Source organism: Hakea prostrata, chromosome 10 (genome assembly GCF_041222555.1).
Source record: "Hakea prostrata isolate BN-2017 chromosome 10, UWA_Hpros_2, whole genome shotgun sequence".
NCBI lineage: Eukaryota > Viridiplantae > Streptophyta > Magnoliopsida > Proteales > Proteaceae > Hakea > Hakea prostrata.
The window spans coordinates 36,680,478-36,752,566 of NC_142609.1; the positions used below are offsets into that span (position 1 = coordinate 36,680,478).

The 72,089-nt window shown below is 37.5% G+C and overlaps 3 protein-coding genes across 3 annotated transcripts in view; 1 reads left to right on the forward strand and 2 right to left on the reverse strand.

Moving 5' to 3' along the window:
* LOC149002697 (uncharacterized) overlaps positions 1-12,809 on the reverse strand; it is a 13,726-nt gene extending 917 nt beyond the window's left edge. The window contains exons 1-5 of the mRNA XM_089137731.1: positions 12,679-12,809; positions 6,456-6,614; positions 6,068-6,130; positions 5,941-5,988; positions 5,770-5,823 (exon numbers count right to left, since the gene is read on the reverse strand). Coding sequence (XP_088993857.1) covers positions 5,770-5,823; positions 5,941-5,988; positions 6,068-6,130; positions 6,456-6,602 — 312 coding nt within the window. The 5' untranslated portion in view covers positions 6,603-6,614; positions 12,679-12,809. The remainder of the gene's footprint in view (positions 1-5,769; positions 5,824-5,940; positions 5,989-6,067; positions 6,131-6,455; positions 6,615-12,678) is intronic.
* Positions 12,810-16,840: 4,031 nt separating this feature from the next.
* On the forward strand, positions 16,841-43,957 carry LOC149002698 (TAF RNA polymerase I subunit A). The gene is made up of 10 exons (XM_089136282.1): positions 16,841-17,072; positions 21,694-22,086; positions 23,795-23,911; positions 29,695-29,777; positions 32,710-33,137; positions 40,094-40,269; positions 41,275-41,360; positions 42,333-42,466; positions 42,656-42,967; positions 43,149-43,957. The coding sequence occupies exons 2-10, from the start codon at positions 21,742-21,744 to the stop codon at positions 43,340-43,342; spliced, it is 1,875 nt and encodes a 624-aa protein (XP_088992408.1). The 5' UTR covers positions 16,841-17,072; positions 21,694-21,741; the 3' UTR covers positions 43,343-43,957.
* Positions 43,958-54,543: 10,586 nt separating this feature from the next.
* LOC149002699 (heterodimeric geranylgeranyl pyrophosphate synthase small subunit 2, chloroplastic-like) lies at positions 54,544-55,901 on the reverse strand. Its single transcript, XM_089138065.1, has 2 exons — positions 55,659-55,901; positions 54,544-55,560 (listed from the first exon to the last, which is right to left on the reverse strand). Exons 1-2 carry the CDS (start codon positions 55,851-55,853, stop codon positions 54,802-54,804), a joined length of 954 nt encoding a protein of 317 aa, XP_088994191.1. The 5' UTR covers positions 55,854-55,901; the 3' UTR covers positions 54,544-54,801.
* Between the last annotated feature and the right edge of the window lie 16,188 nt (positions 55,902-72,089).

A 72,089-nucleotide genomic window follows, 5' to 3' on the forward strand; every position in this document is an offset into this window, starting at 1 on the left:
TTGGGGCATCTTGGTAAAACAAACTATTTAACAAGATTTTGAGTACATAAACATGATAGATGCTCGAAGGAGCTTCATGCTTCTGATCTATAAGAATAAAGGTGATCTCTGGAACTACAATAACTTTAATGAGTAACATGAAACTTGGGGAAAATTCATGGAAGCCCAGCTAAGAAGTGAAATAGGCTTTATGCCAGGGAGAGTGATGTAAACAGGCAGTCCCTTAATTAGAAGCCACAAGAAGCACTAAGCAGCAGCATTTTCCGTGCACATCCAGAGGGAGTATTTTTGTCATTTTTCAAAGTTTAACCACTTTTGTCCAAAACAGTTCTAGTTAGATGGGGCTTCTTCTATTTTTAACTAAAGAAGTCTTAGTTTGTTGGCAGTCTTTTAGTTATTTGAATTTAAATTGTAATTAGTTGAGTAGGAGTTTGAGTTGGAGTGGGAGTGCTAGAATAGAACTCTCTAGCATCAAGTTCTATTAGGAGTCTTTCTTGTTTGGTTATTACATTCAAGCCCTAGATAGTAACAAATCAGTTTTTAAAATTAATAAAGTTGCAAGAGTTGAACCACAGAGACTCAATCGACTGGAGTAGGTTTCCAAAGAGGAAACCCTGCAGCAGTCTTGTTTGACTGTCTTCCTCAATTTTCCTTCACATTCCCCTAGAAGATATAGCAAGCACATGCAGAATTCCAGCCCCTCTAGCTCTCCCTCTTCTTCACCCTACCGGCAGTAATTTTCTGGATCTTCCAAGGCTGAAATTCCAGAAAAAAGCTATTCCAACCTTCTAAAACCCAAATCTCTATTGGAACAGCATCTCCCTCACCCCTAAACCCTTTGGCTGCAATCAGCGGGCCTCCCCACTCCTGGAACCCTAGATCATCATCCCCTTTCTTGCACAATGTAATCCCACCCTGGAAATTTCATAAGAGCAGAAAATTCATGAAAATTCATAATTGGAAAAAGGAAATTCCAAAGAAAAACCCCTGGACAGCATCCCCTTTTCACTCCCCCATCAACCCTAGCCTAACCCAACATCTTAAACCGTAGCCGCAGGCCTTAAAATCTGAAATCCTCCTTTGTCACAAGCTCAAAAACCCTAGAAAAATGCTGCTAACCATCTACAGCTATAAGATCAGTAATTCCATCCTTGGTTGACATCAGAGTGATTCAACAAAAACCATCTACCATTTGAGGGGGCTCGGAAATTTTTTAGAAAAGGCCTATAATAGAGTACCCAGAGAGGTCGTCTGGGATGTCCTAGAGAAGAGAGCTCAGGTAACAGTACATGGATATTTACAGGGGTGTACGGCAAGCGTAAGAACTGCAGTCGGCCGACGTAATGTGCTTTCAATTACCATTGGTTACTCCAAGGATTAGCCCAAAGCCCTTATTTGTTTGCACTCATCATGGATGATTTAACTAGACACATAGAACCATACAAGACAAGGTCCCTTGGTGTATACTAAATTGTTTTGATAGATGAGATGGGATTAATGTGAACCTAGAATTATAGAGATCAAGCTTAGAGCCAAGAGGCTTTACTTAGGTAGATCAAACTTCAAAGACAGAATATATGATGTGTAAGTACAATCAAACCATTGAAGATGATGAAGTGGTAAAACTGAGGTGGGAGGGATGCCACAAAGTGATCACTTTGATATTCAGGTCCACCTTCAACAAAGAGGTGATATGGAAGATGAGGTTTCCAACCAAATTCAAGTAGGACGGATGAAATGGAGAGATACATCAGGAGTGTTATGTGACAAAGGCATGTCAATTAAACTGAAGCGGAAATTTTACAGCATAGTAATAAGACATGGAGTGTAGAGCAGTTAAGAGGATAATATAAATGAGAGTAGTGGAGATGACAACATTGAGGAGGATGTGAAGCAAGACTAGGAGATATAGAATAATGAGTGTGATGTAACCAGGCTCAGCAAGTAAAAGGTAGCTCGTATTTTGGGCCCAAAACAGCCCCCAGACCATGCGGCACCTAGAGCTGGCTGAATGCTCTAAGAGAGATTTTGGTCGTTTTACCCCTCCTTGGGGTCTCACCAGATCAGTTAGTTTGTCTACACTGCCGGGAGTAAGGATCTACGTTTAAGTTTGATTTTTTGGCCAAGTTATTAAAGAGTCCTTGTCCATGTAGGAGACCCAGTTGGAATCCAATTTTCAAGTAGGATTCCTTCTAGTAGTTTGTTGTTTAATTTTGCAAGTTGTCTTTGTTTAGGAGTTCTTTATTCTAGATGCCTTGAAAGTCCTTTAAGTTGTTGAGTTGTAAAGGGAGTTCTAATCCAAATTGGATTCCCTAAATTGAGTCCGAGTAGGTTTCCTTAATTGAGTTGGTTTCACTCAAGTCTAAGGCTATAAAAAAGCCCCCACCTCTTGTAATCAATTCAGTTTATGAAGAATTAAATAGAAATCATCTTTTCAAGCTTGTGGCAACTTCAGTAGCTCATCAAATCAGCAGCCATACAACCCGCTCTTTCCCTACAAGTAAGCACAATCCTCTCCCCATATACCCAATCCAATTCTCCCTACCTTAACCCCACTGCAAGCCTCCCCCTCTCCTGTCTTCTTCTCAGGGCAGCAGCACCTTACCCCCTCCCACATAAGTTCTAAAAGCCCTACCCCCGCCCCCCAAAAAAATAAATAAATAAATTACCCTCCCTAGATTGCACCCTTCTTCTTTACCATTTCCTGCTCTAAAACCAAATACAGCCCATGAAGTTGCAGAATTTTCCTGCACTTCCTTGTCTTCACATGAACCCTAAACCCTATATATCTCCCTAACACTTAACCCAAATTCTAAACCCTCTTAGGACTAGCACCTCTCACAAACCCTCTACCCTTGACTCCCAACCTAACCCTAACCTTAGAAACCAAGAATCTTAAAAACCTTAAAAATACAAAACCCTAGTTTCTAAAGTTTCTTAAGTGACAAATGGGAAATTCATGGAAAATTACAATCCCCCCCCCCGGCGTAATGGTGCACCTACACGTCTTCATCGACATTGTTTTCTGACCAAAAGACTGAGAGATAATTATCAAGACTTTGGGTTACCAGCACTCATACTTTGTAATGGAACCCTCAACGGTCAAGTGAAATCCAATCCAAGAAATAATTTGATCAATGGACACCGCTGTGGTAAAGGTTGTAATGCCAGAGGAATCATTATTGCAGGGCATAAAGGGGGAGGTAATAAGCATCTATACCGTAAAATAGATTTTCAAAGGAATTAAAAGAAACATCGAGGGTAGAATCGTAACCATAGAATACGGCCCTAACCGAAATGCATACATTTATCTCATACACTATGGGGATGGTAAGAAGAGATATATTTTACATTAAGTGCATAATGCCTTATCTCAAGGTCTCTCTTGGTGCTGGCATCCTTCTTTGCCCAACTTTGAACTCTCGCCTCATTGCCTTCTCCGATGCTTTTGCTATTTCAGTGGTGGTGGGAGTGACAATCTCGATAGAACTCAAGATTCTAATGAGAGCCGTGACTTTGATTACTTTGATTCGGCACTCCCGCGTCAGGCACTAATATATTTTTAACGTCTAATTAGATCAGGCAACCATTCGAATTAAGAACATAAGCTCGTTACTTTTTGTTTCGCTATCAGAATGTATCATCAAATTTTCAATATGATTCCACAAAATCTATTTTCGTTCAAGGGATTCTAGCCAACTAAAAGGATCTTCTGCTGCAATTACAGTTCCATTTGAAGAACAGAAAATCCCTTCTAATTTCAGACCTAAATCTAACCGAACCAAACCTTAAATCCCATCCCGATCTAACCCTAGACCTATCCCATACCTAGAGCCAACAGCTGGGACTCAATTCAGCCCTGCGGCAGGATTTTTATTGTGTTCTGAGAAATGTTGTCAAAGCGTTTGCTTAGGCACACTAGGAGGCCTCCTAGGCAGCAAGGCGGTTTTTCAACCACCTTGTTTTGAACCGCTTAATTGACGCGCTTTTTTCCCACTTTCCCGCCTAGTCACTACCACTTTGTCGCCTTATTGCCGCCTAGACCCTAAAGCAATCAGTTTTTCGATATTTGTATATAATATTGTTTTCTTAACTTTTTTTTTAAATCAAAATTTATTGTACAAAGCTGTATATAAATTTAATAGCTTAGTCATTTCGGAATCGAGACCCAAATTGCAAAGGAACTCCGAGGCCCAAAGTGACAGAGGACCTCTGTGCCCATCGGCAACAGAATATGAAGCATGAGCCATACTCAGCATACAGAATCAATGAATCATTAAATGGACAATGACTTGGAAATCAGAATAATGAGATCTATTAATTTATTGTGTTGGCCCTATTAGTACATAGTCATTGTTATGATGTTTGATGAGATGAACTTATGTTTGTGTTCTTTTTTTGGATTAACTTTTAATAATTATGATTCTTGAATGCTTTCTTTTTTGGATGAATGTGACTATTAAATGTTTGTTTAGCTTATTATAGAGAATAGTTTTATTAAAAAGTAGTTTAAAAGTAGTTGTATTGAAAATTTTTGACCCAACCGCTTTGGTCGCCTTGCTGCCTTGACAACCATGGTTTTGAGTGAAGATTAGCTGCTGTCCTTGACTTCCAGACCAAAACAGTAGGGTTTCAAGTCCTAAACAGCTGCTGTCCTTTAAGAATTGACCCCCAAACAGCAAGGAATTTGAACCCTAGATTGCTGCTGTTTTTGTATAAAGGATCCTTTACTGGCCCTGTAAACCAGGGTCACATCAGAGTGATTGTTTTAGAACCGAATTGCAAATCCCACTAATACAAGAAAAACTTTGTGAGAACCTCTTGATGTGGTATGGTTATGCACAATGGAGACCTATAGATGAACCAGTAAGGTTTGATGGAGTTAAAAGAAATAGGAGCAGACCTTAATGACTATTGGAGAACTAGCAAGGAAAGATTTGCTTGTGGTAGGCAATCTTGGTATGACCGCAAATAGAGTCATTCAGAGCACAAAGATCCATGTTACCAACCTCTTCTAAGGAGATGATCCATTACTTATTTCCTTTTCCTTAAGAGTCTTTGACTCCCCATCTATTTTGTATTACTTACTCACACCTATTACTAATGCAGACCTATGATGGGGTCTGCAATGGTGGACTTGAATGGAGAGAATTAGGAGAATGGGAAAGAGGGAAGGGGAAAAAAGCATCCACACACACACTCAAAGCTTCTCTATTATATTTTCAGTATTCAAATTTCAAAACTCAAAACTGAGAGTTTCTCGTATGAGTACAAACTAAATAGGCAATAAGCCTTGCTTCCAAAATAGAAACTTCTCTTTGTTGTTGTTTTTTTTTTTTTTTTTTTTTTTTTGGGGGGGGGGGGGGGAGAATAGCTGGAATAATACTAAGCTAATGCTGAGAAACAGAAACAAATAACAAGACAATCCTACATAATCTACCCAAGCAACTATTATACTAAAAATAAACTAAAATTAATATTATTACTAATTCCAGCCCTTCCCAGACGAGTAAACTGGGGTTCGGTCCATCCGTGGTCTGCGTTTCCAAACTGGATCATGTCTGCCCAGCCAGGCCAAGGCTACTGCATCAATCAAGCCTCTTTTGGATCCATGTAGCCGATTCCATTTAGTTGGGATAAAGTTATGGTTATTGTCATATACCATGGAGTAGCTATTAAATAGAATCATGTCAGACTCAAAAAATACAAAGACTGCAGAAGGCATAAGATTCAGGAAGAAGATGCCATAAGATAGTAGAAATTAAGTACCTGTAATTTTGGCCGGAGAGCTTCAAGAGGTCCTTTGGGCTTCTGAGCTCCTTGCTATTGGAAGTCCAAATACAAAAGGCGATGGAATAAGGTAATTTAACTTGATTTGCAAACTAAACCTTAGCCACAGCAGAAAGGAACCAATTCACAGAAAAGAGTCCGGATATATACCTTTCCCAGTGCCCAATCAGCTGAATCAAAGAAAGCCCGCTCATGGTCCTAGCAGTAAAAATAATAAATGTGAGATGAGCTCCCCAGACTTATTGATATAAAAAATAGACATAAGCAAATAAATAACCTTGGATATAAGTGGAGGCTTTCTGGGCAACATTCCTCCATACTTTTTCTTGATTGTTTCTTCCTGCAGAAAGCAACATCAATGATAAAACCCCTAACAACCCCAGCCAGGTGAATTAGAACATGATAGTACACCATGAAGAACACAACTGCCAAGTGTTATAACAATTAACAAAGAAAATGGATTCCCTGCACAAGAAAGTGCCCACATGTATTAAATTGTAAGTGCAGCACTATGACTTACACAGCTACACCAGAAGAATGGAGGGGGTTGCAGTCGTTTCTATTTTTAAAGGGGAACTACTACAATTGCATCACTAGCAATTTCCTCTATGCAAAAATAATAAGTGATACAATCTTAAAATAGTGAAACTAAAACATAAAAGCACCTCTTGCTTGGTTGAAGGCATTGAATTCTCCTCATTCTTGTCCACATGCTGGGGGGCCTCCATGGATAACCCTTCATGAGGTTGTCCTTCAAGTGTATTTTCAGTGTTCTCCTGCACCTTCACATCCTCCATATTTGTGTCTGACATCTGACACTAGGTCTACCAAACACACAGCAGCAGGTTAGAGGTTAAAGCACTTGGCTCATCTTCAAAGCAATGATCTATCCTACATGACGAAATGTGAAACTATGAAAAGGTACTTAAGTTTACAACTTTTGTGTGGCATATTTTTCATACGTACTCTGCCAAAACAATTCAATGAAAATCTTGTCACTTTCAGGAAACACCACGAAAAGAGAGAGAGAAAACAATAACACGATAACAACACAAAAATTCATGCAAATTGGCAAGTGGTTGTGTGCACAAAGAAATGAGTGCTGCTTTCACTAACAATGGAGAAAGGGTAACAATCTCTTCCACACACCTCTGGTTTTAAAATTATAAATAAATCATGAGACACAGACTTCCATTATTACCTCAACATAAACCCTAAAAATTAGCACACAGGCTTTTCACAACCCTTCGCAGGCAGGTTGCAACCCAGTCTACAGAATAAAAACATCAACCCTCAAACACATACAAAGCAATAAGCTCTTGAAAAATGACTAACCAGATAAATCTTTCAAGAATAAAAAAGAGATCTTTTACAAAGATCAGAGCCAGTGATGTGAACCAGATCCAGGACCACCTAACAAGGGCCCAGGGAGGTTACCAATACCCTAGGGCCTACCAGCAACCCAAGGAATTTTGGCCAGCATAGGGGTATTTTGGTAGTTTTAATATACTTCGATTGATTCCACTTAGGGTTTAGTTAGGTCCAGTGTGATGTAACCCAGGTTCTGGGTCACTCTTCAGGACCCTCTCCTATTGAACCAGCTAACAAATAATCGATCCGTGGGAAATTTATTCAAGTTTTAGTAACCCACAAGAGATGGGAATTGAGAAAAGAATAGGTATGGGACGGAATCGGAAAGGTTAGGGTTTAGTTATATCTCAGATGGGATGGTTTTGGTGAAGAAATGGGAAAAGTTTGGGTTAACAAAGATCCCTAGATGGGTTGGGTTTAGTTGAGAAAATCCTATCTTGGGTATGTAAAGAATTAGGGAAGATTAGGGTTTTAACAAAATCATATATGGGGTGGTGGATTGGGGAATTTATGGTTTACAATTATCCAAATATCACCCTAGGTAGGATGGGATGGGAACGGGAAGTTAGCGGCTAGTGAAAGGGGAGTTGGAAATCTTGTGGTTGGGTCTTGGGTCAATCTGGACTGATACTTGAATCTTCTTTCTTCTTTCTCGGTCTTTCTTTTTTTTTCCTCTCTCTTTCTTTCTTTTTTCTTTTCTGAAATTTCCTAGCTGCCACAAGACCAAGAGGGGAAAGGAAGTAGGAAGAGGAGGGAATGTGTTGGGAAAGGGTTGCAGGTGGGAGGGAACAAGAGGGAGGGGTCAAGTGGTTGTGCAGGGGTTAGGGAGTGAATGGCAGTAGGAAGGGTCTGGTTCTTCACTTATTAAGGGAGTGGACTGGTAGAATCCTAGGTTGCTGTAGAATCTCTCACTAGTCTGCTGCAAGAAAGCGAAGTTGAAGAAGAAGAATCTTGACACTCAGCCATGGGGATCCTCCTTGGAACCCACAAGTTCGACTTCATGCTCAATTTTATTAATCCAGTCTAATTTTCATACAAGGTGTGGGGGCCCTTATATAGCCTCTTACAATGACGGAGAGACTAGCCTTGAATTCTAACTAACAACTTGGAACCCAATTAGGGAATCAATTAGGATTGAAAATCCCTTAAAAACTCAACTAACAACTTAAAAGAGGGGTCTCTTAAGGACCACAAAAATAACCAAATAAAATAGCAACTATCCAGAAGAAATCTCACGTTAAAATTGATTCCAATTGGGACTCCCTCATGGAGTAAGAGTCTCGAAAAACTTGACCATGACATAATCAACTTGAAAACTAAAAAGGAGAATTTAACTCCTGACTCCAGAACTCAAGGAAAATAACAGGACCCATGAGACCCCAAATAGGGGTGTGAATGTGACCAAAATACCCCTTAGGGCATTCAGCCAGCCATAGCTGGTACATGGCCTGGGGGCTGTTTTCAGCCCAATTTTCCAGCTATCTTTCGCCTGCTGACCTGGTTACATCATATTCTGTTTGTGGGACCCTATATCTATTTTTGTTTTTGAATTTAGTCCTCAACTATCAACTTATTGAAGAGTCCTGGTTAGAGTTGGATTCCTAAGTTGTGAAGGAGTCGTTTAGAGTTGTCCTACTCCTTGCAAGGAAACCATATCTACTCTTAGAATTCAAATTGGATTCTTCTAGAGTAAGTTATGAAGGTTCCTTGTGTCAGTTAAAGTCCTAGTCAATTAGGAGTTTCAATTTGATTTGCATTGCAAGTTAGAGTCCTTGTTAAATTTCTTTCAATAAGCAATAAATAAGGTTCTAGCATTGTAATCAGCAAGTTGATTAATGAATAAAATATTGATTGACTTTTGAAGACAAGGAAGAGAGGTCATGGGTTCCCTAGAGGGGTCCTAAGGAAACTTCAAAAGTATTAAATTCTGCAGAAATTCTTCAAGTTCAGCATTCTTCTTCAAATCCCAAGTAAGTACAAGCCCTCTCCACCATCCCAGCACCATTCCCTTTCTCCTTCTCACCCGCAATTTTCCCCCTTCCCTTAAACCCTAGTTCTCTACATCCCAGCCTCACCCCTCCATCGTAGGTCAATCCCAGCCCTTCCCAAACCCTGTGGCAGCCTTAGGAACCCACCCACATCCCTTATACATAATCCCCTACCCTCCCCTAACCCTAGATTATAATCCCAGCCCTTTCCCCTTACCCTTTCTTCCTCTTTTCTTCTTTTCCTGCTTGTGGCACTTCTGGATTTTCCAGAAAATTAACAGCAGTGCAGCAAGTATTCCAGGACTAATAGGAACCTAATCCTTTTACCCAAACCCCTCGCCTATTGAATTTTGATCCCACCCCCAATCGTCAATCCTAGAAACCAGTCCCCTTCCTAATCCTAAACCCTAGAAATTCTGCAATTTACGTTCCTATTAGAAAACCCTAACACTAGAATTCTTCAAACCCTAAATTCAAAAACCTAAATCAAAATTTTCAACTCTGAAATTTCAGGACAGCAAGGTTCTAAGACCTAATTCCTCAAACCCCAAACCCCTAAGCCTGGGCAAACCTAACTCTGACCCTTACCTAACCCTAGCACCTATAAAAACAAGTAAAAACCCACAACCATAGGGCAAGCATTACATCAATTAGCCAAACCCTAGATCCTGGTTCACATCAGCCACTTAATCATATGGTTCACCAATGAAATCATCTTGACACGAGCTTGAGAGTTCTAGAGTTGAACAAGAATATCTCAACAGGTAAGGATTCAGAAATTTGCACAGATACAGTGGGAAGAAACGACCATCAGAAGAAACATGATAATTTGAATTGAAACTAATTATAAATTCCGCAGTCCACTGATGTCCACCATGTGAACTGTGGAGTAGAGTCTGACACCGACAACACACAGAGACACTGTTAGGAACCCGCATATCGAACAATAGAAATACTAATAAGATTCAACTACTGGACTAAAATCTGAATTACTTGAATGAGAATTATAGCAAGAAACTAAAGATGGACCTGGTTTTGACGGTGCCAGTCACCCCCTACACCTCAAGGTGCCGTCAGCCAAAGGCTGCCCAAACCTTACACAAAACACCCGAGACCCTTCCTCACATATTTCCCTCTATTTATAATCCCTCTTTGTTAGTTATGGTAACTCTCCCCTCACTCATTTTCTTATCCCAGGGCCCTAACAGACACCAAGTACAGTAAATGTACTATTCAGTAAAACCACATGAACATAGCAGTCTAAAGACTAGATCAAAACAAGTCTGTACAAGCTATGGGGAATATTTTCAGATCTTGCACAAGGGTTAGAGGGGTATTAGGGTTGGGGAAGGGGATGAGGTTTGCTGAACAGACTTGAAGAGTTGTTGAAGAAGATCACTTGTTTGGAGGTTCTTCAAAGGCTGCCGCAGGCGAGTGAAGAAGTCCTGGAATTGCAGAAAATTAGAAGTCTCCAACCCAGGTCATGGGGCTCTATTCCACGACAACTCCAAGTGTTCCTTCAATGCTGATTTGTTTATGTAATCAATTTTTCAGTCAATTGTCTGGTCTTAAATGAATACTAATAGTGAAGAATTTAATACTCTCTCTCTCTCAATTCAGGTAACACCAAACCCAAAATTAGACCCATCACCAAGTAAGCGAGTATTGTCAGACCGTGACTCGTCCATGAATTGATCTTTCGCAAATCAGTGAGCACGGTAACATTCTTACCCCAGTAGAAGGTCATCTCTCTCTCTCTCAATTCAGGTAACACCAAACCCAAAATTAGACCCATCACCAAGTAAGCGAGTATTGTCAGACCGTGACTCGTCCATGAATTGATCTTTCGCAAATCAGTGAGCACGGTAACATTCTTACCCCAGTAGAAGGTCATATGCATCATCTTGCCTGATCCTTGCTGAAAACAGTTCCCGTTCCTTCACTTTTTCCCTAAATTTGGAACGGAATTGAAGCGCACGCGCGCGAGAGAGAGGAAAGAGAGATTTGCAGAATTGCAGGTTGCAGAGGATGGGAAGAAGCAAAGGGATTTTGTTTGGCTGAGAGAGGAAAAGGTAGAGCGAACAATCATCCACGTTGGTTAGAAGGAATACCCTTTCAAGTGGTTCAAAGTACCAAAAGGTTGCTTCGGTTTTTTTTCTTTTCTTTTCTTTTTTTCTAATGATGTTTTCCATAGAACAAAAACATTGTCTATATGGAAGCCTAGGAGCATGTTGCAAACTTATTTTAGTTGTTTCTGTTGGATTAGAGCAACTAACAGCAACATCCACAAGAACATATCATTCAATGTTATAGAGATGCTTTGTAACCAGCAAACTACTCTTCATTGTTTCACAACCAAAATCTAAAACTGAATTACAATTATTTCGAGAGAAACATGATCATGTGCAAACAACCATAACCCCCTCAACCACCCAAGATAGTGGGGCATAGAGGAAGAAGAAAAAGAAAAGAAACTAGTCCAGACCAATCCAAATATATCTGACAATATTCAGTTATACAAAACTGTAATTCTCCATTTCAAATTAGAATATTCAAACATGAATTTAATAGTGATATCGGTGTTTCTAACAACTATAGTAACTCCAAATTCATGCGAATTTAATCAAGTAAAGAATCTTGATTAAATCTGGTGTAATTTTGATTCTGGCATATCCAATTTGTGAGTGTCATCTGTTTTGATTGTCACTACGATTCAAGATACAAGCTAGAAACAGAGGAATCTACTATAGTGTACTAAAAATAAGAATCCCATGATCAAAATTTCGAGTGAGCAAAGAGATCACAGACCATTCAAACTTAGAATTAGGTGAAGCAAAGAGCTCAGACCAATCCAAGTTATTTAAATGACTACTTTATGCTCACTACTCTTTCTTTCCATTTTGAAGTTTTACCACTGAAGCCAGGAATCTTGATCAGAATCGAGTTGATGCACGCATTTGAAAGTTCAACTACCAAATTACCGGATCAATCTGGTATAGTTTATGAATCAGGCATATCCAATATAAGAATATCATTTGTTTTGATAGTCAATTCTATTAATATACAAGCTAGAAACAGATGAATCTACTATAGCATACTGAAAATAGGAATCCCATGATCAAAATCTCTATCAATAATTTAGTCTGAATCGAGTCACAGACGATGGGAGGCATGATGAATCTAGAAACTACTCTCTAGGTTTATTAAGCAAGAAATAAGGATTGAATAATCGAAAGGTATGCACAAATTCCTACCTGACTAGAAATTATGGAAAAAGTAATACAGTGTATATTTGAAAAGACATTTCCCCAAAGAAAGGGGAAAAAATAACAACAAATAAGCCAAGAAAGCCTAAATCAGAACAGAAACAAGCCAATAAGACACAGATTTGGGGACATATAACCCTAAACCGTTCGTTCTGCGATGGGACAGAACAAAGAACTTCGTTCAAGAGGAGACCAACAAAAGTAAACCCTAAACTATTCGACAGTTCGAAGGAGACTGAAAGAGAGTTCGAAGATCGACATACCAGTAACGAATTTGGGATCTCAGCTCTCTGTCGTCGCTGCTCACTCTCGTCGAAGCACTCTCTCTCGTCGCAGCTCCTTCTTGTCGAAGGACTCTCGTGACAGGGGTGTCAATTGGTCGGGCCGGTCCGGTTACGATTGGACTAATCAAGTCTGTCGGTCCAAAAAGATTAGACCTACTATGGCTTGCTTGGTTGCCTAGTATCTGTTCGATCCCGTATCGGGACATATCGGGCCATCGGTTTGCGGCCAATCAAGGTACCGTAATCAGGCTTAAACGAGCCGCTATCGGGTTTTGCTTAGCGAGTTGACTCACCGACCGCCTAACACATTTTTGTGGGGCCATATGTAGTCTGACAAAATAATTCAGAGATGGTAGAACTCTCAAAACTTAAAATCAGCGTGAATTTTTTATTATTGTAATAGTAAATTTAATAAAAATAAAATAAAATAATTGGAAGGGACGTTTGCAACCACCTTGTCATAGTGCCTAAGAGAGAGTAGATCAAAGAAGAAGGAGATTGAATACTAACCTTGAAGAAGAGTAATGAAAGAGGGAATCCTTGGTTGAATGCTTGGGGATTTTCCTTGGCTTTAGGAGGAGGCTCTAGGGTTCTTCCCACGTTCTCCAATAGATAAGAGGCAAAATATTTAGGTTTAGACCGAGGTTGCATATATATAGAGATCTAGGATCCAAAATTTCCAAATTAGACAATTCTATTTCTTGAGTTTCTTTGGTCGATGGTATTGACCAAGGGAGGATCGACCAAAGGGTCCCCCTTTCCTAGCTTGCTAAATTTTGGATCTCCAAGGTCAAAACCAACACTTGGGCCTTCAACCAACTTAAGGAAATGTCTAACCTGATTTCCTGGGACCTTCCAAAGATATCAACACTGAACTTAAGGTCCAACTTTCAAGTCAAACATCATTCACTTCACTTCTTCATCTAAAACAAATAGGGTGTCTAGATTAGGGTTAGGTGGTCAAACTTCTAAGTCAAATATCATTCACTTCACTTCTTCATTGAAAACAAACAGGGTGTCCAGGTTAGGCTCAGGTGGGATTTCACATTTATGATCATACTATAAAAGCGCCAAACATTTGCTCATTCACAAAAATCATGTCAACCAAATAGTTTTTTAGGATGAATCCACATATTTAATTTCACAACCAAACAGTTAGTTTTATGAATTATGACTCCATAAATTTGAAATCTTTAGGCTCATCTAACCAAACAAGCCCTAAAAATATGTTGAACTTTATGTGGGAACAATAAGCTTTAATTTGGAGCTTCTCTAACACATAAGCAAATCTCATAAAAAGGTTGGGGCACAAAAGAGGTTCATACAGTGATGAGGGTTATTGATGTAAATCTCTTATATTTTCCATGTTGCCCTATGTTCTCTACTCTCTCCTCTCTCTTGACAATCTGTGGTTGTCTCTCGTCTCTCTGGTCTCTCGACGATCTCGTGACTCTCTCTCATCTATTTTGTCTGTTGTCGCCCTCAAACCCTAAACCTCTATGCAACTGAAGCAGCAACTTCAGATTAGTCTGCGATCATTTTAGGATTTCCACTTCTAGGCATTGGTATATTCACCTTGTTGATGTGATGAATGTAAAGTTCAGGAAATTGGGATTTGGAGTCATTCACAATATCAATCAATGCTGAGAATGATATGAACTTATTTTTTTGCAACTTGAATTCCTGCTTTATGGCTCTTTTTGGTAGCAATCATCACTATCAATTATGATAAGTTTTCATTATTTTAAATTGTTTGGCATCTATTATCAGATTTATTTTTATTTAAAATAATAGAAAAATCTTCAAAATCCATAATAGACTTTTTGTCTATTGTGGATTATGGTGAGAATTTCATTCTCTTTATTCATGGATAAGTTTACTTATACTTTATAGTTAAGATGAGGGTAAAATAATCAATACACATTCTTTTATAAAAACCATACTTTTTCCATATTTTCTCATTTGCTTACTATTATTTTCTAACAATTTTTTATTTTGATGTCAAACTTATTTTTCATTCCATAATTTATTTTTGACAAAATTTACCAAACAATTTTTCATTCTTGACCAATAATGAAGTCTGTACTTATTTCTTTTAAATAGGCATAATAGAGAATGAAAATTGATAAAAAATGAGCTTATTTCATTTAATTTTTGTTGGTGGTTGAGTTTCTTCTGCTTTTCTTTATCTACTTATATTATTATATTTATTTTTCTTTTTTGATTGAATTGGAGTGGCTACCTTGTTGCATTACTATGAGATTATAGAATGTGGGTGTGGTTATGTTTTATACCTGCTAGCAAGGTTTAAAGTATCGGTATCGTGTAGCGTATCGGTAAGGTGATTTTAAGAGACGTATCGTCCTGTATCGAGTATTGTATCGTTCTGACTAATGTATTTTAGTGTAATTTAATGGAGGGACGTATCGATATGTATCGTATCGGTTGGGTCAAATATGGATACATATCGGCTAGTATCGTATGGTATCGTGGGATACTTTAAACCTTGCCTGCTAGCTTAATGGTAAAGAGGAAGTTTTGGTCGGGATTGGTTGCGATACTGCACGGTTTGGTCACCAAGGAGGATTTTTATTTGCAGCAGTCGCTGCTGGCTATTGCCATTAGTCCTGACTCCTGATTGTACCACGCAATCAAAAAATAATCCAACTGTTGAGAATCAAAAGGTAGGGTGTATTTGTAAATAAATTTTATTATTTTTACATTCAAGATTTAATTTTTTATAAATTTACAAAATAAGTCTTGGATCTACCGGATCCCAAAACCCCTATTTCTCAAGGATAGGGGAGATGGTGCAGGTGCGTGGTGAAATTGCCGGTGTCGGTGCTGACACTGGAGGAGGCAATGTAGAAGTAGACGGGGGAGAGCTTACCGGCATTGGAGATGGTGGTGACGAAACTGGTGTTGCAATTGGAGATAGAGACATGGGTTTGGGTGGAGCTGCTTTGGGAGCTTGAACTAGTAGAGACGAAACTAGTGCTGTTGTTGGTGTTCCTATTGGAGCTGGGGTTTTGGGTGTAGAAGGTGCAGTTGCTACTGCTGCAACTGCAAATGAAAGTCCAGGAAAAGAGAGATTATTCGGAAATGACATTGTAGGGAATAGCAAGCAAGGACAAGGCATTTCCACATCGATTACCTTATAATTGTAGACAAAACCATGGGCTATGAAGAATAGAGCTCTCCCTCTTAATAGATTCAACTCGTTCTTATATTGTAGAGCAGGGCACAAAGAGAGAGAGAAACATGTCATCTAATACATAAGATGACTAATCAATCTTATCAAGAAGAGTAGTGGAGAAGAGGAGATCCAAGAGATTCACTATTAAATTAATTTTGAAGTTAGCTCTATAGCTATATTCTAGACAAAGAAGGTTGTGCCGAAGGAGGACGAGATGACAAACCCAAGTAGCCTCCGGTCATCGTCACCGTCACCAAGAGTTGGTGCTGGAGCTGAACAAGGTGAAATCTTAGCCAAATTCTTTGTGGGTAGCCTCAATCAAGGTTTAAAGTATCCCACGATACCATACGATACTAGCTGATATGTATCCATATTTGACCCAACCGATACGATACATATTGATACGTCCCTCCATTAAATTACACTAAAATACATTAGTCAGAACGATACAATACTCGATACAGGACGATACGTCTCTTAAAATCACCTTACCGATACGCTACACGATACCGATATTTTAAACCTTGGCCTCAATCTCAATGGTAACTGCTTAGGACCCTATTCCCATTGTTGTCCGTGTTGGTGGTGGTGGATTAAAATCTTTCTACCCATGAGAAGTAGGGAATTTGGAATCGGTAGATCTAAGGACTTATTTTGTAAATTTGTAAAAAAAATTAAATATTGAATGTAAAAAAAAAAAAATATTTACAAATATACTCACCTTTTGATTTTCAACCGTTGAATCGTTTTTTGATTGCGTGGCAAAACCAGGACCATTGGCAACACTTAACCGCCGGAAGTACAATTCCCACGCGAGGGCAGAAAGAATAGTCGTAGCCGTTAATGAGATTTCGCGGTAGGCTTCAAAGCGCATGAGGTTCTAAAGTTTCTAACTTATAAATAAGGGTTAAAAAGGCGTGTTGAATTTTTTTCGTTTGAGTTAGACTGAAGGGAAAAAAGCTGAAAACCAAAAGAAGGAAAACGACCAAAAGCGATTCCACTAGAACTCAGACGAAGCTTGAAGACGGCCGCCATCCTTGCAAGGGATTCCTGTTCTTCATCTTCTCTATGCTCCAGTCCATCGAAATCATTTTGTTGCAGCGGTTTTATTGACTTCTCCATTTTTTCGTATCGGCATCTCCTGCTGGTGGGATAGTGAGAAGCTGAGCCGTTAAAAGTAAGTGAAATTTTGTCGGATTTTCTCATTAGGATTATTCTTCTTTTTTGTTTTTGTTTTTGTTTTTCTTCGAAATTTGTCAGATGCATTTTAGATGCATTTTTCTCCTTTTAGGGCCTGTTTGGTTACATGAATCCTTGAAATCTCTGGATTCATGAATGCGAGATTTATACCCGTTTGGTTGTGGAAATATATGAATTCATGAAATCTAAAGGTTCATCTTATTACATTAAAAACGTGAATCAGTAGATTTATGGGTATGAGGTGAAATGTAGAGATTTCATACCTACTATAAAAACGCTAAACATTTGTGTATTCACAAACATTACAGATGAATCCACATATTTCACTCCACATGTTCAGTTAACCAAACAGTTAATTTTTTGTATTATGACTTCATAGATTTGAAATATATAGATTTGAAATTTCTAGATATTGGAAATCTCTAAACAATTGAATCTTCACTGCTGAAAACGATCAATCTCGTCTTTGGGTGCAATAAGAACAAACCAAAGCCACTGCTTATAAAGGCTATTAGCCCTGTTTCTCAATGAAGCTTTCTTCTAGTCTATAACCAAATAGATGCTGTTTCAGCTTCTTATAGTTGTCTATAGTTATCTTGTGGAACTCCATTGTTCGTTTTAGTTTGTAATGTGCGGGATGAAGTTTCAAATTATCTATAGTAATGCTTCTATTTAGAAACACATGTTTCTCACCTTAAACCTTTTTTTGGGGGTCTCTATGCTAAAAAAATGCTTTTGAATCACAAAATTGTGTTTGGTAAACATGTTCCACAACTTTTTTCGAGGGCAGAATTAGATCTAGAAGATAGAGAGTTACAGGTGTTTGCTCTACTCTCTTCTTGGTTTAAGCCTTGTAGTGAATCTTACATTTGAAAAAAGTAAACCATATTGAAAATGCATGAGACAAGGTTTTTGGTATTTCAAAAATTTTGTTTCTAATATAAAAAAGAGCCGGTCTGTTCCATTTGGCACTTATAAACAAACTGATATATCCAAACGGGAGATTGTGTTATTTGATTTCACTAAACATAAGAAAACACTATAAACATTATTTAACAGACCTTTTAGAAACTATAACCTTATTTCGTAAAGAAGTGTAGTTCCAATTTGCATGACTCAAAACCTTATTTGGGTGCATCAAGAAGTCTGGTTCCAATATGAATGAGATAACTTATACCGCAAATTGACATCAAAACCTAAGTTTCAGAAGTAACTGCTCCATTACTTCAACTGGAGGATTGACAATTTGATTAGTCCCCAACGAACTAGATGAATGAATGATGACTTAAGGTTATGTTTGGTACCCAAAAAAACAGAAAAGAAATTTTGGATAAAATAAAAATAATGATGACTGTTATGATTATCTAATGTGTCTTGGTCCCCAAATTTTATATTTTTTGAAAGTTCCCTTTTCTTTCTTGGCTACCAAATGCAGCCTAAGAAAGGCCACAATGAGTTTTCAGCAATGGAGAAATAGATGGCTTGTAAACCAACGGAGATTCAACTACCGGTCTGGTTTGCTATTGAACCATTAGCAAGATGTATTAGGCAGTAAAGGATCATAGCTTGAGTAAGGGTAATTCTGTTTTAAAAATAGAAAGAAAACATAGTAACAGTCAAATGTAAGTGATTTCTCTTCTTCTCTAAGCTTCGAAGTGTAGCTGCTGTCTTCGTGAAAGCGATTCCACTGCTTCATCTTCTCTTGTGACCCAGTCCCATTGCCAAACAGTTGCAGCTGTTCATCTCTTCTCTATCTTCTCTGTCTCAGTGTCTCCTGGTGGTGAGATAGTGAGAAGCACTGCGGTAAATTGTTTTTTTTTGGATGAATTAAAATTCATTAACCAAAAAGGAGAGAGAAAGAGGGGGGGGGGGGGAGAACAATGCAAGAGCAAAGGGTAGAGCCCTACTGAAGCCAGCAAGGCTCTAAGCAAAAAGCAAAATGAAGAAAAGGAACTAGGCACTGAAGGCTGGGACTAAAGAGTCATTACAACTCAAAGAACTGCACTAAGTAGTCCAATTTTTTTCTCTCTCTCTTCTTCTTCCTTGTAGACTTGAACTCAACAATGATGTCTTCATCAAGATGGTGGCACCCTCTGGTTCAGTGGTTGCTTCTCCTGCAATCCTTAAGCAGAGGAGAGGGGTTTTTAGTTTTAGTGTTGGAAGAACCCCCAAGCTCAGCATTACAAGATGCTGCTTGCATGCAATTCTTGCCACCCACAATAAGGGTCAAGGTGTTGGGATTTGGTTCCACAAACAAGGCGGGGGGGGGGAAGGGAAGGGTTGGGAGGGGAATAAGATGAGGGTCAAACTCAAAGGGAGGGGGTAAGGGAGTGGGGAGAATGGGTTGGGCTTGGGCCGGAATGGGGGATGGAACGTAAGGGGCTGAGGGGATGAGTGAGCTTGGTTGAAAATAGGATAACAAGAAAGGGAGAATGCTCATTGGTGGGTCAATTGGGCTAGAACAAGGGAGTTGGCAAACATGAGGTGTGAGATCCAACAGGGATAGAGAGGTGGTGGGCCTTTAAAGGGGAGAGAAGGATTGGGGCCCTCAAAGGGGAGAAATGGGATGGGGCCTATAAGAGTCGTGGAAGGGGAGGGGAGTGCCAAGGCAACAAGGCGAGGGGGCTAGGGAGTTACCGTTCGTAGGGAGAAGGGGAGACGGCGAAGGAGCAAGAAGGGGACAAGGTTTGTGGGGAGACGTTGATAGGGTGTGAGTGACGTCAATAGGGGTAGGACTTTCATAGGAAAGGGAACGAGGGGTAGGTAGGTCAGTGACTATTACAGGGGCTATACCCAATGTGGCAGTGGTTGTAGGGTCGAATGTCGTGGCAGAAATAGGCAGGCATGGCAGGGTTTAGAGAGACAATGTCTTGATGATTGGGCCTTGTCAATGTTGACAGCAAGAGGAGCGAAATGGTTTGTAGGTGCATTCCTTGAAAAATTGGTGAGTTGCCGAATTTCATGTTGGTGTAGAGTAGATCAATCTCTTGGACTAGAGCTGTAACTTAAGCAGCAGGGTATGAAGAGCTTAGGGGAGGATCTATGGGCGCTAGGGTAGAAGCGGGAGCCCAAGATGTATTTGCATTCGCGTAGGAGTGGTGTCCGAACGTTTTGTAGGACAAACAAGGGGGGGCTTCCAGACAAACTTTCACTTGGTTGAAGCAAAGCCCTGATGCTTCCTTAATGGAAATCAACGAAGGGAGAGAGGTTTCTGCAGTGAGTTCAACACAGAATTGAGCAACGGTGAGATGATCTTTTTTCTTGGTTCTAGCATCGGAATAGAGTGGGTTACCGAAAGCAGAAGCAACAATACTCTACCCTTCCTCACACCAATAGTTGACAGGAGACTGGAAGAGAGATCTAGAGGGGAAAAGAAGCATGGTCTTTGCGGGATGACTGCAAGTTTTAGTGCCAGTTTTGAAGGAATAAAGGCCTTCTCCAACGTTCCATGGCCCTCCTTTGAGGGCTCGGCACTTGTTGTCTTCATCAGAGAACCTAAAGAGGGAAAATCCTTGATCTAGTAGGAACATTTCCAGGGAACCTGTGGGTTTCCATTGTTTGGCCAATGGGGCTTTAACAATTTGAAAGGGAGGTTGCAAGCTCAGGGAATGGCCAACAAGGCAGTCTCTCCAGCAGGAAATTTCATCATTGAGAGCATCGGACAGGCAGGAAACAGTGGCTTTGCCATCAATAATGGCAGGCAGGGTGGGCCTCAGGGAGAAGCCAACCCAAGAGGGTAGGAGTAGGTGGGGGCTTCAGACATTGAGCTTCCTTACATCCTCAATTGCCTCATCAAAAGGGGAAGTCCTCGATGGCAGAAGCAGAGCAGTAAATTGGAGGTCAGTGATTTTTTTTGGGATCAGAATTTTACAAAAAATATTAGAAAAAAATTTAGATGGGTAAAACTCCTTCCCAGAGACACCTTTGGTAGATGAAGCCATCAGACATGAGAAAGAAAGTTTCTGTATTTTTAATGGGAATTAGAAATTAGAACTTTTTCAGTTTTCCACTGAATTGACACATCGAAGGCTCAAATTATGTTGCCAATCTGTAAGGTCTCCTTGTACATGTTTTGATGTGTCGTGTTTCCATCCTACTGCTTGGTCAACTGCTGCTCTCATCTGTCTGGTACTTATATGAATTATGGCTACCATATTGTAATTTGTCTGGCACCCATACTTCCATACTGCTACCAGCCTACCAGGTACGGCTAGCCTTCTCTGTCGTCTGGACGTCTGTTACATTTCAAAACCAAACAGAGTTTTTCTTGTGGCAAAACAAAAATTCAGAAAGCAATTGCAAGCTCAATAGGTGTGTAAGATGGTTGAAATTACTAAATGCCCCTGCCTGGGGATATTAACAATTATGTTTCCTTTCATATTTGCTATAATTATGGCCTACTTGTTCAGGTTATGCTGTATATGAAGTTTTGAAGAATTTAATTATTAAAGCTATTTGATTGAGGCCTGAAAGAGATACTGCTTATTTTTATAACATTTTTTGCTTTTCTTTATATTTCTTCCCCCCTGTTTTTAAGCCTGCCCTGTTCTTTTGCCATCTTGGTTTATGAGATTATAATTCACTTCAAAAAAGTGCAGGAAGGAAAGGTTGGCTGTTTTATAGTGCCCGTTTGAGTGGGCCCGCAGATGTCCCCAAGTATTGAAACTGATTTTAAGGATATTGCTGAAACTGATTTTAAGGATATTGCTGAACAGAACAACAATGGCAAAAGAAAAATTCAGAAAAAGGTCAATGAAGGTTGTAATCCTGCAGCAGAGAAACCTCTCAAGAAAACATGCGTATCATTTATCAAGCCAGCATATATTCCACGGCTGAATAATGTACGGACAGAAAATTGTGGTAGAGTAACTCATCTTACTGGGAAACTCATGCGGCAACGTAATTGGAAGCAAGCAAGTGGCACCTTGAGTGTGGCATTGAAAGGAACATGCAAGGAAACATCTCCAGTGAAGAATCGAATAAAATACACTGTATGACTGTACGTTGTCTTGGTTGCTTTTTTATCTGCATCTAGCTTCTGTACCTTCTTTTGGTACCTTTTATAATTTGAGTGCCTGTCTAGAACTATCATTCATCCTTGCTTGTGAAAGTATCATTTCTAACTTCCTGTTCTTGGATATTTGCAGTTAAGGTTAAGGGTGTGTAAACTGATGGATACTTGAGCATATGGCATAAATTTAGGAGATTGTTAGTTATGTCATGTCATGAGAGTGGTAAACAATCCCTAGGGTGTTATGTCAAGTGGAACATGGATCATCTGTTTGTGGTTGAATCATAAACATGTCCCATGCATTCCCATTTATGATTTTTCTTGAAGAAATTCAAAATGTCTACCTGTCTGGCCTTTGTTTTGTATCTAATTCTTTATGCTATCACACAATCAAACATGTACACATGTACAGTAGTGGCTGGTCTTAGTAAGGGTGCTGTAAATTCCAAACCCCCCCCCCCCCCAAAAAAAAAAAAAAAAAAAAAGAAGAAGAAGAAAAAAGAAAGCCACAAGAAGTCATAGCTACCGCCAAGCTTTGGTGCAAACCTTAGGGGCATTTTGGTCTTTTTTTTAACATTTAACTTCTTTAGTCTTATATAGTTGGATTCTTTTTAATTAAAAGAGTTCTTACCGAATTATTAGTAGTCTTTTATTCTCAGATTATAATTTGCAATTAGGAGTTAAAGTTCAAGTCTAGGTCTTAGAGTTGAACTCCCCAGTATCGAGTTCTACTTGGAGACTTTATTGTTGGCTATAAATTCCAGGCCCAGGGATGTAACATTTCAGTTTCTGATTGAATAAAATTGAGGAGAATTCCTAGCCAACGAGGTCTCAAGTATGTTTCCATTGTGGGGAATCTGCTGCATCTTTGAAAGCTCTCTTCTTGATTGATTCTTGATCAGCAACTGCAGCAGGAATTCATCTTCCCTTTCAAGAACAGAAAATAAGTGGCATTCCCCCAACCCCAAACCCAAACCCAAACCCTAAAACACACTAGGATTGACACCTAGACCACCTCTACAACCTTCAGTTGCATCCATTAGGATTGATCCCTATACCTTGCACAACCCTAACCCTAAGTTGGAGAATTCAAGATCAGTCAAGATTGAAAGAAAAGAAATAAAAGAAAGAAAGATTCAAACAGTAAACACCTGGACAGCAGTGTTCCTTTAATCCCCTTCAACCATAGGCCCATTCCAACATCTTAAACCCTAGCCGCAAGGCTAAAACCCTAATTTCTCCTAACCACAAGCCATAAAAACCCAGAAATTGCTGCTAATCGTCAAAGACAGTAAAATTAGGTTCCCCCCTCCCTGGTTTATATCAAGGGATCCTTGGTTTTCAATTCAGCAAACTGGAGGATTGTAGTCACAAAATATAGTCTTTTAGGATATCTGGTAGTGGGTCTTCATGTCCTCGCTGCTATTGCTCATGTATGACACAGGTGGATCTTGAGTATGCCAGGCGCATCTCTGCCTGTATTTTCCCCCCGGCCCTAATGAAATCATGTGTTCTAATTCTAGAAGTTCATCTGGTTGGCTGAGAATTTGGTTTCTATGATAAGCATTTTGAACTGGGCTGATTATGTCCACATGATGAATTTTTTTTTTTCAACTTTCCATGACAAATTCCATTTTGTAATCATCTAGTAGTTGTAGAGTAACTCATACCTACAATTTTTTTGTTAGGCTGCGATGGAGCTTCTTAAGAGGCTTAACAAAGATTGTTTAAGCCTGACAAAAATAAAGCATATATTTGAGATTTGGATGAGAAAGAATAGATCAAGCAAGAAGTGGCGAGCAAAGGTATGACTTGGAAATATTATTTTTACTCTCTTCCCCATTGAATTTGATATGAATGTGGTAGGTTCTCTTTCACTTCGAGTATGGTTCTTTGACTCCTCAAAGTTATTTATTTAGCTTGTGTGGGCATTACTGTAGTGTCTTCATTGACAGCTCAAAGGTCACTAACCTAGCTTCATATGTTTGTGTTTTGATTTAATGGTTGTATTTCTCCTAACTGAAGTTATGCATCAGGAAAAATCACATTTAGCATCTCCCTTTTCACATCAAAACTGACACAAGACATGATGTTATATAATTTAGGTTATTGCATCAGACACGTGAGGATTTCGTCTATGTTTGAGTATGGACTACATTTGGAACTTTTTAATTCCAAACCTTTTTCTAGTTTTGTTCTTTCGGGGGGGGGGGGGGGGTTGAATCTAATGGTCTTAATCACATTGTCAATGCCAATCAGCATTTGCATTTCAATAATAAACTTGATGATTATATTTGTGATTCACGTTGTGAATGTAAGAAGATCTCTATATGCTTTTAATCAAGGTTCAAGATCTTGGTTTTGAGGCTGGTTTTGATCAAGCCAGAAACTGGGATATGGCTGAAATGGATTGAAACTGTGTTGAAACCCGGGCATGTGATGGTTGGTTAAATCTGGTTGAAACCATCAAAATTGCTGAACTTGGTTTGGTAAAATTGGTTAAAATTGGTTATAACTTGGTATTTATTGGTTGACCCTGCTGAGAGTCTTGAATATTTTTGGGTTAAAATTATGACTATTTCTGAAATATTATTGGAACTTTTTGAAACTTGGGAATTTTATAATTAACCCACGGTCTTAGTTGACTTGAAAAAGCTAATGATAAGAGTTCTTTTGGTGGTGCAGCCCATAGTACAAATTTCAACCAAGACGGGTTTCCCTAGAAACTGAGATGAAAACATGAGTTAGTCTCAAAAGTCCCAAGTTTTGACAAGATTCAATGACATTTCGGTAGCTTCGATGTATTTGGAAATTTCAGTAAGGTTTTGACAGGATTCGATGACATTTCGGTAGCTTCGATGTATTTTGGAGATTTCAGTAATCTTGGCCGATAAATGCTAAGTTCTAACTAATTTCAACCAACCCAATTTCAGCAATTTCGACAAGCGTCGACCATTTTGACCAGTTTTGATCAGGCCATCACATGTCGAGTTTTACCTACAAAAAATCTTGGTTTCAATATGGTTTCAACCCATCTTTGCCATATCTCGGTTTTTGGCTCGTTGAAACCAGCCATGAAACGGAGATTTGATCCTTGGCACAGCCATATCCTTGGGGACCTCCTTTTGCTTTCTTCCCCTTGTCTTTTCAATCCATCATTCTCCTATAGGCCTTGCTAGTTGTCAATCCTGGGCCTCTTTCTCTTCTACCAGACCAAGATCCCTTTGGGTGAAAGCGTCCCTCCTTGTCTTATTCACACCCCGAACCCCCTCCCCTCAACCATTGAAAAAGGGGAAAAACTTAGTGATTCTAAGGTCGCCCGTGTTGAAGCAGAACTTCTTGCAAATGAAGTTAGGAGATGCGAAAATTGTCATGTGGGCTATTTTCAATCCCCCATCCCCACTGTGAAATCTTCTCTCTCTATTGCAGGTCCAAAACCCTACACCAAATTGAAGTCCAAGCTCAAGTCCATGGTATCCAATGCCTGTTTTATCAGCATTTTTTATTTTCTTCTGTGCAGTGGCAAAATTTCAAATTTTGCCCACCTTCAAGTCAAGGGCATAATGTTCTATTATCCGTCTTTTAATTTCAGTGAATAAATCATGGGAACAGCCCCCACCCACAATTTAGGCTGGTCAGACTTTCTGGTAGTTTGTTATGAAGTCCTAAGTTCAGTCTAGTTTTAGGTACTATTTGTACTAGCACTTTGGTTGCTATCTTATAAACAAGGTTTAAAGTATTGTGTATCGGCAATGTATTGGTCGGGCAATTTTAAGAGACGTTTCGGTTCATATCGTATCGAAGGTTGAATAATAAAATAAAAATCATCAAAATACATATGAAAGTAATCTAATTTAAATAGAAAACAATAGACTTTATCTTGAGAAAGAAGGAAAATGGCCATAAGAACAAAAAATCATCTTTCAATTGAGAGGCTTGTATGTCCAACCCATTATCTTACAACTGCCTACTAGTCACATGACTTGCAAATTGCCCTAAAGCAGTTCATGCCTGCAAATATTTAAGGTTTCACCTCACATCTTTGCTCAAATTGGTGCCAAACACATCTTCTGGTGTATGTCCAAGGCCTAAGGGGTTTTGAAACTGTTCTTTTCGACATAACACATTCTTCAGTTTGAACATTAAGCTCCCCTAAGTTTTGGGAATGTGCAAGTCTAGGAAATTTCTCCCTATGTACAAGATTCAGTGTCAATGGGCGAGCTAGTCACAAATAGTAAGAAATGCAAGAGTTTGCAGCTCGTCATGAGACCGTGCTTTTTCCCTCTTTTAAGCTATATCTATACTTATGGGTATGTATCATGGTGTATCGCATCGTATTGCTATCTATCGGTGTGTATTGCTATGTATCGGTGTGCATCGCATTGTATCGACACGTATCGGCCGATACATTGAGAGACCCGAGAGACGATTTGAAAAAAAAAAGGGTTTAGATACGTATCGGTCTATATCGTATTGCAGGCTTGTGATACCGATATGTATCGGCCAATATGATACGATACGATATGGACTGATACTTTAACCCTTGCTTATAAATACCCCCCCTTTATTGGATGGGGGTGAAAGGTGAATACACTTCAATACAGTCTAATGCTGCTCTTATGGCTGCTTTGTTAATTTAGGTACTGATTACCCTTGCCTTGGTAAGGAACCTCCAAGATGGAAATTACTAGGGTATAGGGTTCTCGGTTGGACCGAGATCTGGTCCAATTGACCTCTTTTTAACACCTAATCTTAAGCGAGAGAGGTCATTTCTCGACCTCTCTTGCTCTCTCTCTTTTGCTTGCTAGATCTTGCTGGAACTCTCAATTTTTGCTGGATTTCTTGTGGAATGCAATCGGATTTTCGCTTGCAACTGCTCTTTGCACATCTACAACACCAAAGGAATATATGGTAGACCACCTCATGGAGTTGGAGGGCCGACGTGTAGCCGCTGGTATGCAAGGTGGTTGTGGTCGTGGTGCTGTTGGAGCTAGTGGACTTGGTGCTGGAGCTGGTGGTGGAGCCGATGCTGGAGTTGTTGGTGGAGCTAGGGCTTGATTGAATTTTTATCTTCCATGCTTGTCTTATGAGCTTATGAGTTATGACTTATATAGAACTTCTAATAGTTGTATAATCTCATTATTCTATTCTCAGGAGTTGAGATTGTGATACTCATATGGATGAAATTTTGATGATATTTAAGTTATTTAATGTATTTGATACATTTGCTTTTTATTCATACTTATTAAAGGCTCTATATTTCATGTTGTCTAATCCTGCTGTCCCTAATTATGCACCATTCGGCTTTGAACTTAGGTTCAATTTAGAACTCATACTTAGAGTTGTTTTCTCACAAATCTAAGGCCACTAGTGCATTAAAAGGCCTAAATTAGGCTAACTACGATGTTTAAACCTAACATGGACCTTAAAACCCCTTCGAGATGGCCCTAGTAAAAACTCCCTATATATCGATCGAGATCTCGGTTTTTTGGCTTGGCGGCATTGCTTTGAGAGCGAGTTCTCCAATCATGCCTAGAACACTTGGTACAAACCCTAACTTGGTTTGAGCTATTAGCCTTGGATCGTCAATTCTTGCTAGATCTTCAATTCTGAACCCATAATTCAAGAATTCTCACTTCATAATCAACTGTCCAAACCTTCAAACTTTGAGAGAATCACCCCCTCCATATACCCCTTGGTTGATCCAAGTCTTATTGGATTTTGAGATCTCTAGGTCACCCAACATCTACCTAAAATACTTCATATCGCCTCATTTTCACCCTCAAAGAAGAAAGGCCGAGTATGGTTGTATTTGTCTTGGGCAAATAGGCTCAGAGTCGAATAGGGTTGAAGCAGCGGTACATATCGGTTGCACTAACCTTGATTGGAATCAACACCCCTTGCTAGTGGTAGTGGTTTCGAGGGACGACCAAGCAACTCAGCAACAAAAGAAGCATAGCCCTTCCCCCCCAAACCTTCTACTCATTAGGGTGTTACCCCTTTCCTTTGATGGTAATAATAAAAGACAAGTCCATATTTCTTTTTCTAGGAGCTGTTTGGAGGTATTTGCAATCTCTCCAGTCCCATCCTCCATCTTGTTTGTTGATAATGAAGGTTACTCCTGTCAGGTGGTGCATTCCTTCTCCCCCCACTGTCTGTCTTGTAAGGTCTTTTGCCACTTATTGGCAAACTATTCCTCCCATTTTATCACGGCCTCTTACCAATTCCCCCTAATCCACTGTGGTGGGCAAGGTTCAAGATCTTGCTCTCGAGGGCAATCTCGCCTTTAAGAAAAGGGAGATCTTACTCAAGATCTAGTATTTTCCGAGGCCAACTTGAGTGAACTTGAGGGCTCATCTCGGGGGGTTTCAAAGATTAGGTTGGGCTCAAGTTGGTAATCAGCCTATTGCAGGCCTTTTAAACACACGGTGATCTTAAATTTAGGAGAAAACAACCCTAAGTATGAGTTCTAACTCGATCCTGGGTTTGGAACTGAAGTTCTGCAAGAGTGAACATGCACGGTTATAAGACTTGAAATATAGAACCATAACCATTATGACATATATATGAAAAGCAAGTAATTAGATAGATCAAATAACTTAAATACCAACAAAGTTCCATCCATATGAGTACAATAGAACATCACATTTTTGATTCTCGAGAATACAATAATACAACCATCATAAGTTCATAACAGAATTGCTGGGTATGGCCCATGCTTCACATTTTATTGCCGATGACCTTCTCCCTATTGCACACGGGGTCTCACTCCCATGTGAGCGGGTGGGGGTTTGGGGGGCTGGCCCAGTGGGGGGTGTTGGGGGTAGTGCCCGTCGGGCCAACGCCCTCGAGCTTGTAGAGGCTTTATATCACTTTGGGCCTCGGATTTCCTTTGCAGTTTTGGCTTGGTCTCATGAATAGGTGTTGTCGCTCAAGGAAGCTGTTAGTGAGAGGAGGCAACAATCCGACAAAAAATCCAACAAAAAATGAACTTGGGAAGCTGTTGGCGAGTTGGGAGGTGAGATGGGTTAAGATCTTGACTTGTCTCGCTCGAAACATGGGTTTAAAAGAATGAATGGACCGAGGTCTCGGGTTGAACCAAGATCTCAACTTGACTAAGATCTCAGTCGAGATTCTGCATTTCATGAGACTTGCTTTAGATCTCGCCTCAAGACCTCACAAAAGTGAGATCTTGAACCATGGTGGTGGGAGTCTTCTGCAATGGTATGCCCTTTTCTTTTTTTGATGTTGTTCTGGTTATATATGAAGGGGACAGTTGCTGTTCAGCATAGAAAGTATGCTCTGTACAAATATGTGCTTTTGATAAGGAAATTCAAATTGTTGGAATAGTTGCTTTGTCAGTTATTTAAGACCAAACATGACCCAAATCCATTATCTATGTATCTTGTTGTGTTTCCCTCTCACATAATCAATTGGTACCTGCGTTTGATATTACATTGTTCACTTACATTAGATATATTGACTTTTGCTTTTCACTGTTGGGAAGCGTATGTGCATCTTGATGCTGTATCATGTGTTGCATCATTTGTTTGGAGTCCTTTTATTCACTTTTTGCACAACTTGGCAGGATACATATGTGATTCAACTGGAGTTTGTCCTTTTCTGTCTTACACAAGGGAACATTGAAGAAGCACATCAAGCCGTTATTTGGTATGTTTTTATTTTTATTTGGGTTATTGTGTCTGATGGATGAAAATGTTCAGCTCATATGTGCAGTACTTCAACAAGTTAAGTCTTAAGCAATGGGTTTGTTGAGCCTTAAAAAATTGTATATCTATTATCTAGAGATTTTTGCATAATTTGCTTGAATTTAGAAATGAATTAATGCAGTTAAGAATGTCCAAATGGGTTACTGGGGCCTTAGAATATTTTATGTTGGTGTATGGTTCTATTGATATTAGGCTTCTTACTTTTGGATTTATTGATGTAATTGGCCTAGTTTATGAGGCCATGAAGTGGGGGTAATGATACTAAACTGGATTAGTAGTTAATATCAGTGTGTGTTAGATTAGGATACCTGATATCTAGATAGAATTTTGTTTTGATATGTTTACCTTATTGGGTTTCTTAGAGTGATTTTGAGTCCTTTATAAGTCAAATAAACAATTTTAGGTCTATATGCAATGCATTCCGCCATCAATTAGAGAGGATTTCCTAAAGAATGACCTTTTTATAAGAGCTTTAGAGCTGTTGAGCAATGTATGTAGGATCATTGTTTTGCTTAGGCGGTTTTTTGACCGCTTAGACATTGAGCCGCTTTTTTGACATGAAAGATTTCAGCCGCTTGCCTAGGCACTGCCGCTTTGTCGCCTTCTGAGCCATATTGTCAGTTTGTCACCTAGGTGCTAAAGTGGTCGCTTTTTTGACATTTTGTATTTAAAAGTTTTTTTTTGATATTTTTAAAGTATCAAATTTTATTCTACAAAAACATACACATATACAAATATGATAGTTATTCATTTCTGATTAAAGAATCACTATAAGGAGAATTATTTAGAATAATGTGATCTATTAATTTATTGGTTCAGTAAACAAAGTTGACAAATTAAATTCCGATTTGGATTCTAGAATTATTCGTTTACTTAAAAAAATTCGTGTAGAGAAATTCGAATGTTTAGGTTGGGCAACAATCTAACAATTGTATATAGTGTAGACCATGTCATGTATATTTTTCCCCATACAACAAAAATTATTTTCCCATACTTTTGTTTTCATATTTTTATTTTTATTTATATATAGTTCATAATCATATGTTATAATATTATTTTCTTCATGTTGCTAATTGCTATTATATATTTGTATTATGATAAAAAGAACTTATGTTTGTTTTTTATGACAAATCCTCCATAATTATGGTTCTTTGATATTTGTTTAGCTTATAGTAAAACTATGTCAGTTTTTTTTTTTTTTTTTTTTTATAAAGGTCATACATATGTTGTCATACCTATGTTGTTAATTGCTATTATATAGTTGTATTATGATAAAAAAAACTTATGTTTGTTTTTTATGACAAAACCTCCATAATTAGGTTGCTTTGATATTGTTTGCTAAGACTATGTCAGTTTGGCACCTCTTTGTCCCTAATAGTTTTTTTAAAAAAATTGCCCCCCTGCTTTGGTTGGTTTTTTGCCGCCGAGGCACCTAGCTTGTTGCGGTGTAAATGGTGCCCTAACCCCTATGGTCGCCTTATAGCCCCAACCTTGATTTCTTCTCCTCTTTTCTTTGTCCCAAGAGCACCTTCTATTATTCAAATTGCTGCTTTGAGAAGATCTTCAACAACAGGAAGTTGAATTATCCTCGACCCCAATTCTTCTTCTTTGAATTCTAATTTCCCAAATTCTATTCCCCCTTTTCTGAGTTTTATTTTTTATTTTTTTGGGTCAATAAATCCAATAAAAAGGGGGGGGGTGCGGGGTGGAAGAAGGCACTTGGAAGGCCTAAGAGGACAAAACAGATAGTCTCAATCCTTAGGTAACAATATGTTTGTTCCTGGGAGTCTCTTTTTAGGGGTGGGGGAGCATAGTTGTCAAGGCAAAAGGTGAACGAAGGTGTTTGAAATGGTTAAAATACAAGGCAAAACCAACTGGGCAAGCAAAGCGTCCAAGGCACCCGGGTTTAACAAAAACCCACTTGGATGTTAGGGCATTGCCTTGATAACTATGATGGAAATGATGCTTGGAGTGTAAGAGAAATCTGATGGTTTGATTGGTGTAGATCTAAGTTGAATTTGGTTTTCTTGGGTAGTCCAAAAATAGAATGAAGGGGTTAAAACCTTGAATCTTGGATGGTAATTCGATTTGTACTCTTGGTAGGTTGAAGGTGGTGTGCATTCTATGGTGGATGGATTTCCAGTGGATTCTAATGGTTAGTTTAGACTAGGGATAGGTTTTAATGGATATGGTTTGGGAGAAACGGAAATTCAGAAAGGAGGAACGATATTCGGGGAATTAGATGGTCAAAAGAAAAAGAAGATGAACTGGGGTTGTGGATCATTCAACTTATTATTGTCAAAGATCTTCTTGAACAGTAGCTTAAATGGTAGAATAGGGAGGAAGATAAAAGAAGAGAAGAGAAAGAAATCAGGTTTTGGAATATCAGTTACATAATTGCTTAACAGCACCAAAAGCTCTTGTAAAAAGTTGTATTCTTTGTTCATTTCATTCTAATTTATGGGGGATGTGTTACATATATATAGACCTTCTAAAATTTGTAATTGACTCAAAAAGGACTCCCGATCATGTTAAAATACTAAATAAAGTAAACAAAATCAGAGCATAATTCCATCTTGCAATCAAGTGTCCTAATTTAACTACTAATTCTGTGTACTAGCATTAACTTCAATTAATGGGCTTATAAATTTAGGTTTTTTACATCAATAAATGGAAAAATAAGAAGCCTAATGTCTGTAGAACACCCCCATAGGCCAAAGAAAAGTATTTTAAGGCCCAATTGACCCCATTTCAACCTTCCTGACTGCATTATTTTGTCAGCAGAAAATTGGAAAGAAAGTTTGATTACATTATGCATGAGAAAAATAGTTAGGACAATACCATCATGGTTAATTGTGATTTGTTTTCCTCAGCCTTATGCAGGAAAGTGAATATGGAAGTGACCCAACTTTGAATTTAATAGTTGGCTTGATCTTCTATCAACTTTGGTATTCCACCATCCCGAAAGACATGAGATTGAAAAATTCTGACAGAAGTGACTCACCTACGGCATTGGAGATGTCTAGGACATGGTCCATTAACCCTTTTGAAGATTCAGATTGTCACAGAGCAGCTGGTGTGCAAGAAAGGAATTCTCCAGCACAATGTGATTCGGAAACTTCTATTCGAATTGATAAAAGAATTTCTGCGGACAGTTGTAAGCCAGATAAAAAGAAGTCCAATCAAAATATACAGCCACATGGCTTCTACATGGAGTCATCTGCTGAACAGAATGCAAATGAAGGACCATTTTCTTATAATGATGTCAATTTGATGCATGAATCCATTTTTTATGCACGAGGTGAGGTTCACTTCCTAAATGCTATATTTTTATTGTTTTGTGTGCTGTTAAGGTGTTTGCTATGTTGTGTTCAATTTTTTTTGGGAAAATAGGGTTTCCATCCAGCGCAATGAACAAATCCGCCTATTTTGTCCTGGACATTTGTTCTGATTAAGATCTTGGAAGAATTGGCTCCTAGTTGATCATCTATTGATCTAGGACTACATCAATTGGTGACCCTCCAACTCCTTGGGTTGCCTAATCACCTTTACAGCTATGACCATGAGAATACATGATAAGCCCCTAATCACCAAGGTGTATAAGAGAAAGAAGAAGAGGGACTACATGATGCAGCCTACAGCTACTACAGGGGATACAACTGAGAAGAGGACAGCTGGCAACACTCAATTGGACAGCAGCCACTAACTTGCTGCAGACAGAGGAGCAGAGGGGTTCATCCAGTTGGCATCATTTGGTTGGCTGCGAGTGGAAGAATCGGTTATGGGAGCAGGGAGTTTGTTAGGATTGAAAAAGGTATGTAAGGAGGGAGGGGGGGGGGGGAAGAAGAGGAGGGGGGAGAAACTAAGGAGTTGCAAGCAGAGCTTGCAGGAGAGGGGAAACTCTCAGGGATAGCAATGGGGCTGTGAGGACTATCTGTTACAGCTTAGTGATTTAATTTTCTTATTCCAAGAATTGATCTATCAGTGAATAGAAATAGAGCTGTATCTATTTGCTTGATAATCAGACTGTTTGCAATGAAAGGAATAGTATTCTGTTGCAATTTCTTCTATCTGAAATCTATAATCATCGATTTATTACTGTGTTTATCTTTGATATTGGAGGAATAAGGTTTGGATTCAGGGGGTCCTATCATCGTGGTATCAGAGTGTGTTCTTCGGGTAATGGTCAGGAGCAAGATGGAGACTCGAGTTGAGGTTCTGGAGTTAGGAATGAGGGAGCTACAAGTCCACCTTGCCGAAATCGACTCCAAACTTGATAGGGTTGAAAATAGTCATCAAGCATTCATGAGTGAATTGAGGGCATATCTGGCGAAAGGGAAGGCGGTGGATGTGGAGACGGATTCTGCAGAAATCTTGACTAGAAGAAGAAGCGAAAGTGAGCATACCACTTTCGGCGACCATCGTCGAGAAGAACAGAGGACTCCAACAGCTCCGAATCAACGCGACTTTCTTCCCAGGTTCATTGAACTACCAGTGTTCAAAGGAGATGACCCAAGTGGGTGGGTAAGCAGGGCGGAAAGATATTTTGCGATACAGGGCTTGAACAAAGAGGAGAAGCTTCAAGCTGCTCTCATTTTCTTCGAAGGTCCTGCTCTGGATTGGGTTCAATTCAGAGAGTTGCAGCACCAGTTTCGATCATGGCTGGAATTGAAGGAAGAACTGCATCGACGATTTGCATCCCCATAGGCGAAGTCACCGCAGGAAGTTCTCGTCGATCTACGGCAAACTGCCTCTGTCGCAACTTATAGAAACCAGTTCGAGTTATTGGCAGCGGCTGCCGGAGTACGTGAGGAAGAGTGGTTGAAAGGATTGTTTATGTGTGGGCTTACGGAAGAAATTAGGGCTGAAGTGAGAGTGTTTAAGCCTAAAACCCTAACCCACTTAATGGACTTGGCCCAGTCCATAGAGGTGAAGAATGGGGTGGTTAATGGGCCGAAGAAATTTGTTAGTGGACAGCCCATTACAACATGGGGGTTGGGAGGGGCCCAACGAGGAGTGGGTGGAGGAGCTATTTTGGGCGGACCGAGAGTAAATCACCCAATTGGTTCATTGAACCAAACCGGAACTCAAACCAATAATGTAGGTCGAAATGCTAAAGACGTTACGGGAGCTTCAACGTCTCCGGCTACTTCATCTTCCTCAAAGACGACTCCTGCAACTCCAACCAGCAGTGGAAACCGATCGAAGTGGTTGACGCCGGAGGAAATGAAGGTAAAGATGGATAAAGGACTTTGCTTCCTATGTGATGCTCCCTACTCAAAAGGGCACCGATGCCCATTTAAACAGCTGAAAGTACTGTTGGTCCATGAAGGTGAAGCCACAGAGGACATCGTGACTGAAAATTTAGCAGTCGATGAGACAGAAGAGTTGGTCGAAACTGAACCGATGGGGGTAGAACTCTCTCTCACTTCACTTGTAGGCTTTGATTCACCACATACTATGAAGTTCAGAGCACATCTTGGTGATTCGACAGTGACGGTTCTCGTTGATTGCGGGGCGACTCACAATTTTATTGACCGAAGCTTAGTCGAGCCTTTGGGATTGAGGGTGGAAAATATCCGACCTTTCTATGTGGAATTGGGAGATGGAAAGAAAGTGAAAGGGCAGGGGAAGTGCCATGATGTTCCGATTGACATTGAAGGGGCTATCTTCGTCCAAGATTTACTCTCATTTGATTTGGGTAGTGTGGATGTAATCCTGGGAGTCGAATGGTTATCTTCACTGGGCGACATCCGCAGCTATTAGAAGACTCAAACTCTGCAATTTGAATGGAATCAATTGCAAGTGAAATTGGTAGGGGATCCTTCTTTGCTCAGGTTAGAGGTTACTTGGGGCCAAGCTTGGCAGACTATTCGTGCGGGGGGGGGTGATGGGTTCTGGTTGAAACTCATGACTGAAAACCATGCTTCAGAAATTGATCGCAGGGAAGAAGTGCAAAAATTATTGGGAGAATACGAGAGCTTGTTCACAGAACCTACTGGTTTACCACCACAGAGGCTCTATGATCATACCATAAGGCTGAACGAAGGAAGTAACCCACCTAACATTCGACCATACCGTTATCCACATTCTCAAAAGAATGAAGTAGAGAGGTTGGTGGGGGAGATGTTAGGAGCAGGGTTAATCAGGCCTAGTATAAGCCCTTATTCCAGCCCTGTTTTGTTGGTGCGGAAGAAAGATGGAGGGTGGCGCTTTTGTGTTGATTATCGAGCACTCAACAAGCTCACCATACCTGATAAGTTCCCAATACCGGTGATTGATGAATTACTTGATGAATTAGGAGGAGCCAAGGCATTTAGCAAGCTGGATCTCAAATCTGGGTACCATCAAATACGCATGGTGGAAGGGGATATAGGGAAGACAACATTCCGAACTCATGACGGACATTATGAGTTTTTGGTAATGCCATTTGGGCTTTACCAATGCACCAGCCACCTTTCAAGCACTCATGAATGAGGTATTCCGAGAACACTTGAGGAAATTTGTATTAGTATTTTTTGATGATATATTGGTGTTTAGTAGGACTATGGAAGCACATTTGCAGCACCTTCGAACTGTGTTTGACTTGTTGGTACAACACAAGTTAGTGGTGAACAAGAAGAAATGCTCTTTTGCCGTGACTTCCATAGACTATTTGGGTCATATCATTTCAGCAAGAGGGCATCGCCGCAGACCCAAGTAAAATCAGTTGCATGTTGGGGTGGCTAATACCTAAGAACCTTAAAGCATTAAGGGGGTTTCTAGGATTGACAGGTAATTACCGGAGATTTGTTAAGGATTATGGGAAAATTGCTACTCCCCTTACAAATCTGTTGAAGAAAGATGCATTTCACTGGGATACTATAGCTAATTCAGCCTTTGAAGCATTGAAAGTAGCCATGACTTCCATTCCGGTGCTAGCTATGACTGATTTTTCTAAGGAATTTGTAGTGGAGACTGATGCATTGGGATTGGACTTAGGAGCTGTGTTGATGCAGGAGGGTCATCCCATAGCATATTGGAGTCAGATGCTCACTCCACGAGCTTGCACCAAGTCGGTGTATGAAAAAGAACTGATGGCTATAGTATTGGCGGTACAAAAATGGAGGCATTACTTATTGGGAAGACACTTCAAAGTGCGCACTGATCAAAAGAGCCTAAAATACTTGATGGATCAGAAACTCATGGCAGAAAGTCAGCAAAAGTGGATCATGAAACTCTTGGGTTATGATTTTGAGATCATTTACAAACCTGGTTGTGAAAACAAGGCTGCTGATGTACTATCCCGTTGCACGGATTAGGAGCTTAGACTTTACACTCTCACTACAACCATTTGGGAAGAAGGAGAGGGGTTAGAAGAGGAAATTCGTACTTCTTCACGGTATCGAGAATTGATCCAATCACTTTTGAGGGGTTCCACAGATTTTCTACACTATCAGCTGAAACAGGGAATCTTTTTTTTTAAGGGGCGGCTAGTAATCCTTGAAAAATCCAAGTATATCCCAAAACTACTGGAGGAATTTCATGCTAAACCCTTTGGGGGATATTCAGGATCCCTACGAACTTATAAGAGACTGGCTGCTGTGGTGTATTGGATAGGAATGAAATGGGTGGTCAAAGAATATGTGGCTAGCTGTGATACATGCCAAAGAAGCAAGCATCAATCGATGAAGCCCGAGGGACTGCTTCAGCCATTACCCATTCCCAATCAGATATGGGAGGATATTAGCATGGATTTCATTGGTGGGTTGCCGAAGACTAAAGGAGGGGACACAGTGTTTGTGGTGGTCGATCGGCTCTCTAAATATGCACATTTCATCCCACTTCTCCATCCATACACTGCAAAGGATGTTGCTGTAATTTTCAGCAAGGAAGTGCTCCGATTGCATGGGTTTCCACACTCCATAGTATCTGATAGAGACCGAGTCTTTCTAAGTAATTTTTGGACTGAGCTGTTCAAACTTGCAGGGACTAAACTCAGATTCAGTAGTGCCTCTCATCCTCAATCCGATGGCCAAACCAAAGTTGTGAACCGCAGTTTAGAGATCTATTTGCGTTGCTTTTGTGCTAGGCAGCCGAGAAGTTGGACCACATGGCTATCTTGGGCAGAATATTGGTAGAATACCTCTTATCATTCAGCCACCAAGCTCACCCCATTTCAAGTGGTATATGGTCGTGCACCTCCCAACGCTATTGAGGTGGGAGGGAGACTCATCTAAGGTGAACGAAGTGGATGTGTATTTACGGGAGCGTGACAACATATTGGAGGAACTGAAAAACAATTTGAGAGTTGCACAGGATCGTATGAGGAAATCTGCCAATCAGCACCGCAAGGAGGTTTCCTACCACATCGGAGAGGAGGTGTTCCTTAAACTCCAGCCATATCGCTTCAAAAAGTTGGCCAAGAGACCCAATGAGAAGCTCGGGCATTGTTACTACGGACCCTATCAAATTTCTGCTCAAATTGGCCCTGTAGCATACAAACTCAATCTCCCAGAAGGTTCAAGAATTCACCCAGTTTTTCATGTCTCACAACTGAAGAAGGTGCAGGGTAGTAACACTAACACACAGCCACTACCTTCATGCCTTATGGAGGATGGAGAGTTACAACTACATCCGGAAGAATTATTAGAGATTCGCTACTCTTCACGGGGTTCGTTAGAAGTGCTGATCAAGTGGAAAGCGTTACCCTCATGTGAGAACACTTGGGAAGACTTTAGGGAGTTACATAAAGAATTCCCAGATTTTCACCTTGAGGACAAGGTGAAACTTAAGGGGAGAAGTGTTGATAAGCCCCTAATCACCAAGGTGTATAAGAGAAAGAAGAAGAGGGACTACATGATGCAGCCTACAGCTACTACAGGGGATACAACTGAGAAGAGGACAGCTGGCAACACTCAATTGGTCAGCAGCCACTAACTTGCTGCAGACAGAGGAGCAGAGGGGTTCATCCAGTTGGCATCATTTGGTTGGCTGCGAGTGGAAAAATCGGTTATGGGAGCAGGGAGTTTGTTAGGATTGAAAAAGGTATGTAAGGAGGGAGGGAGGGGGGGGGAGAAGAAGAGGAGGGGGGAGAAACTAAGGAGTTGCAAGCAGAGCTTGCGGGAGAGAGAGGAAACTCTCAGCGATAGCAATGGGGCTGTGAGGACTATCTGTTACAGCTTAGTGATTTAATTTTCTTATTCCAAGAATTGATCTATCAGTGAATAGAAATAGAGCTGTATCTATTTGCTTGATAATCAGACTGTTTGCAATGAAAGGAATAGTATTCTGTTGCAATTTCTTCTATCTGAAATCTATAATCATCGATTTATTACTGTGTTTATCTTTGATATTGGAGGAATAAGGTTTGGATTTGGGGGGGTCCTATCAATACATCAATAAAATCCAAACAAAATCTTTCATGAACAGTAACATGTGAAAAGCACAGATGCTTGAATCTAAACCAGTTCTCTGGTTTAGAGTTGAACCTTGCCAGCCCATCCCATAGGGAGTTTGTTCTTTTATTTTTGAGCAAATTACGTTTATACCTCCTGAAATTCTTTTTATTACAAATGTCCCCCTATGCCTAAAACCGTTAGTATTATATATAAAAAAGACATTTACCCTTTGTGAATCTTAAACAAGTTTAAGAAAATAAAAAATGCATAAAGTTTAGTCAATTTTTAGGATGAATTGACTTTTTAGGAAACTACATAGAAAAGACACTTTTTTTGGTAGAAGTCACTATTATAATAAATTTTAAAAAATTTATAGAAACATGACATTTCCTTTTTTGAAGGGTTTGAAATAAAATAAGGTTAATATTGGAAATTTTGAATATAATACATACTGACTCATCAATAGGGGTACGGTTGTATAATTCAAAACACAAGGGGTGTAAATGTAATAAAATAAATTATACGGGATGTAAATGTAATATTTTGCAAAGATAGGGGGTGTAAATGTAATTTTTTCTTTATTTTTCCTCCTTTCATAGAAAATATTGCATCACTACTTCTTCACCTTTACTGGTCACTCTAATTTTAATTACCCAACATAAAACAAGGGGAATCATTCTAATTCTAGTTACTCTACATTGAGCAGAGGGTTATTATATCTACCAAAGAGTTGCTTATATCCTTTTGAATGATGATTTTTTGCTAATGACAGAATTTTTATGTCATGTGGGTCAACTTGAATGGGTTGCATTTCTTTGACCTGATATGATTGCTTTATGTGGTTGAACACTAATTTTTTTGTTTTGCCATGGAAAAGGGTTGGATACAAGTTTGTTGCCTATAAGGCTTCCACGTTCACATGAGAACTGGGAGGAGTTCATGCATCTACATAAACAGCTGCTTAATGATCACTATGCTACTGCAATGAAGCATTTACGTGTTGCTCTTTATTCTACTCCTCCAGAAATGGCAGCCTTGCTTCCTCTAATTCAGGCATGAATTTTTACTTCTATTAGCATTTTTTTTTTGATTATGATGGTCAACAATCTTGCTAATTTGGATTGCTTTCTATATCAATGAAGTCCAGTTCTTCTAAGGCTTTTGCATTGGATCTCCCTATTTAGCTGAAGACTTATCTGCCCCAGCTTTTGATTATTAGCCTTTGTTGTGTGCAAGTCATTTTGAACTTTTCGACAGCAAAAGTTCCATCTATTTGTCATGAGCATAGTGTAAGAAAAATGTACTAAGATATTTGCAATGTTGAAATGAATATTCCAAGTTAAAAGGTAAAATTATTAAGAACAGTTTAATGGGCTTTATTAGATGTCATAAGCAATATCAAGCTGCTCTTTATCAAAATAACTTTCGGTGCATATCATCCCTATACTCAGCCTCAAGGATCTGTGTTTGAACTCAAGAAATCTACTGCATATGGGTGGGACATATATCATGAGCCAAGATGCCACTATTTTTCCTGGAAAACAGCTTAGTTTAATAGGGAAGCCAGTTTCTGAAAATTTTTATTTTATTTTTCAGTAAGCTAAATTCTTCTTTTTCTCAACCAATGCTATTTCCTTTTGCTTCTATGTGACTCCTATAAATACTTAATGTGGAGACAAATGGAGCAGAACTTCCCCCCAGGAAAAATGCTTGACAGCTCCCCCCCCCCCTCTTGTTTTGATGGACAATTGGTGCACTCTATTCCTAATTGTGTAAAGACTGTTAGCTGGTTGCTGCCACTGTGTTTGATGAAGTTTAGAATTAGTTTCCTCAAATATTCTTGAGAAATTTTATTTTGTGAATGACAGGAACCATTCAATTTTTTCTTTTAACCCAAGAATTCTTTGTAGTTATGGTTCTTTAGTGGTCAAATCTGGATCTTTGTATTTGATCCATGTGCAGTGATATTCTTTATAAATGAATGATTGTTTATAAGAATACTTGGCACCGTTTTTTTAGTAGAGAATCCTGTACTTACTTGTATTTCCTCTTTTTCAGTTGTTGCTTGTCGGGGATCGTGTTGATGAGGCAATGAATGAGCTCGAGAAATTATGTCACAATTCAGACATGATACTTCCTTTAAGGTAGAGAGATTTAGTGAATTAGTTACAAGCTGTTTTGTATATTTGCATGTTTTAGTGGGCGAGCCTTGGCACAGCGGTTAAGCTGTGCTGCAACCATCAGATTGCAGGTTTGAAACATGGGAACAACCTTCCTGAAGCAGGGCTTTAGGCTGCATACTTTTGTCCCTCCAGACCTTACAGTAGTGGGAACCTCGTGCACTGGAACACCATGTTGTATAGTTTACTGTTAATAGAACTAAGAATAAAAGGAGACGAAGATCTTACTCTTGTGTCTCATCCAGAAAACCTCATGTGTTGGAAATTAAAATGCAAGGTGATCGGAATTATAACCATCCAATCTGTTGCATTTCATTGAAGTTTAAGAAGATTAAAAAAAGGCTACTGCTTTGTAATATATGTTATAGTTGGTCTTTGATCTAATAATGTCAATGTTTTGACTGTCAAGTACATGGTTTCTTGGACCGGATTCATTCTTTTTTGGTCACCATCAAACGAGTTGCAACTCACGAGGACTGGATCCATTGATGGTGGCCTAAACTTAGTGACTCTGCACTACAATCATAGATGGGATACCTGCTAAGAAATATTGGCCAAGTTTTTTATTTTATTATTATCTTTTTAATGTGGGGGGTGTCATGCTACCTCGCTTCCATTGTTTCAACGGCCTTATGTTGTTTTCTCAAGATTCTAATGTATTGCATACTTCATTTAGTGTTGTTTGGTAACCTCAATTGTTGGTTGTCTATGGAAAAATTGTCTCCTTTTATTTTGGTTGCTTCATTTTAATCTCCTTTCCATTATCCACCATCAAATTTATTTAGCAGTTGCCTTGCTTAACTAAAGTACCACAGATATTCCTTGTTGGTGCTCCATCATATACTTAAATTTATTTTGAGAACTTTGAGAGCTCTTATTATCTGTTGTGAAGTTTTCAAGTCCATATTCCCCTCTCTTACAATGTACACACTGCAGATTAAGGGCAATTATTACAGAATGCTTTGACCTAAAGCAGTATGACGTGCTTTCAGCCTGCTATGAGGATATCTTAAAGAAGGATCCAACATGTATTCATTCATTAAGAAAGCTAATTACCATGCACAACAATGGTTTGTATTCATCATGAAACTTATAACTGAGCATGGATTAAAAACCTTTTTCTTTCTTTGATCTAGTATGGGTGGTGTATGCTGTTACCTGATTCCTTGTCTACAGTGCAAATTAAAGTAACTTCGTGAATCCAACAGTTCTGTCTTGCTTGTCTAATATTGTTCTTTGTTTGATTCGGATATTTGTAGGTGACTATAATCTTGAATCACTAGTTGAGATGATAGCTTTACATCTGGATGCTGCCTATGCAACATGTGACATATGGGGAGAGCTTGCATCATGCTTCCTCAAGCTTTGTCTGTATGAAGACGATCAAATGTCAGTTTGTGGAGATGAAAATGAAAATGAATACAGAGGCAACCAACAGTTTTCTGTTTGTCTCAATTCGATTCCCAGATCCTTCATGGAAGGGAACTTGCGAATGTCATGGGAACTACGTTGCAAGTGGTGGTCTAGACGCCACTTCAGCAAGAACATCCACGACTCAGAGATGGAAGCAGGTATCTTCAGTTGTTTTTGGAATGTTCTGTATCTCAGAAATTAGATTCTTATGTAATTTGGTTGGTAACTACGATTTCAGAACTGATCCCTTCTTTGAGGCTCAGTAATACAACTATCAAGTTGTTGCCAATTGCTTTATTTCTTAAATTAATCATATGCTTCTGCTCTTGATTTCAACAGGTGAATTTCAGTTATTAACATGCAAGGCAGCATGTGCATCTCACCTTTATGGCCCAGACTTTGGATATGTTAAGAGTGTCTATACATGTCTGGAGAAAGAAGATAACCTGGAGAGGATTGTGTTCCTGCAGAAGCATATGAATAATTCCCTCAAATTTCAGGAAAATTTGAATAATGCTGAAGTGTCTTTGTAATTTAGCTGCTTTTTTTTTTTAATTTTTTTTTTTAAGGATCGAGAGAAATGTACATATCCGGCTCAAAACGATGTAATGTTTATTTTGTTCCATCAAATAAATCGCGAGGTGCAAAAGTTCGTTTGGTAGTGAACCGGGCGATACGGCAAAATTTCGTCGAACTATCGGAGAACTTAAACCCTAGACACCATCAGACGTCTTCTGAATCCGATCTCACAAACTTCTCTTCAGTGAGTAATTCACATGGGAATTGGGATTAAGGATGAGGACTATAAACCATCCTTGTGTTGTGAGTTGTGACCACAAGCAAATAAAGATATTTTCTTGGGATAATTACTATTGGCTCTCTGCACTTTAATTTTATTACTATTTTATTTCCTGTACTTTTCAAAATTACTAATCCAACATTTAACTTTGTCTACAATTACTATTGCCTCCTACCCTTAAATTCCGTTAGTTTACTGATGATGTGACATTTTTATATTTTTTCAATAACCTCAAAATACCCTTATACTTGTCCCTTTACTTATTTACCCTTTTGTCAAGTTACAGAGGTACCCTTAATTAATTGTGGAGAAAAAAAGTAACTATAATCCGTTTTATTCTTAAAAAAAAAAAAAAGCACCAAATAAAGAAAGAATGATTGAATAAAACTCAAATAGAAACTGAAGAAGAAGGAAAATCGAATTCAACTCAAATTGGAAATTGAATATTATCTAAAATATTTTCAAAATAAATGAATTTTAGTGAAGGTGGGAAACCAAATTGGATTTGAATTTTGCTCAATCTTTATTTCAAAATAAATGAAGTTTAGTGAAGGTGGGAAACCAAGTCGGATTTGGATTTTGCCCATTTCATTAATTCAAAATAAATAAAGTTTAGGGTAAATTGACCTTTAATCTGATTTTTATAAATGGGGTAGCATTGTCTTTTGATTTCTTAATTTTAATGAAGAGTAAATTAGACATTACATATTCAAATTTAACAGATACTTAACACCGTTATAAGGAAGCGGCAATAATAATTTCATAAATAACAGGGTTTTATTAATAATAAAATCAAACTACGGGCAACAATAAATATCCCTATTTTCTTTGTTGGTTCAAATGAAATGGGTGGTGGAAAGTGGTTGATGTTGATTTTAGTTCCTATGATTTTGACTTAAAAGAGGGCGTGAGAGGTGGAGTCGGTTGTCCTTAGCATGGAGATCACTCAATCATAAATCAAAGCCCCATAAGATTGAATTGGGGAAATAGATTGATTTAAAGAAGGTTTAGGTTCAATCTATTTATTTGTTTCACCATTTTAAGGGCTGAGACCTATTATAGTTTGGGTTGAAGTCCCAGTCTCATTAATAAGTGAAATTGATGGAAGGTAAGTAAGTGATATCTTGGGAAATCTTTTCTTGTATGTGTGTGTCTTTCTTCATTCTCATAGCTACATCCAGTAGTTTTGGCAGTACTCCTCATCCTCCCACCCTACTCCTAAAAAACTTAAAACCCGAAAATGTCGTTTGTTTGCTAGATTGAAAAACAGTGAGAAAAATAAACGTGTGGGACTCACTTGTTGTGTTGTAGAAGAATAGACAGAAAAAAATAATTTTGTGAAAAAATTATAAAATTTGGTCCCACTTTTATTATGTTCTTCACTTTCCCACAAATTCCCAACAAGTATTGGGAACTTTTAAAAGAGTTGGGGGTGGAAAAAGTGACATGCAGGGTTAGTTGACTGGTAAAATCCTAGGCCAACTGGTTTGTTCAGAGACCAAACTTGGTTCTTGGTTCCTGGAAAATAAAAAAGGTGAGTGTGGGCTGCCTCTAGGGACGGGAAGCCACCTCCAATGATTAAGTCAGATTCAAATGAATACAAATCCTCATTGAGATGAGTAAATGCTCCCAAAAGACGAAGAGAGAGTGTCTTCTTAGAAGTTGCAGGAGAGTAAATAATCGAAGTTAATGTTCATAAACGCTTACTCCATTCGTGTAGAGTGTTCGTGTATATATATATCACACTCATATCTCTGAGGTGGTGAAGATGCTTCGTAACCCTTGGATTTTTTGATCCCAAAAGGATGGTGGCAATGACTTGAGATGCGTAGCTTGATTAGCAAGCTAAGGGCCCAAACTTCCTAAAGAAGTCTCAAGACAACTGTACAAAATCCCACCGAATAAGATGATCAGATGCACATTAACACAGATGTGACAACAAGTCCAATCTTGGCAGATAAAACAATAAGGTACAATACTCGAGAAAGCCTTTAGGAAAATGAGAAGCTTCCCGACTGCCAACAAGCATTTAATCAATCTCAGTGCATTCAATGCTGAAATTAATGGCCTGATTGACATCTAGAGAGAAAGATACACAAAATCCTCTAGCAACATTATTTTATCCTAGATATAGTTTGGCGGATGCTCACTGAGAGGTCATCCAATAAGTCTCTTGTGATAGCTGGCTGTCACCAAGAAGTGCAGAAGTTCAAACCAAATGTTCATAACAAACTCATATCTCTCAGTAAAGAGATTGTGAGTTCCATTATGTCTTTCCACCCACTCTTTAGAATATTTCTATTCAAGATCGCATAGATCGACTAAAAACACCTTAGTATGATAATGACACAAGATGATGATGAGCATACCTTTCTATGGTTCTATTGGAGACGAGCGCAGGGAATATCTTCTTTATGTCTCCCACTAGGAACAAACTTGAGGTGGAAGTTGATTCTATGATCAACTTGATGTTGGATCTTCTCCTCTAGACTCCTCCCTATTCACCGGCTTGATGGTATATCCTTTCCGACTGCGGATGTGATTGTGATTATGATTAGGGTTTAGAGGAGGGACCTAGCATCCTTTATATAGGCAAATCCGTTAGATCGTCCATCAAGATCTAACGGTTCCTATTAGCCCACACTAGCCAGTCCATATAAGAGTTCTAGTAACTGTATATTACCCATATCAGACCAATAAGAAACCAAATCAAAGTGTAACACAATCAATGAAGCCCACCTTATGTGGAATATTCAATTAATATTCTAACATTCTCCCACTTGGGCTATATTGATTGTGACACAGTCGAGTAAAACAAAACATCTCCTTTGTTTTAAGAAAACATTTGAAAAAGATACATTGAAAACATTTTGACCTTTATGTGCACAACTTTATATTGGTCTGAGGATAATCCTAGAGCTCAATCCCTTCACATAGAGCCTTAAGTACCGAATCATGGCGGTGATGCATCTTTTATGCAACACAGGACCATCCATGGTCACAAATACTCTTAACTTTACTGAAAATAGATGCAATATGGTAGTGTGGCAACTAATGACACTTTATAGAAATCCTCATGTGTCATTCTGTTGTCAATCCAAATCTCTCACTTTATGGTTCCCACGAACCTGACTCAATGCCACGAGAGAATATACTTTATGGTTCCCACGAACCTGTGACTCAATGCCACAAAAGAATATACTTTATGGTTCCTACAAACCTGTGACTCAATGCCACGAAAGCATGTACATTATGGTTCGAACCTGTGACTCAATGCCACAAAAATGAGATTATATGTACATTATGGTTCCCACGAACCTGTGTCATCTTTATAACTCGAGTTTTAACTTTATGTGTTACATGACACACCTTAAGGCTAATACATGAATGCCTTAGCTTTTGCTTAAAGTTAACACATACTTTAAGACTTTCATAACATGCAACATGATAATAATGTGAAGATTAATATGTCACCAAAGAACTTTATTGAATTCAAATAAATTATCAGTGCATACAAGAGACAAGTACAGATAGAATACCTTATTACACAATAGAGCAAAGTTCTCAAACTCCCACTAAACAACCGCATCTAAGGTTCCTCCTAAACCCATAGTTACCGCATGTCTATCAAAGACGTCTGGGCAGGGACCCTTAGTTAGGGGATCTATAACCATATTATCTGTACAAATATGCTCTACTGTGGTGTCACATTCTTTAACCTTTTCTTTAATAGTCAAATACTTAATTTCCATGTGTTTAGACCCTGTGATACCCTTATTGTTGTTAACAAACAACACAACAGAATTGTTATCACAGTACAACTGGATAGATCTATCCACAATAAAAAAAAATGTCAACTGTCTAATGAGGTTCCTTAACCAAACAACTTTTTCTTTAGTGGTCAAATACTCGACCATCATGTATTTAGACCCTATGATCACACATTTCTTGTTGTTAATAAACAACACAACTGAATTGTGATCATAGTACAACTGGATGGATCTATGCAAAAATGTTAAAATAGAACTGTCAATTATCTGATGAGATTCTTTATCAAACAATTTGAGTAACTGCCCCATAACATGTAGCAAACTCAACCTTTATGATGAAATAAGTAATTTTACCTTATTTTACACTTTTCACAATATTATCCCTCATGCCATCAAGGAAAACAACTTCAAGTAGACTTCTTATTATTCGGACAATTAGCAAGGTCAAATATATATACCTTAATGCTATAGGTCTGGAACAAGCTTGTAGATTATCTTATCATCAATTGTCCTCTTCAAGTATCTCAAGATAAGATACTTTCTTCAATTGTTCTCTCTCAGTATCCTTTATAGGACAACTGTAATAAGCTCAGTGTATCTCCCTTGAGAATCAAAACCATTCTCAAGTATGCAATCTAGCATACTGAACTTCTTTAAATATAAATTATATATGCCCTCTGAGAAAGATCCAATAAATAGCATAAACAATCCCTATGGATCTCAATGCCCAAGACAAAGATGCCTTACCAAGGTCTTTTATATCATAATTCTCAAATAACAATTGCTCGGTCTTTATGCAGTAGGCCAACGTCACTACTAGTGAGCAAAATATTATCAACATAAATAATGAGAAAGATAAAATTTCTCCCACTGACCTTGCCATATATATATATTGATCTACAAGTTTCTCAACAAAATCGAATGAAGTCACAATATTATTAATCTTTAAACACCATAGTTGGAAGCTTACTTAAAACCACAAATTAGACTTCTTGAGTCTACACCAAGATGATTAAAATCATCAACCGCAAAATCCTCAGGGTCATCAACCGCAAAATCCTCAGGCTAAATGACATGGACTTCTTTATTAAGGTTTTCAATTAGAAAGGCAATCTTCACATCTATTTGGTATAACTCTAAAAGAGTCCTTAGAAGAGATAGGTGAGAAAATTTCACTAGTCTACTTCCTCTTTATGAGTAAACTCTTTAGCTGCCAGTCTGGTTTTAAACCTTACAATCTTTCTTCGTGAATATTTATTAGTCTTATACACCCACTTAAAATAAATGGGTTTAAAGCCTTTGGGCAACTTAACAAGCTTCCCAAACATCATATTGTCTCATCAACTATATCATATATCTCGTTGCACCCAATCATAAATCTAATCAAAAACAACTTTTTAGTAACTGGGTCAACCATAATGCCAATGTTATATTCATGTTCATTATATCAAATAGTCTGGGAACAAGCTACATTTCTTGGCTATATCAAACTCCAGAAAACTATTTAAGAATTCACAATTCTGTTGTCTTAACAATGATGGTAAAACAAGATCCGAGTAAGAAACAAATTAACAATGAAAAACTTTTATGTTCCAACTTCTACAATACTTGATTATTCAACCTTAGATTTGCAGAACAACTCAAACGCTAAAATGGTTTAAGTTAGATTTATGAATAATTTGCAATGGAAAAGGGAGTAAAAAAAAAGAACATATTTGGAAAGGAACATGATCAAGGATATAAGAGGATGTTATCAGGGCTTCACCTTATAAAAAATAATTCAGACAAAATAGTTTTCATACCATACTGTTCACTATGTTCACAAAATTGTGATTAAGCCTTTCGGTTACACAATTTTGCTCGGGACTATCAAACATAGTGAACAGACCAACTATATCCGAATCTTCCGAGTATTTGGCGAATGGGCCCTTAGTCGTCCAGCATCCTCATATCGGCCATAATACTCTCCTCCCCGATCGAGATCTAACAATTTCTTAACTTCAGTCTAAAAAATTCTTGAAGATCTTAGAGATTTAGATTATTCTTTAATTGAATACAAAAACCATATTAAGAGTGGTCATCAACAAATATGATGAAATAATAATTTATACGCAAGGTGGAGGAATAAGGACCACTATCTAGACACCATGACTGAATGGGACAAGAGAAAATCAAATCTTCAAACAAAAACCAAGGAATCATAGCTTTCATTTTCGCACTTAGTTAACCAGACCTTATACTTAATGCAACTTCTACTTACAACAATCATCTTTATTTATAAGGAAGTTTTCACAGGTCCCAAATTGTTAGTCTGACCGGACTCTTAGTCTTTACCCTGAACATTTTTATGAGTATTGATGCTCATAAGAACAAAGTTTCTTCTCAGAAAAAGGTATTGATCTTTATAATTCCAAACTCAGTAGAGGATGCAAAGGGCATTGATGGATAATAGCAAGGGTAATAAAAGAAACATTAGGAATCATGAGTTTTATCTTAAAAAATAATCATCCTGATGAAATAATCCCTAACTCCTCCAAAACCATCACACCTTATGATAAAAAACTCTTACAGAAATATACTTATTTCAACACTAGATGAGACTTAGTATCTTTACGCTACTGCATTCAACAATTTCAAAACAGTGCATTCATCTGGTAAACAATTCATCAAGTGTTCCTTGATGGACTTCTTAATGGGCAGTAAAAGAACATAACTACTTTTCACCTCTCGCAAAAAATCAACTTTTGTCTTCTATACTCTTATGAGTCATATCCATCAGAACTCGGTAACAACAAAGAATGTGTGGTTAACAACACATCATCAACAATTTCTTGAAGTTTGACTTTTTAAGAATCTCAATAACAATCATATTGTTATAGACAGAAAATGTGACTAACTAGAAAGAGCACACATATATCATCATGAAAACACCTTTGACAGAATTCATGACATACAGCTGTGATACTCCCTCACTTTATTAGTACTTTAATATGTAACTTATTAGTACATCACTAGAAAGAGCACACATATATCATTATGAAAACACCTTTGGGCAGAATTCATGGCATACAGTTGTGATACTCAATCACTTTATTATCACTTTAATATGTAACTTATAAGTACATCACTAGAAAGAGCACACATATATTATCATGAAAACACTTTTTGGCAGAATTCATGACATACAGTTGTAATACTCCATCACTTTATTAGCACTTTAATATGAAACTTATAAGTACATCGCTTTATTATCACAATGTGGGTAACATATAACTTATAAGTGCATCACTTTAAAGAGTACACATATATCATCATGAAAACACCTTTTGGACAGAATTCATGACATATAGTTGCGATACTCCCTTATACGTCGGCGTCCATGAGAGTATTCCAACCTTCGAAAATTTTACCACCTTTGGGTGTATAAACTTCTTAGATTAATCAACTCCCAACCAAATGTTGTACATGTCTCCCTCTTAATGCTATCACATAATTACCACCTTTGGGCGTATAAAAATGCATTAACATCAAGAGACATCCCATTACTATATATGGCTGACATTCCATAAACCCAACCATGAATGCCACTTTGGCAGTCACTCACAATCAAGCTCATGAAATTCTCATATTGGGATATACTTTATGTTACCTACAAATAATGCTAATACATTGTTTGGAAGAAATCCAGATTACCAAAAGGCAATCATGTATAACATCATGTATAAATACATCATACATTTAAAATTCCGGTTACCAAAAGGCAATCAAAGCATGTATAAAATACATCATACATTTAAAATTTCGGATTACCAAAAGGCAATCAAAGCATGTATAAAATACATCATACATTTAAAATTCCGATTACCAAGGCATCAAGCATGTATAAAATACATCATACATTTAAAATTCCGGATTACCAAAGGCAATCAAAATACATTTGCATAAAAATCCGGATTACCAAGTAATCAAACCCTTTATAAGGCATGCATGATATATATTTTACAATTGTATAATATCATATAAAACATGCTTACAATACAAAGCCATTTGATAAAAAAATCCATATTAAAAAATTCACCCAACGGTGAAATTACATATACAACATAAATATGTCATATCATGTTTCATACATATAAAAGTGGAATTTGGTCATGAAAATAATTCCATTGTGTCCGGAAGGGTCCAAAACATAAATCCCCAAAAGAATGCTTTAAAGTTCCTTACGGTTTAGCCAAAAATAAAAAAATACTAAATAAATAGCATTCCAATTATCTGCTCAACCAAAACATGATATATAATATTTCACATATATAGGGGTAGAATTGGGTCTTGAAAATGATTCCATTACGTTCAAAATGATCCAAAATATAAAACCCCAGAAGAACGCTTTAAAGTTTCTTACGGTTTGGTCGAAATAAACAAATACTAAACATATAGTATTCTGGTTTTTTATTTATTTATTAAACTGGTTCAACCAGCAAATAAAAACGGTCTAATAAATCAAATCTTATTAGGCCGAACCGGACCGAACCGAAATAAGCAATTGAATCAAATCTAAATTGAACCAATCGAAATCAGCAATTGAATCGAATCAAAATTGAACCAAGAATCTAAATTAGAAATCGATTCGAAATTGAACCGAAAAATCAAACCAAAATCGAATTGAACCAAAATTGAACCGGAATCGAAATCATAAATTAAACAGAAATCAGCAGTTGACTCGCTGAGTCAAAAACGAGTTTGGTCCAAAATGGTTCAAACAATAAATCCGGTTCGCCCGTTAATCCATTCGCTTGGACCGATGACTGGTCAACCGGTCGACCCGTTTGACCTGACGGGTTCAAAATCTCGCCTTGCGGTCTGGGTCGTTGACCCACCCTTGACTCGGTCAAACTGCCATGTTAGCACCGCACAAATTTAAAAAAGATCAAAAGATGCTGCTGGATTCCCCATTACCCGTCCAAGTCCGATGGAGACCCATAATATATCAATTTCTTCGTTTTTCCGAGATCTACGCAGTGGTAGTTTTAGATTTTCAAAATTCTTTCTAGAAAAAAAGTTATTGACAAAAACCCCACGGTTTTGTTGAAAAAAATCGGAGAACAAATTCACAAGTTTCATAGGTTCCATTCTAGAACCCTAAGTTCATCAGTCAACAATCCTATGGGTTTTTAATCGATTCTATACAGGCTCGATACCACATGTAAGAATATTTCTATTCAAGATCGCATAGATCGACTAAAAACACCTTAGTATGATAATGACACAAGATGATGATGAGCATACCTTTCTATGGTTCTATTGGAGACGAAGCGCAGCGGAATATCTTCTTTATGTCTCCCACTAGGAACAAACTTGAGGTGGAAGTTGATTCTATGATCAACTTGATGTTGGATCTTCTCCTCTAGACTCCTCCCTATTCACCGGCTTGATGGTATATCCTTTCCGACTAGCGGATGTGATTGTGATTATGATTAGGGTTTAGAGGAGGGACCTAGCATCCTTTATATAGGCAAATCCGTTAGATCGTCCATCAAGATCTAACGGTTCCTATTAGCCCACACTAGCCAGTCCATATAAGAGTTCAGAACGTATATTACCCATATCGACCAATAAGAAACCAAATCAAAGTGTAACACAATCAATGAAGCCCACCTTATGTGGAATATTCAATTAATATTCAGGGGGGGGGGGATAAAAAGAATAATGATTTAAACCCCAAACCCCCACACCAAAACCCGAGACATCAAAATAATAAGAAGGGGAGGGGGGGGAGGGGGGTTGGGGGGGGGGGGGGGGGGGGGGGGGGACAGATGTTGTTTGATTATTTTTAGTTAATCAATCCACCCCCCAACCACCAAACGGGAGAAGGAAAAGGGGGGGGGGGGGGTCTTTCTCTCCCCCCCCCCCCGCGCCGGGACCGGGGGGGGGGGAAGTGAATTTTGGTTTTTGTTTTGTTTTCCCGCGCGGGAAAAGAGGACAACAAAAAACCAAACAGGGAGGGGGGGGTAAAAATGGAGTGAATGACAATCCCGGGTGGGCACCAAATGGGGGGGTGGGGTTGGTTTTAGGAAGGTAAAGGGGCAAATATCTTTTAAGTAATTTCACATAATTGGATGATTTAAGATTTAAAATTTAAAATTTAAGTAAAAAAGTTTATTATTATTATTATTTTTTGGTACTAGTGCTTTTTTTTAATATTGGAAATTTAATGCCGTCCGCAAGGGTCGAACCCACGAGAAGTATGGATCTTTTCCACTGAACCAACCCTACATTGGCATAAGTTTAAACTTTAGTTTAATTTGACATCCTTGAAGCTGTAGACGACGTAGATCTAAGGTAGAGTCGTTTGTTGTTGCATGGAGATCATCTCGATCTCAAATCATAAATTCAAATCCGAAACAATTGAATTGGGAAAGTATATAGATCGAATATCTTATGTCCTTGTGATCTATCTTTGTGTGGGAGATTAACAAATTGCACTAGCACCCCAAAATGAAGGCCTTAAAGCATTGACATAGTAATACCCCACTTAATGTTTAAAAAGTACAAATACCCAAAAATTGAATTATTATTGGATATATTTGTCAAATTTATTATTGAAAATAGTTAAATCACTCTTTATTTAAAAAAAATATCCTTATAATAAATAGTGTCATAAATGTTTTTAGTGACAAATTGGACAAATATATCCAATGAAAATCTAATTTTGAGGTATCTGTACCTTTTAAACATAAAATGGGGCGTCAGTGCTTTAAGGCCTCCATTTTGAGGCCAGTGCAATTTATTCGTGGGAGATTAACCCTTATCTCGTAAACAAGGTTTGGATTTTTTTATGGACATTATCAAAGTCTAGCCATATGAAGTGAGATTGCAAACCATTTTATTATTCATAGATGGGAATTGTGGATCTTCTTCTATCTACGGAAGTACTAGAGGATTGTGATTCACTCACACCCCTTTTGTCACCATACGTTTAAAAGGGAGTCCACTTCTAAGTACTGACAAGATAGATGAAAATTAGACTTCTCTTCTCAATATATGATGGAAAAATATGAAAAAAATACAATATGTTATCCCTACAAGTAGAAGATATCGTAACTCCATAGATGACAACAGAGAGTCTAAAATATTCTAAATTAAATTTATTTATTTATTTCTTGCAATAAGACTTCTTTGTTTTACATTGAAAAATTAAAATGATAAAATTTTAAGATATGTATATATATTTTCTTATCATTGTATGTGGAAGTTGTTCAAAAGTAAAGTTGTTAGATATTATTAAAAGAGAGATTGGTAAACCACGCCCCAGGCATGAACCATTCGAAACACTTCGGTGAAACACTTCGGTGGAACACACCATAAGCGGGTAGCTATTAAGAATATTGAGAGACTATTTCGATATCTTGATCTCAAGTTACAATTATGATCTATTATTGACAATTGCATCAAGGCCTGTGCTTTCACCCAAATGAAGAATGCTTGAAATGATCTCCACCATTGGTTGATGATGAAAATATTCCAATTCTTTGAGAGCCATTGATCTAAGCTTCTTAGTCATTCCTTCCAAACCCTCTTTCTCTTCTTCACTAACACTATTACTGTCCATGGATGTGATCATCCCATGCATGGCTCCCACATAACCTCCAAAGCTTCTCAGCCTCTCTATTTCTTCCAAAGTAGCTCCACCTAAGATGGCACCACACGCAGCTCCACACGCGTAAAGCCCACCTTCCATCTTACCCAATGCTGATCCACTGCGTTGCATCTGTAGGTACTGCTCCTGCACCACTCCTTGTGCACCCATCGCACGTGTGATCTCCAAGATCACCTTCAAGATCCGTTCGGGTTTATAATCCGGAAAAGGCCGGGCCAACAACTCGTACCCAAAACTCAAGATGCCGTCACCGGTGAGAAGCTCCACACCCGCGGGAAATGGGTGATTGTCATGATCCGTGAAATTATTACCGTTGGGAACCTTGACCCGACCCGAGTTGATGAGGCGCTGGTGAACCGTTGTTGCAGCGTGCATGAGGTGAAGCACTGAGGCTGCCGGCAGTGCGGTGTCTCGTTGGCCTCCGACGAGCTCGCAGGCGGCGAGGCTGAGTGCCGGAGCCATGGTTCTTGGTGCAGAGAAGACCAAGCAGTTCATGGGCTCGTGAACCGATAAAGGTGGCTTTACCTGCAGGGGCGGAGCCACCAGAATTTAACATCAGGTGAGACCAAGTACTAATATTTCACACAGAACACAATGAATTTTCTACCCATTGTTGGCTTTACCTGAACAACCTCCTTGAGGTTGGCTTCGATGTCGGCAGTAATGGAAGCCCAGTATGATGGCAGGTTGTGATCCTTCTGTGGCATGGCTACCTTCATGGGCATGTGTTGATGGCCATACTGAGGAAAGGAAAGGTGAGAATCCATGGTGGAAGGAGAGGTTGTGAGATGCCGGAGAGGTGCTGCAAAGCCTTCCATGGCTAACAGGAGAGAGAGAGAGAGAGAGAGAGAGAGAGAGAGAGAGAGAGAGAGCTCTGTGGTTGGAGCTCAGAGTTTTGACTCTTTTGAGAACTGAGGAAGAAAAGAGAAGGAGAGGGAGTTTTATAGTGGTTCTGTAAGGTGACTCATGGTAAATGGTGGTCCCTAACGTACGCCGATGTTGTTACGTTAGGTGACGAATGAGATAACCACTGTATCATTTTATTGATTTTGCTGCCGATGAGAGTGTTCCCTGTTCCACGCTCATCTGTCTTTTTGTTTTTTTATTTCTTTCTTTTATATTTGAAAGTTTATTTTATTGGGTAGTTATTTCAACGCAATTCACGTTTATGTTACTGAGAATTCGCGTTTATTTTATTGATAATTGAGTAGACCGAAAATGTATGGTTGGTCGGACCTGGTTGGACCGGATTGCATCTATGTGTGTTTTCTCATTACCAATTGAGATTATTTACTCCCAAGCTGATCGTGCCATCATTTTAGATATAAACATTTTCACATGAGTGTGACGACTATACTCTTCAAAGGACAGAGGATCTAGACTTTCTTTATTTTTTTTTTATTGATAGAAACAAAGAGATATTACAAATGGCATTTACATAATTCGCCTGGAAGTATAACCTTCCATGTGTTCATAATCGATCCGCCTATTGCATGGACTTCTTGCTGCCTTTGAAAAGATTCAATTTGAACGTGAGTAATTGCCTTTGCTAATGTAAAAAGGTCCTCTGTTTGTTCAATTGGCCATGCAATTAGAGCTTTGGGAATGTATTGTGGAACCAAACCAAATGTTGTCCAGATCTTTGTGATTTGGCAATAACCCTTCGAGTTAGCATAGGAAATACCTTCAATAAGGCCCCAAAGAACCAGTTGTAACCGGTTTTGTGAACAGAATATTCCAACCACACATCGACACAAGTTACGGTGTACAATAATGGCCCAACAACATCCTGTTCACTCACCTCCATCAGATGTACATCTTGCACATATGAGACTTCCCTTATTGATTTTGCTTTTAATGAGTGTTTCAAGGAGTTGGGTTCATCTCCCCGTCAGGCCCCGACGGCTTCCCGACCACAAAAACAGTGGGGCCCATAGGTGAAAAACATATTTTGAAAAAAAAAAAAAAAAAAACCCTCAAAATTTCACTTGTGGGCCCCACTATGTTTTTGTGGTTGGGAAGCCGTCGGGGAGCATTTTCGATGGGGGTGATGATGCCGACTCGTAGATGTATTTTTTTGTTTTTATTATTTGGAAGTTCGTTTTATTGGGTAAATAATTCCAAAGTAACTCATGTTATGCTATTGAGAATTTGCATTTATTTTTAAGGTAAATATCACTTACCTCCCCTCTTAGCTGGACAAATAGCATTTACACTCTCTCTTAGTTGGATAATATCATTTACCTCCCCTCTTACCTAACAAATATATCAAACACCTCCCCTCTGTTGACTTTATCGGTTAAATTTAACTTTTATCGTTAAATATTTTTCTAAAACCTCAAACTACCATTGGCTAAAAATATTTTTTATTTTAAACCCTAAATTACTGTAATCACCCTAGCAGTTAAACTACTAAATTACCTCAATAGAAATAATTATTAAAAACCAAAACACTATAGTTAAAACCCAAATTATCTTTAATTATTAAAAGCCCAACATACCCTTTTTTTTTTTTAAAGAAAATTTATCAAACAATTAAACAAACACCTACTACTATCAAGTAAAATTAAAAATGCAATTAAGAAAAGGGGTATGTTGATAAAATTAAAGACGTACTACTATATGATTTAAAAAAGAAGAGAGGGTATTTTGGGCTTTTAATAATTAAAGATAATTTAGGTTTTAACTATGGTGTTTTAATTTTGAATAATTATTTTAAGTGAGGGTAATTTATTAGTTTAACTATTAGATTGATTATGATAATTTAAGGTTTAAAATAAAAAAAATATTTTTAACCGAGGGTAGTTTGGGATTTTAGAAAAACATTTAACGGAAAAAAGTTAAATTTAACCGAGAAAGTTAACAAAGGGGGAGATGTTTGATATATTTGCTAGGTAAGAAAAGAAGTAAGTGATATTATCCAACTAAGAAGGGGTGTAAGTGCTATTTGTCCAGCTAAGGAGGGGAGGTAAATGATATTTATCCTTATTTTTTTGATAATTGATTAGACGGAAAAGATCTGATTGGCCAAACAAGGTTGAACAATTGAACCGAACTGCATTTATGTGTGTTTCTTTTTTCCAAATTGAGATTTCGGGCCCCCAAGTTGATTGTACCCCTACACTCACATGACCATGTGGACCACAATGCCTCGGGTTTGCCCGGTATTAAGTTTGGTAGAGTGGGGACATAGTTAGCTTGGGGGGTAGAGGATCTAGACTCCTTTATTCCTTGATCCCATATAGCCATCGACCTAAAATGATATTGATATGGGCCTAATTTCTTGATAAGCTAAGTCGAAAATCCTGATTTGCAAGGAGAAATAAGGGTAGAGTTTTGAGACACAAGCCAAATTATGTCGATTTCAACCAAATTGGCAATAATACCTTGTGGATGAGGATTCAAATCATCAATAACCATGGATGTGTGGATCGTCTTTAGCCAAGTAACTTTCCTTCTTTTCTTTGACTCAAATAATTTAAGCATATAAGACAGAGGTTTACCCCTGGGACTGAGGGACTTCGAACACTGCCCTCCTACTTGAATGTCTTAGTTTTTTTTTACCAACTAAACCACCCTTCAGGGTTAATCTATGCACTAATTTTACAAGTGGTCGATGAGAGAGAGAGAGAGAGAATAATGTCTTAGAAGACTTGTCATATATATTAGAGTTTTTTACATGAGCCCCCTCCATTTTTATGAGAAACAAACCGCACCTCCTCTAGAATAAAAACCTTGCAAATACCTCCTCCACTATTAACTCCATTACTTAGGACTGTTAAATAATCTTAATATGACCATATTACCCTCAAATATGGTAACGTTTGAATTTCATTTTCAAGAGCTTTTTACATGAGCCCCCTCCATTTTCATGGGAAACAAGGCGCACCCCCCTCTAAAATAAAATAAAAACTTGCAAATACCCCCTCCATTGTTAACCCTGTTACTTAGGACTGTTAAATAATTTTAATATGACCATATTACCCTCAATATGGTAACGTTTGAACTTCTTATTTTCAAAGTCATACCACTTCACTCATCATAGTTACTCACGATGCCTCGTAATCTATAATCACTACTATCAATCAACGCCCAAGATTACCACCGGAGGAACATTTGAGGAGAAGCAGTGCGTACCTCATCTTGAGGAGAAGAAACGTTGTAGGAGAAGAAGCAAAAAATGCAAGTTAAGTAACACCGCTTCCGTCAAATGTTCTTCCTCCCACGGGGTATTTGTAAAGTTTTTTTATTTTAGAGGGGGTGCACATTATTTCCCATGAAAATGAAGGGAGTTCATGTAAAAAACTCTTGAAAATAAAAAATTCAAACGTTATCATATTTGAGGGTAATATGGTCATATTAAAATTAGTTAACGGTCTTAAGTAACGGGGTTAATGGTGGAGGGGATATTTGCAAAGTTTTGATTTTAGAGAGGGTGCGGTTTATTTCCCATGAAAATGAAGGGGGCTCATGTAAAAAACTCTATATATTATTTATGTTGACCAATTAAGCAAATCTGGCGCCTAATGGAGGGATTCTTTATTTAATTATTGAAGACAATCAGATTAGTTAAGGTATTATTAAAATACTTAATCTGATCATGGATGGTCCCATTTATAAGGTAAGTTGTGATATAAATATTTACAATGTGCAATAATTCTAAAGTGAGGTTGAATTGGAATCCATTGCCTTTGATTTTAAAATAAAATTGAAGTGAGTTAGATTGCATTTTTCACGATTACCTTCTGAGAAAAAGGTATTCTCTTTATGCTTTAGAAAAATCATGGTTTTGATTGAAGGTTTTGGATTTTTATTCATGGTGACTTGTGTTCTTTGTCGTTCCTTGTTTTTTTTCTTCTTTTTTTTTCTTTCTTCTGTGTATTTTACTCTAAATCAGTTGGTATCAATCAACTCTATCTTTGTCTTATTACTTTGAATCTGGGATTTTCACAAGTGACCTTCTCTTATTGCAACCATAACAGGATTATTGATTAGTTTATTGTGAGTGCTAGAACATCATTAAAATGCAAATTACTGTTTCCTTTTTCTCTTATTTTATATATGATAATTGCTGCAGGTTCACATGGAGTCAATAGTTTTTGCTGCAGATTCACACCCCTATTTGTGTGGACAATTTGAAATGGGATATTTAAGTACTTAGCCAGTTAGAAAATTTGTAGGTTGCAAATTTCTTTTCTCTCCAAGGGAGACTAACAACGTAGCTGACTCTTTGGCACGGAAGGCTGTTTCCTCACCGGAGAGGTTTGACTGGCCTATTTCCACTACCTGGATTTCCAGGCTTTGTAGCTCGGATATATTTGCAAAAACTGCACAAGAAAAGACAGCCGTGTTTGGTTTTCCTTCTGAAAACCAACAAATTAACATCCACACCTTTTCATGAATAAACTAAAATATGTGTTAGGATTTTTGGATCTTCCTTGTATTGAACCAAAGGACAAAGTCGGCCGGTGGTATTTGTTGGGTTTGAGTGTCTTGTATTCTGTGAGTTTATATAATTATAATTGGATTGCATTTGTAGTTTTAATAGAGTTTAAGTCAATTACTAGTACTGGAGTTAAAATTGTAATTATATTAAAATTAGAGTTTTAGGTACCCTATAAATAGTCTTTGTGGAACAACTTAAGAAGATAATAAAAGCAAATGGTAACACTTTATGGATGTGAAAGTAGTGTGAAGTTTTCTGAAAATAGTGGAATCGCTTTTCTCTCTGGCGGACGTAGATAGAGTTTTTGTCGAACCACCTCTTGTATATTTTGCTTGTGTTTTTTCTCTATTCGTAGTTGTGCATCTTCCGTATTCTTAACAATATTATAGTCTTTTAGATTAATTTAATCTCTTTGCAAATTTCTCTTTTTTTTTTCAAGAAAGAAAAATTATCGAGCTGTGATTTGACAAATGTAACTTGATTGAACTCAACACCAAGAGGAGGCATTGTAATCGAATAATTGATCAGCTTAAAGATGGGAACGGAAGTTAGATATCTGGGAAAAGGAACTACAAGTACCCATCAAATCGAATTTCTCCAACCTTTTCTCGTCTTAACTTGTAGTTGATAATGATGAATTTCTTGCTTGTGTTCTTCCATTGATCTCAACATCAACCAACATATCTGTGCCCTTTTGTCCGGTTTCTAAAATTCAAGCAATCATTTTCCAAATTGGTATAGATGGAACGCTAGCCAGATTTTTCCATCTACACTGGGACCTTGTGGGTTCAGATGTCATTCATGCTGTAAAGCGTTTCTTCCGCCATGATTTTATGATAAGAAACTCTTCTCACTTTCCTCCTACAAAGCCCCCAAAAAAAAAAAAAAAAATTTACAGAAGTTGGCCATCTGAGACTTTTCAGCTTATGTACTACAATCTACAAAATAAATGTTGAAGTGTTTAGCTAATAGATTGGAACCTCTCATGATGACTTGATAAGTCAAAACCAAAGAGCTTTTGCCTTTGAAGGTTAAATCTACATGAATTCTCCACTCCATGCAAAAAAGTAGGAGTAAAGTAAGAATTATGGATTAAGGCAAGGATGCCCTCTTAGTCCATCCACATTTATTTATCTTGTACCGTCAAGTCCGAGTCTCTAACTCTCTCTCAGAATCAGATTAAATAGAAGATGGCCGATTATTAATCACTCTCTTATTTGCCGATGATTATATGATATTCTCAAAAGCAACATGCGAAGAGGCAATGTATTTCATCCAAATTCTCATGGAATATAGCTTCATATTGGGACAAGAAGTGAACTACTCTAAGTCAAGTATTATGTTCAGTCCATTGGTCCTAATACAAGTGAGGCAAGCAATTTGTTTTATACTACATCTGCAACTGGTCAAGTCTTATGGGATTTACCTAAATTTTCCTTCAATGTTTGGTAGATCCAAGAGTCAGGTTTTCAGATATATCGTGGATAAGGTGCAAGACAAGTTATGCAATTAGACAAGTCAGTTTCAGCACTAAACTGCGTACAGTCCGGATGCAATGGATGATTGAGTGAAATCTCGACTACCTGATTTGCATGTTTTTTTCTTCAAACATACCTAGCTATAACAAAAAAATTTAAAAAATATATATATATAGAATAAGTGATCAAGATTTTAACCTCGACCACTTGGGGAGATCATGGCCTTGAGCAACTTAGAAATTGTTTATTGGATGGTTTTGGTTAATAATAAAATATATTTTGGGTGATAACAAGAGAAAGTGATATCCATGTAGGCCCATTTTGCTATTTATTATTGAATAAACTTTGCTTTTAAAATTGAGATCCTTAAATTCACTCATAAAAACAAAGCAAGCACTCAGAATTCAGATCTTGGATTCCTTTGATCCTTTTGCAATTTGCAGTACTTCCTTTTCCCTTCCTTGGTGGATTAGATTCCCAAATTCTTTACAATATGAACCCCAATAATTTAGAATGCAAGTCTTTATGTGACATTAAAAATGTTCTCCTATTGGGAGACATTAAAAACAAATAAATAATACCAACTTGTTTCCACCCAAAAAAATTAAACATTTTTCTATTATTCATTTTTCTTTTACAAAAGCAAAATGGCGTCTGAATAATTTAAACCTTATTGAGAGACAAAGAGTAAATGAATATTACCAACTTGTTTCTTATATATAAGTAAATTCATTTGGGAAGAAAATCACCACACTCTATCATGTCAGAGCTCAAATTCAATGCATGGCTTCTCAAATGAGTTGTAAGGTTACACTAATTTTCTTTCTCATATATGGTGACTTAGGTTTTATGTGAATTATTAAGGGTGTCAAAACCTAACCTGAACCGCTAAAACCTGACCGAACTGGTCCGTTATAGCCCAAATTGAAGCTTAATGGGATGTGTTTGAGCTGAACAACCTTAGCCCACACTAGTTCGGATTAAGCCGGGCCAACCTGTATGTGGCCCCGCTAACCCGAACTAGCCCGTTAAACCCGTTATAAATAAATAAAATAAAATAAATTTAAATGTGAAAGATAGGAAAACCCCCAAGTATCCATTTGTTTTCTTTTAATTATTTTGCTTTTGAATATACAAACAACAAGCCTATCAAAGCATTCGCCATTTGGAATATGGATTTAGTAAATATTTAGCAACTGTATTATAATTTGAAAATCTTTTAATGTTTTATTTTGATCCATTTTTACGAGTGTCAAGAAAGGGAAAGAGAATAAGTAAAGACAACCCACTAAAATTCATCAATATATCAACTTTCATTTGTATATTAGTTTTATAATTTTTACTTCTTTGTAGAAAAAAAGTTTTTGATTTTGAACACCCAACACAAGAGATTTGGAGAGAACTTAATGCTTATATGTGTTCACATGCTCTTGATAAATTCTACACATCAATAAGGTACTCAAAACATACCGCTAGTAAACTCGAACTCAAACCATTAGTAAACTCAATTCTAAACTCAAACTGCACCGGCCTGAAACTGGCTCAACTTGAACTGTTAACACCCCTTTAGATTATACTTAGTCCTTAGATTAAAATATCACACGCACTTGAATCTAACAAAAATTTTTTAAGGGTGCGTATATATTTGGGTGGGGTTATTACATGTACTTTTAGTGAGAGGTCAACTGCGGATTTCACCGAGAGGTGTTGGTCATTATCAATTGAGTGAACCCTTTGGCGGTTAAATCCTATAACTTATTAGGCACTTATTGGAAAAGCCTCTCGAAGAAGAGAATCTGAACTCTTCTCATTCGGATGATCTGAAGATCCCTCACTATATGGACATAATGTCAAATCTTCTCCCATTAATTTAACTTAACACCATTTGTTTGAAGTCTAAAAGGAACTAGAATTGTCTTGATAAATAATTACAATAGAAAACCTTTTCTAATCTGAAAAGATATTTATGTCCCTAATAAGATGAGCATGATGCTCTTTTTCTGCTGAATAAATGAGCATGATTTCACTAACAATCTATTAAATTTACTGAACCCAACACCAAAAACAAAAAAGTTATGTAGTCCCTTCTTTGAATCTATCACTTTCTATAACAAAAAAATTTTAATAAGTCAGTGGGCCAGTGCTAATTTATGGAATTGCAGGGACATTTCAAGAATTGGTGAAAAGCATAAACCTCTTAAAAGTATACCAAATTGGCAATTACCCACTTTTTCATTAGGATCATTAGTTAGTTGAATGAAATAATAAATATATCTTTAATTATAATATTTTATATTTTATTATATTAAAAAATGACAAAAAGAAAAAGAAAGAGGATGATTTTTTTTTAAGGTATAAGGGAGTTTTTTTATATATAAATATATAGTGGATGGTGATATTACATATGTCATCACTAAGGATCAAACTCACGATATCTTCACTAAGAAATGATGGTCTTACCAACCAAGCAATCCTGTATTTACAAAAAAAAGATGAAATTTGAACAAATGACGATAGATAAAAACATATATAGTAATGGCAATACCCTTAATACAAGCCAAACTTAAAAGGCTTGTGAACCAACTTGCTCAACCCAAAACCCCAAATGGATTTAGACATGAATGTATGTTGTATTATTTTTAATATGTTTATTCGAATTAATTAAAATTTATTTATTATATTTTTTTTTTTGAAGCCGAGGTTCATCTGGGTCAATTTGCGCACACTTGAATACATCCTCGGGGGGAAGAGGTTGTTTGCAAGGATCAAACCCACGACCTCTCCACTGAAAGGTATTTTTTGGTACAAAGGCACCTTTTATATATAGGGAAAGGGATATTACATATGCCACCGGTAGGAGTTGAACCCATGAACTCTCCATTGAGAAATCAGGTTCCTAACCATCCTACTATTCCTCCATTGGCACCATTGAGAAGTATGGATCTCTACTAGAAAGTGAGTTATTTCTTTAGTCTCACAAATTTGAGAAATTTGATTTTGAGCCTATTAATCCTAAGTTTAAGATGAAATAATGACAAACTAAGGCATGTGTGAGAAGATCCAATGGTACGTTTATTTATTATTATTAATTTTTTGTTCAAAGGGGCTTTATTAAGTCGGGGATGGGGATATTATTAATATGCCTCAACGAGAGTCGAACCCACGACCTCTTCACTAAGAGGTGTTGGTTTCAACTACTAGAACAACTCTACGTTGGCACGTTTATTTTACTGCCGTAATCTAACTATTACAATGATACATCCTAACCTATGTGATCATTCTAACCTAGGATGAATGATCCAATAGCTTGGATTTGATCGTAAATAGATGTGCTTATACAAAAAGGCACCATGAGCAGGCTAATAAGTTTCTCTCCCCCTATGTTCAATTCCACTTGTTTCACAAAATTATGGGTTAGTAAATTCTCTTCAGTACTAAATGGTTCGGATTTATTTTTGCACAACGAAACCTGTCAAACAACTAGTGTTGGGTTTTCTTGAATCCTGGTGACAATTCGCTATAACCTTCTTACATATCAAGTCTTAAGGAAAACAACATTGCATTGCACCTAAAACATGAGCATCTCATTTCTTTTATTTTTGAAATACATACTAGTTTAACAATGTATCATAATCCTCTTTAGAATATGTCAGTTTTCTTCAGATGATTTATTCAATTTAAAAAATCAAGTTAAGTGATTAATGAAGGGATTTTGTTTGACTGATGTTCCTCGAACCCATAAGTTCAAAGGAATAGAAAAGGGGGAATTGACGGAAGGTAGAATCTAAGACCTTTTTGATTTTATTGTCCCTAAACAAAAGGCTATCACCACTGTGTCAAAAGCAGATCCACATTGATACATCAATTAAATATCTAATGTTTAGAGTCTTAATAACTTTTTCTATGATTTAAAAACTCTACAGTAGGACACTAGAGAGTTCTTCAAACTTGGGAGAATAAATTTGAACTAAGAGGTTTATAGGGTCAATTTTTTTCCTTTGATGAATTTATAAAATAGAAATCCTTAGTGAAAATCATTTTTTGTCTCATGATCAAAGAAAGAGATTTTTAATTTTTCTAGTAGCAAAAGAAAAATAAATTAAATGCTGTGGCCATGTTTGAACAGAACTAAAAACCATAAATGATATACCAAAAAACGAAACAAACAACTATAATATATATTTTTGTGGACTGTGACTTTGTATCAGACAAGCAAAACCAAAAATGATAAAAAGAAGGAACTTAGTTCATCATACTCTTTTGTATATGATATTATAAAATGAATACTATAAAATGTGAAGATGCGGATTAAGATTATGATTGGGCCAATCTTTTTGTTGCATATCTGAGATTTGCCATCCCAACTTTCGAGAGGAAATTTATTATTTCTTGTTAAATACTAAAAGTATAAAATCAAAAATCAAAAAATGGTTTGGAGCCTTAAAAGAGGCTTCAAGTAAAATATCACATCTAATCTATTTTTTTTTATTGGTATACTAACGTTGGAGTTTGCATTATTATTATTTTTTTCCCTCAAAAGTAAAATTTTTTTATTAAGATTTTACGAAGAGAAAAAAACTTCCCAAGATACAAACAGAAGTTACAAGCCCAAGATTTCAAGTGGATCAAGCCACCAAACAGTAGATAAACGGTTAGCATATGACTGATCTGATCTGAATTAAATAGAAACAAACTGAGACTTAATAAACTCACCTAAACCTCCACACACCCATTTCGATCTAAAGATTTTTCCTTGCCCAATAGATACATGACTATAGATTTACAATCTGAATGTATGAATATGTTCTTAATCCCTATTGTGGCAGCTATGTGAATAATATATCTGACTACTTCCCAAAAAATTAACATGTAGGGTTACAATTCCCAAAAAGAAAAAAAAATGAATGAGTTGTAGGGTTACATTAATTTTCTTAGACTTCATGTGGAAAATCCTATTTGGTACATCCTTGGGTGGTCGTAAATTCCCCGTTTACTTAGTGGAGGAAAAAAACCCTAAATCACAAAGGCTCCCGAAACCCTAAAGCCCGCCGTCCTTTGAGGCGGAGAGACTCACCTCTGTAGTCTCTCCGCCTCTGCTTCTTCTTCCTCTCCTCCTCTGTCCGACTTTTCTATATTCTTCATCTCCCTCATTTGTTTGAATTTTTTTCTCTCTTCTATCCTGTCTTCTCCCTAGTTCTTTCTCTGCCTTGATCTATTTCTTCCTTACATCATTTCCATCTCTCTCACCACCTCTCTTCTTGTTTCCCTCTGTTGTTTTTCTCCGGCCTTTTCCATCCCTCCACCCTTATCTCTTTGTTTCTCTCTTCTCTCCATCTCTTTGTCTTCCATTTCTCTCTTCTTCATCCTTCTCTTTCTATTTTTAGAAATTTTCGGTTAGAAGAAGAAAAAAAAATCAGGTTGAAGCGAGCCTTGGTCCATCCCGCGGAAAAACTCAAGATCTAGAAGTGCAAGTTCTGCTGCGGCGAGCTCTGCAGGTAATCTCCTATTGCTACTAGTCTTCACATCTACAGCAGCGACAAATGACAGTTCAGAATCTTCTTCGCAATACTAGTGCTACTACCGTGACAACCGAATTTCCGCCCTTGTGGCGTGTACGTCTCCGCCTTTGTGGTGTGTCTACCCCTCTATGAGCGTTGGTAATAGATGATACATATATACATATATCTTATCCACCGTGTTTAACTGTTGTTGTGATTGTTACAATTCTCGTTCTAAGGGTTTATTGGGCTTGACCCATTCCTTAGTTTAGATGATCATATCTATTGCATGTACGATAGTTTGGTCAATTTCCACTCCTTGGTTTGGGCCGAACCTTTTGTTTTCATGCATCTATTTTTTGTATTTTTCCTTTCTTTTGTGTGTCTGTATTTTCTTAGTTTATAAATAAAGCTTTTAACTTCTTACCAAAAAAACAAAATGTGGAAAATCCTATAATTCATTAAGCACTTACCGGAAAAGCCGGTGTCAATTTGTAAAAGAAAATTAAAAGAAAAAAAGACAAAAATTGTAGGGACATTCTAAAATAATTAGTAAAAAGCATAAACTTCTTAAAACTATACCAAATTGGCATTGCCTTCTTTTTTTTTATTTGGATTTTAGTTAGTTGAATAAAATAATACATATTTTTAATTATAATATTCTATATTCTATAATATCAAACGACAAACAAAGAAGAAAGAAAATAAAATTTGAGTGAAGGGGCAAGAGACATAATAATGGCAATACCCTTAATGCAAGCCAAGCTTAATGGCATGCAGCATTTATCCAACTTGATTTAAACATGCATGTATGTTGTAATGTTGTTAAGATATTTACTCGAATTGTTAAAATTAATTAATTTGGTTTTATCTTTTATATTCTATATTAAAAAAAGTGGGATATTTTGAGAACCTATCGAACTCATTGGTCCACCCTTGACATCCTTGAAGACATTCTTGATTTGAAAGGTTCTTTCAGTAATTGTGTAATTCGTCATCAGGTCAGGGAGACTAATAGGTAATGCTGATTTACTTACAGGGCTTTTTAATGTTGAACAAATAATTGCTTTTGACCTTGGCATACTTCCTGACCGCCTTGTCCTCTTCTTCATGAAGAGAGACAAGGTCCGTGTTTTTACAGAATGTAATAAGTCTACCTTTTCTCAAAAAAAAAAGTGGGATATTTTACTCCCATAAGTTAACTGTTATGAGGTTACATCCTGACCTATATGATCGTTCAATATGGGCTGAATGACCCAATAGCTTGGATTTGATCGTGTATGGATGTGCCTATACAGAAAAGCACTTATGTTAATAGAGTCATGACTAAGCTAATAAGTGTCTCTCCGATCCATATACATTTCCTCTTGTTTCACAAAATGGGTTAGTGAAGAGAAAAAAATTCTGATAAGTAGGTTTAGATTTTTTTTGTGCATGATGAAACCCATCAAAACAACTTCTTGTATCCTGGCGCTGCAACGCTCTTACACATAGTTGTGTGACATATCAAGTCTTAAGGAAAACGACATTGTAACGCGCTTCGTGATCTCATTTCTGCTATTTTGAGATAATACTCTAACAATGTATCATCAATTGCTGGCTGGATTGAATCAATATTGGTTGAGATCAACACCACTACTTAGCCAATCTTAAACCCAAAATGCAAATCACTCCTTTGTACCACCATGAAATTTTTTTTTTTGGGCTGAAAATTTCACAATTGGGTATAAGACATCAAGGTCACCCATAACCCAAAATCCCAGTGCTTGATAAAATGGGCTCCACATAACTGGTTAATGATCTCTTGCATAAAAAATTAAATGGGCTGAACTGGGCTGTGGTGCCAGCTTCAGCCCAAGTAATTTATCATTGTGAATTGGGTTAAGCACTCTCTTGACACTCAACCTTTATGTTCATGTGAGAAATGCAACTCTTCTTCACAAGACCATTTGAGGGAGCCCAAGGTTTCTTGCAGTGACTTCCACTATGATTTTTTTTTAATATATAAATTACATTTTACTTCATGAAAGGCTTCTTTTTGTTAATTTATTTAGTTATAAAGTCAACTTGATTGATTAATGAAGTGCCGTTTGACACTTGTTGTTGGTATTATTTTTTAGAGAGACGTTTTTTTGGTTAAAAAATTTAGATTTTAGTTTAAAGTCAACTTGATTGATTAATGAAGTGCCTTGTTTGACTTACTTATGTTCTTTGAATGTATTATTTTAGAGCAACGATAGTATGGAAAGATGGAGATTAGAACCTAAAACTTCCTTGAATTTACTGTCTCTAGAGATGAGGCTACTGTCACTATACTGAAAGCACATCGACACTGATATATCAATTAAGTGTTGAATATTTAGAATCTTAATTATATGATTTATAATAAAAAAAAGCTTCACAAAAGAATACTAAAGAGTACTTCAAACTAGAGAGGTTAAATTTGAATTAAGAGGCTTGTAGTGTCATTTTTTTTTTTTTTTACGAATTTATTTAAAAAAATATATCTTTACTGAAAACCACTTTTTGTCTGATGATAATAGAAAGAAAAATAAATTTAATAATATAGTCAAGTTTAAACAGAATTAAAAACAATTAATGATATACCCAAAATAGAAACTAAAAAACAACTATAATATATAATTTTGGGGATTGTGACTTTGTATTATAAAAGCAAAAACAAAAATAATAATAAAAAAAGAACTTAGTTCAAAGTACTCCCTCGTATATGATATTATAAAATCAATACTATAAAATGTGAAGAAGTGGATTAAAAGGCCAGCAATCATAAGATTATGATTAGGCCAATCTTTTTATTGCTTCCTTCAGATTTGCCATCCCAACATCCAAAAAGATACTTATTATTTCTTAAAATATATAAAAAAAATGGTTTGGAAACTTAAAAAATACATCCAAACCACTTTTTGCAAATTGCAAGTAAAGAATCACATCTAATATTTTTTTCATGGATGCACTCAATTAGGATTTTGCATTAATCATATGGATATGAACCCCACACTTATCGCTAATGAAGAAATATCAAAGAGCAATATGTTTATTCAGACGACACGGCATTCCAAACTTGATATAGATCTCTATCTCTTTTACGTGTATAAAAGATGCATAAAATCACATCTTTAAATATAAAATTTTATAACCAACGGAGATTGGTCCAAGTGGTAAGTAGCTTAGTCCGTTTAAGCAAGGTTCCTTGTGAATGCAAAAAATTCCTGCTGAAAGACACCGGATTAGTCAGGAGCAAAGATTTGAAAACCCCAAACCGGAGTTGGTAAACTAATCTAGTTATATCCCTTCCTATAAGTTTGTGGATTACAAAAATTGAGCTTGACCACGAAAGTGCAGTATTCTTCTTCTTCTTCTTTATTTGGATGGTAAAGATGATGAAATGGAGGTTGAGAAGCAGGTGAGGTGTTTGGTTTTCCAAGAGAAGTAAAGAAGTAGAAAGTAGTAGTTGAGAGGTTAGGTATATGCATGGTTGTTGTAAAGGGATGGCGACGCTTGATGGAGGCAAAGCATCTACATCTTCATTAAAGAACTTATATATCTCACCTGATCACTGGTCACCTCCATATCTTTTAATTTAGTTTATTCCATTTATCATTTTTTATTTGTATCTCGTGACTTTTTTGAATGCTTGTTGTCCTCACAACTCTAGTTAATTTGGTATCTTTGATGTAAGCTTGGTAGCAAGCATTGATTCTAAAGTATCAGCATTGAATGGTCCAATATTGGTTACTTTTACTCATAGCTGTTCTATCCAAATTTGATCGATCAGGTTGAACTCCAGGAATCGATTCAATACTTGTAAAATGCAAGAAGTAGATTTCAATCACCTTTGTACATCTTATCTCTGAATTTGTTACTACAGTCATCTTTGGTTTCAAGAGATCTTGAAGAATTAGTAAAACCCATGAAGGAAACTGTCAACTTCAGCAAAGAAATATTCTCCATTGGAGAAATCAAAGTTGACCTGGTATCCTCACCCCTGTTCCAAGGCTTTGCCCTGACTAATCCGGTGTTCAACCCGGGTCTCACACTTGGCTGTAGTGGGTGAGTCTCCCAACGGAGATTTTTTGCATCCACAAGGTTTTGATACCGGAACCTTGCTTAAACGGACCAAGCTGCTTACCACTTGGACCAACCCCCGTTGGTGGAAGACCTCTTCTACTAGAGGAATTGGAACCATAGACAGGCCCTTCCTATCCAAAAGCTGTGTTGCAGTTGCAAAGTCCATCTCCATTAACTTTCCAATCATCTCTTCAAGTGGTTCATTAAGCATACTCTACTTGAATAGGTAGTGTCCATGACCACTAAGTAGATTTCAATCACCTTTCAAACTTTCTCATAAAGTCTCGAATCCTACTAATAATAATTTAAATTGTAAGTTTTATTAGTTGGATGTTTAAAATTTTGTCATTAATATTATTATATCTAGTCATAATTATTGATTTTTTTAAATTAATTTATGATAAATTAAGTGCTTATCTCATATTTAGTTAATAGACTTCAAATCTATCTTTTTTTTTTATAATTTCTCCTACAATTTCTTTTTCGCCTTTTTTCTTTCATGATCTTTTAAAGTCTTCCTATTAATTTATCTAAATTTTTACT

Excerpts from the sequence above, each read along its gene's own strand:
- LOC149002699 (XM_089138065.1), bottom strand. The coding sequence starts at position 55,853 with ATGGAAGGCTTTGCAGCACCTCTCCGGCATCTCACAACCTCTCCTTCC. Across the intron at positions 55,561-55,658 it reads ACCTCAAGGAGGTTGTTCAG|GTAAAGCCACCTTTATCGGT; the intron begins GTAAAGCCAACA and ends CCGCCCCTGCAG.
- LOC149002698 (XM_089136282.1), top strand. The coding sequence starts at position 21,742 with ATGTCCCCAAGTATTGAAACTGATTTTAAGGATATTGCTGAAACTGAT. Across the intron at positions 33,138-40,093 it reads ATCCATTTTTTATGCACGAG|GGTTGGATACAAGTTTGTTG; the intron begins GTGAGGTTCACT and ends GCCATGGAAAAG. Across the intron at positions 42,968-43,148 it reads CGACTCAGAGATGGAAGCAG|GTGAATTTCAGTTATTAACA; the intron begins GTATCTTCAGTT and ends TGATTTCAACAG.